The following is a 72089-nucleotide window of genomic DNA, read 5'->3' as shown; positions in this document are numbered from 1 at the left end:
ATTAGCCATAGCACAACTAAGAAAAGGGTGTTACTATTTTTAATCAACTTTATTCTGGTATAATTTGCTTGTGATAAGAAAAATTTTTGATAGATGCACTCATTTTAAGAGTACAGTTAGATAAGATTTGATATCTATATTCACTCATGCAACCACCACCCCAATCAAAATATAGAACATTTTCATCCTAGAATGTTTCCTTGAGTCTCTTTGTAAGGAATCCCTCTCAGCCTTGCTCAGGGGACCTATGGTCTTCTTTCTATAACTATACAATAGTCTTGCTTGGTCTAGAATTCTGTATAAATGGAATCATACAGTATAGACCCTTTTTGAATGGCTACTCATTATGTGGTTTTTGAGATTCATCCTATTGTAGCATGTATCCACAGTTTATTCCTTTTTGTTTCTGGGAATTATTTCATGGTATGAATATGTTAATATCTGCACATCCATTCATCTGTTTATGAACATTTGGGTTATTTCCAGTTTTTGACAATTATTAAGTCTTTCTGTGGCTATAGACTTCAATTTACTTGGGGACAATATCTACTGGTGGAAACTCTGAGTCATGTGGCAGGTGATTAACTATTTTTTCTAGCATTTTTACTTTTTCCCTTTATATTATTTTCATTCTCTTGGTTGTTTTCTTATTAAAATTTCAGTTGAGTCTATTTTCACCCTTCCCGAACTTTAACATGTATCCCCACCTCACACTATGGTGCTAGACTTGTATTCTCCCTTTATGTACTTTAGCTGTTGTTGTTAGTTGCCATGGATTTCATTCCAACTCATGGCGACATCATGTGCCTCAGAGTAGAACTGCTCCATAGGGTTTTCAAGGCTGTGACCTTTCAGAAGCAGATCACTAGGCTTGTCTTCCAAGACAGTTTGTTGTGGGTTCTGTTGTAGAGAACAACTTGGACGCTGTTTCAAGTTAAAACAGAGAGCTTTCTTAAGGATTTAAAACAATTGCAGTTCAGGAACCATGTACCCCATTATAAATGGAACCAGGTATGAATGGAACCAGTTGCGTTATACAAGTGTTCTTAGAGGGTGAAAAGAAGACTCAAGTCATAGCAAACGCAATTACGGGAACATCAATGGACATTGTAATTATCACACTCTGATTGGTTACTGATTATTAACGGTATAATTAGTGACTACAGATAGTTTCACAGGATGCCTACATGCAGTTTCTCTATCTTGCAAAAAGAAAAAATACCTTACTGGCAACAGCACTCAGAAGTCTTCTGGAATACAGGTATTTTGAGGGGTGCAAATGGTCACTTGGTTAAGACCCCCCAGGGCATATGGTTTCGCATTCTGGTTCTGACCACTGAGGAAAAACATATTTTTCTCAAAAAACATGTAGCTGTTAGTCTAAAATCCAGATTAAAGTCAGATAGCATGGTCAGCATCTTAGGCCTCTGTCCCACTGACTGCACTGGAAGTTGTCTTTTCCTGAGACTGTTCTAACTGCCATAACTTTTGGCTAGTAGTTGAGAACCTAACCAATTTTGCTACCCAAGTACTCCCCTTTATGCACTAAACAAAAACACCCATTGCTGTCAAGTTAATTCTGACTCATAGCAATCATCTAAGACAGTGTAGAACTGCCCCATAGGGTTTCCGAGAAGCAGCTGGATTCAAACTGCCAACCTTTTGGTTAACAGGCACAGCTCTTAACCACTGTGCCATCAGGGTTCTTATAAATGCTTCTAAGCAGAAGCCCAGGGTGATTGTAAGACTCACTACTTATTCTTCTTTCATGCACAGTCCTATGCTTTCTCTTTCACAGTGCTTGAAAAGAATTATTTCATATGTTTTGTCCAGTTTCTCCCTTGGTTTTTGATTGGAGTGCTAACTAATCAAGAGCTGCTCTAACAAGACTGGAAGTAGAAGTCAGTTAGGTTGTAGACTCTTATTTTTGATAAACCTTAAAACTTAGGTCATGTGGTAGCTGAAGCAAAGTTTCCAGGTGCTGTTTGAAATCTTTTATCAGGATTTGAGCCTGGTGAACACAACTCCACTTGTGGCCTAGAACAGCTCACATTTCCCTCCACAAAATATCCAGGCTTTTCTCTGACTCAGATTCCTATCAAATTGAGTGTTAGCCAAGACAGTAGGAAATATAAACATGCTCACCAGCCGTCACCACAGGTTGCCTCCATCTTGAATCTTTATGCTCTGACCTTAAGTTACGCTCTTGTCAAGAAGACTGCTTTTTTAAAGGAATACTCATCCCACAATTACAGTGGCTGTGGTCATCACAAGAAAATGCAAATAGACCTTTGTTGATATATTTCCCAAAGTGTGGCTTCTTAAATCTTCTCTAATATATCTTCCTGTGATATCAAGATCTTGATTGTGGTATCTTTGCTTCTTTATTAGTAATTGAGGACACATCCTCAATAAAGATATATTTATATGTTATAAATGTTATGTTCTCCTCATTGTCTGTCTGTCATACTGCAGTGGTTTGCATGTTGCTGTGATGCTGAGAGATATGTCATCAGTATTTTATTATACCAGCAGGGTCACTTTAAGGACTCAGGTGTACCTGATCCAAGTCATGGTGCTTTCAATTGCCTCATATGCATGTGAAAGCTGAACGATGAAAACAGAAGACTGAAGAATTGATGCCTTTGAATTATCATGTTGGTGAAGAATATCGAATATACTATGGACTGCCAGAAAAATGGACAAATCTGTCTTGGAAGACGTACAGCCAGAATTCTTCTTAGAAGCAAGGATGGTGAGACTTCATCTCACATTCTTTGGACATGTTATCAGTTGGGACCAGTCCCTGGAGAAGGACATCATGTTTGGTAAAGTAGACAGAGAAAAAGAGGAAGATCCTCAACGAGATGGATTGACATGGTGGCTGCAACAATGAGCTCAAGCACAACAGTGATTGGGAGGATGGTGCACAACCAGACAGCATTTCATTCCGTTGTACTTAGGGTTGCTATGAGTCAGAACCGACTTGACAGCACCAAACAACACAACAACAAAATGTTATATTCTAATGTACTCCATACATTGTGTAAAATACATTGCGTAGTGTACATTAAATTGGAAAAAAAAAAAAGATATAACAAAAATATACAGTTCTTCTGGTGTCAGGTTAAGGCATAGAAAGCTGGAAAGAGTGCTACTTCAATCCTTACAACAACAACAAAAAATTTAAGACAAAAAAAGTTAAGACAGTTTACCAAATAATAACTCTTCTTAAATGAATCAGAGTTAAGGTTCCAGGTCAATCAACTAGTTTACAGTCTAAGAAAACACACACTTCTCTAAGAAGAGATGGGATGTAAGCACTTGTTTACCTGAGGTGGACGCCAGCTATCATACAAGCTGGTTAGAAGAATTCAAAAAGCCCCATCTCTGAGAGCCAGTAATTCCAACTTTACGAATTATCGCTTCTGACTAAATGTGTCTGTCATATTTTAAGGATTCATTTATGTATAGTTTTTCATTTTCATAATGATGATAGCCTAAAGTATGTAAAAATATGATACAAAAGGGACAAAAAGCACTATTCCTGAGAAGTATATTTGGGGGACAAAAAGAAACTAGCAAATTCTGTGAACATGTCAGATTTGCAAGTTCTCTTTTTCCCCCTTCCCCTACTTGTCAGCAAGGAATCTGAAAAATGGCATAGAGTCCTACTGTGCCAATTTGATTGAAATCTCTTAGTCTATGAAGCTACCCCAGGTCCCAGCGCCAGGATCATTATACTGTTGGTAATAATTGACAATGTTCCACAGATGTTATTGCCCCATTATATCATTTTGGTTTAATTTATTCTTGCTCAATTGCACTGTTCTTTATGCTTCTATGATGCATATTATTTACAATACAAAATGGGGCTCTGTCATTTTGAATGTACCACTGGGGTCCAGCAAGAGTCTTCTACTCTTTCAGTTTGGAGATATTAAAAAAGAGCAAGTACTGTCCCTGATGCCTGACAATTTTAAAGAACCATTATGAGGGCTTTGGGGTGAATTATAATAATGAAAATATGTAAAATAGCTAAACTGTTAATCCCCACCAGAATCGTATTAGTTAAATGATGCTCTTCATTTCACAGATGAGCTTTCTAAATTATAGAAAGTTGAACGACTTGTTCACAATCACACAACAAATAAGATGTTCGAATCTAATCCAGACTAACTTACAAAGACCTGCATCTCGAGTTCTATTTTTTTTTTGCAAAGCGTGCTTGATGATGTGACTAATGGAGAATAATATAAATCATTTTGACTTGCTATCATATTTCAGAATTCCATGGAGTTTTTTATTAAAAAGTACAGATTCCTAGGTCTCATCTTCCTTCCTGTCGCCTACACCTGTTTTTGTTTTGTATTATCGCCAAGTCAATTCCGACACATAGCAACCCTATATGACACAGCAGAATGGGCCGCTGGGTTTCCTAAGCTGTAATCTCTATGGGAGCAGACTGCCAGGTCTTTTCTCCCACAGAGATGCTGGGTGGGCTCAAACTGCCAATCTTTCAGGTAGCAGCTAAGCTCCAGGGCTTCTTCACCTACACCTACTGAGCCAGAATTTCTCAGAGTATAACTGGCATATGCAGAGCCAAAATAACTCCTGTACACAAGCAGTAAATTCCATGGGGAGCTCCTACCATGACTGCCTCCAGTGGATGACAGTCTGTAGCATTTTATTAATGAATTTGTTGGACAGTAGATTTGGGGCAGCTTCTGAGTTGTTGTTCAGGTCCCTTGAGTATGGCAGGTGGTTTTAGAGAAGGATTTTACATTTTCCCTATGTCCATGCTCAAATCTATTAGCTATTACAGGGACCTTCCCCAGCTGATTCTGGCAAGCTCGGCCTTTCCCTATCAGTGGTGTTGGCATCCTTCACCCTTGTGTGGCCTTGAATCACCTCACCTACCAAGAAGGTTTTCTGCATTAGAGAGCATTTAAGCAAGTGTAAAACTAAAGCCTTGTTTACCCAAAGGCAAACCAGGTGGGATGTGGAAGAAGGAAGAACCGAGAGAAAAATGGAATTACTTCGGCTTTTTGGAGAAAATGTCCATAGTAAAAAAAAATGAAATGTTTTGCGTATATTTACTAATTGATAAAGGTCATGGTCAGTGTTTTCACTGAGCATCTGTTACATACATTACTCTCTGCTGGATGACGCAGGCATAAAAAATGCCAGATAAGAACCTGTACTAGTAATTTTAATAGTTTACACTTGAATAGCATTTTCTAGATTTACAAACACTTTGACTTAGGTTATTTCATCTGACCCTCAAAAAACCCTCTTCGTAGGTAGATTAGTAGTTTGTCTCTCCATTTTAGCACACAGTTGGTACTACTGATAAATTTTGAATGAATTCTGAAATGACATGATCAGGGACTAAAATTATTATCCATGGTCACGTGACTATTCAATTATACAAGGAAGTCTTGTACCCGTATCATCTCCTTCCGTTTATATATATGTATATATATACTCTTCAAATTCACCTACACATCTTCCAATTCTTCTATTATTTCATTAGACTCTTCTATGACAGTCCATTCATCTCTGTATTCTTTGCATCTAACTCAGTACCAATTAATCAAAGCTCAATCAATGGACTCAAATCATACCAACGATCACGAAGATGGCACAGGACTAGGAAACGTTTCATTCTGTTATGCATAAGGTCTCTATACGTCAGAGCTGACTCGATGAAAACTATCAACAACAACAACATACCATATTATTTTGCCATTAGAATCCTGCTCTCTTTAATTGCAAATTAGTCTTCATAAAAGAAATATATCAGAATACCAACCAATGTCTGTACAGACCATAGCAGTAAATGCATTAGTTATTTAATATATTAAAAATAATAAAACACTATTGAATAACTGTGATAGGCAGAATTTCTAAAATGGCCCCCCAAATATGTGCCATCAACCCTCAAAATCTGTGAATACGATGAAATATTACTTCCATGATTATGTTATATTACATAACCTTTGAACAGAGAGATTATCCAGGAAGGTCAGATCTAATCACATAAGGCCTTAAAAGCAAAGAATCACTTTGGCTAATAACAGAAGAGGAAGTCAGATTTGAAGCATGAAAAGGATTCAAGGTACGATTGCTGGCTTGAAGGGGGCCACATGAGAAAGAATGCAGGCAGCCTGTAAGACTTAAGAGAGGCCTCTAGCTGAGATCCAGCAAGGAAATAGGATCTGAACTCTGTCAACAACCTAAATGAGCCTGGACATGAATTATACACCAGACCCTCCAGAGAAGAGTCCAGGCTGGCCAACACCTGATTTCAGCCATGTGAGATTCTGAGCATGGAACCCAGTCAGGCCTGCCCATACTTCTGATCTATAGAACTGTGAGCTAATAAATTGGTAGTGTTTTAAGCTACTGTCTTAGTCATCCAATGCTGCCATAACAGAAATATCACAAGTGGATGGCTTTAACAAAGAGAAATTTATTTTCTCACAGTCTAGTTGGTTACAAGTCCAAATTCAGGGTGTTGGTTCCAGAGGAAAAACTTTCTCTGTCAGCTCTGGAGGAAGGTCCTTGTCCTCAATCTTCTCCTGGTTGAGGAGCTTCTGAGGCACAGGTACCCCGTGTCCAAAGGCCGTACTCTGCTCTTGGTGCTGCTTTCTTGGTGGTATGAGGTCCCCAACCCTCTGCTTGCTTCCCTTTATCTCTTGAGAGATAAAAGGTGGTGCAGGCCACACCCCAGGGAAACTCCCTTTACCTTGGTTCAGGGAGGTGACCTAAGTAAGAGTGGTGTTACAATTTCACCCAAATCCTCTTTAACGTAGCACTACAATCACAAAATAGAGGACAACCACAGAATACTGGGAATCATGGTCTAACCAAGTTAACACACACATTTTTTGGGGGACATAATTCAATCTATGACAGCTACTAACGTTTGTGACAAATTGTCATGCAGCATTAGAAAATGAACAGAAAAAATGGCAGCTGGAATTTTCAAAAAAAGACTTGTGAAACTGGTTTTTCTGAGCATGAAAAAGGTATTAATTGTATTAGTTTCCTTTTGTTGCTGTAACAAATTACCTCAAATTGAATGGCTTGAAGAAACATCAATTTATTATCTTAGCTACAGTTCTGGAGGACAGATGTCCAAAGTGGGTGTCACTGAGCTAAAATCAGACAGGGTTGCACTCCTTTCTGGAGGCTGAAGGGGAGAATCTGCTTCCTTGCTGTTTCCAGATTCTAGAGACTGGCTGTGTTCCTTGGCCTTTGGCCCCTTCCAACTTCAAAACCAGCAATGGCCATTATAGTCTTTCTCACATTGCACCACTCTGACACTGACACGTTTGTTTCTCCCTTCCCTTCCACATTTAAGAACTGTTGTGATTACACTGAGCCTACTCAGCTAATACACAGTATTCTTCCCATCGCAAGGTCAGCTGATTGGCAACCTTAAGTTCACACGTTACCTTAATTCTCTTTGCCATTCAACCTAATGCATCCACAGGTTCCAGGATTAAAACATGAGCATCTTTGGAAGGCCATTATTCTGTCTACCAAATAAAAAAACCAAAACCCATTGCCATTGAGTCCATTCCAACTCACAGCAACCATATAGGATAGAGTAGAACTACCCCATAGAGTTTCCAAGGAGTGCCTGGTGGATTCAAACTGCTGACCTTTTGGTTAGCAGCCATAGCCACTTAACCTCTATGCCACCATGGTTTCCATCTACTACATAACACACAGGGAAAAAATTAGATATTTTGATTAGGTGACAGATCATGCAGAAAATAGCCTTGGTAAAATACTAGACAGAGAAACAGGCAAATAAATAAACAGCTGCTGTCAAATCAACTCAGACTCATGGCAACTTAAGGTACAACAGAACAAAACGTTGCCTGGTGCTGTGTCATCCTCACACTTGCCAGCATGTTCCAGTCCATTGCTGTGGATGTTGAGCCAATCCATCTTGCTGAGGGTCTCTCTCACCTTTGTTGGACCTCTGTTTCACCAGCCATTATGGCCTCCTCCAGTTATTTATCCCTCCTGATGACTTGTCCAAAGCAAGCAAGTCAACAATATTCTGTCTGTTATGACCCATAAGGTTTTCACTACTTAATTTTCAGAAATAGATTGCGAGACCTTCCTTCCTAGTCTGTCTTACTCTGGAAGCTCCACTTAAACCTGTTCACAGTGGGTGACCCTGCTGGTATTTGAAACACCAGTGGCATAGCTTCCAGTATCCAGGCAACATGCAAGGCACCACAGTACGACAAACTGACAGGAGTAAACCAAAAAAACTAAACCCATTGTGGTTGAGTTGATCCTGACTCAGTGACCCTATAGGACAGAGTACAACTGCTTCATAGAGTTTCCAAGGAGTAGATTTGAACTGCTGACCTTTTGGTTAGCAATCGTAGCACTTAACCATTATGCCACCAGGGTTTCCGACAAAGGAGTGGTAGTGGAAAATATTAACCATACTTTATTTTCACTTATAGAAGAGATGTTTATTTATGAGTAATTTTTTTTTTTCTAGAAAAAGAAGAGAAATGTTTGAAAAGATGATGAGGCTTAGCAGTCCATGAATTCGAATGCTTACACTGCAAAGTTCTATCATGCTGTTAAATGTCCTATTTACTGAGAATTGAGATGGGGGAATTTATATTTAATTATATATTTTTTAATGGCATAAAGCTTTAGTCTTTGAAAAATAGTTTCTCAGACATTATCCGATTTATTTACAATGACATCTGTGAAGTTCTTGCTGATTCTCCTGGCATGCTTCTTTCCTTTCTGGTAAGCATTTTAAAGATAATTATCTTTTTATTAGATTTATTTATTAGAGCACAACTTGATCATTTATTTAATATTTGTCATTAATGAAGGGGCATCTCTAAATCATCAATGCTAGGGTAGTGTCTGGCACCTACTTATGCTAGTATATATTTACTGAGAATAAATGCACCTTGAGTAAATCATTCACAATAATTTATCGATAAAAGAAGGAATAAATAGACTTGTGATGGGATGTTTGAGGTCAGCATTACTGTGTTCCTCTGATTCTGATCTTCATATCTGAACTGAACATATTTAGTGATCAAGATTTAGCTAAAGTTTAAGAACAGAGCCCTGGTGGCGCAGTGGTTAAGAGCTTGCCTGCTAACCAAAAGGTCAGAAGTTCAAATTCACCAGCTGCTCCTTGGAACCCCATGGGGCAGTTTTACTCTGTCTTATAGGGTCGAAGAACAAACGTTATCAAATAATATGACCTTTTATGTGGTAATGTTTGTGTCAAAACCTAAACTTGTTCAGTCTAAAATAATGCTTAGCTAAATAATATGTATTGGTATATGTTATAGTTGAGTGTTTTATGTTAATTAATGTTATACATATACAAATATCTATGTATATACATGCATGAATGAATATATGTCAATATCTGTCTCGATAAATTTCATTTGTATGGGCAACATATAATTCATTTTAGCAAATCCTACCAACATTTTTGAAGTATAAAACCAAAAAACCAAACCTGTTGCCATCTAGTCGATTCCAACTCATAGCAACCCTATAAGACAGAGTAGAACTTGCCCATAGAGTTTCCAAGGAGAACCTGATGGATTTGAACTGCTGACCTTTTGGTTAGCAACTGCAGCTCTTAATCACTACGCCACCAGGGTAGACTTAATAAATTACCTAATTTCTTACAGCAGCACAAATGAATGCTTTCAACGAGACCTTCGTTATATGTTCTTTACGTATTTTGCTGAGACATCTTTATTATTACCCGTGTGTCCTGTATTCCCCCTTCCTGCTCCCACAGCTCCTGGCAGGTTAGGCTTCCATGAGGTTAGCCATTTCATTGTTCTTACAAAACCCAGGCACCAGAAAATGCTGATGTCTGCTCTTTTACCTCTTTCACACATTGTTTTATTTTCCAGAATTTTGCAAGACGAACGACCTCTTCATTGTAAATACCTTTTTTCAGCAACATAAACAATGACTGTACAAATAGCCCTTACCAGGTGGAAAACACAGGAATCAAGTCAACTACATTTGTGGAAAGAGATAATGGAAAAGTGCAATATCATCAGTCAGAACAAGGCTAGGGCCGACCACCAAACAGATCATCAATTGCTCATATGCAAGTCCACGTTGAAGATGAAGAAAATTAAAACAAGTCCATGAGAGCCAAAATACAACCTTGAGTTTATCCCTCCTGAATTTGGAGACCATCTCAAGAATAGATTTGATACTTTGAACACTAATGACTGAAGACCAGATGAATTGTAGGAAGATATCAAGGATATTATACATAAAGAAAGCAAGAGGTCATTAAAAAGACAGGAAAGAATGAAAAGACAAAAACGGATGTCAGAGGAAACTCTGAAACTTGCTCTTGAACATACAATATATATATATTATATATATATATATATACAGTAGCCAAAAAAAAAATGCTGACTTAAAAGAGCTGAACAGAAGATTTCAAAGAACAGCTTGAGAAGATAAAGTAAAAAATTATGATGAATTGTGCAAAGACCTGGAGTTAGAAAACCAAAAGGGAAGAACACGCTTGGCATTTCTCAAGCTGAAAGAACAGCAGAAAAATTCAAGCCTTGAGTTACAATCTCAAAGGATTCTATGGTTCATTGGTAGAATTCTCGCCTGCCACGCTGGGGGCCCGGGTTTGTTTCCCAGTCAATGCAACATTCCGTTGGAAACTCTAGTGGCGTAATGGTTAAGCGTTTGGCTGCTAACCAAAAGGTCAGCAGCTCAAATCCACCAGGTGCTCCTTGGAAACCCTATGGGGCAGTTCTACTCTGTCCTGTAGGGTTGCTGTGAGTCTGAATCTACTCCAGTGGCAACTGGTTTGTTTCAGTATGGGCAAAATATTGAAGGAAGCAGGAAGGATCAAAAGCAGATGGAAGGAGTACAAAGAGTCACTATACCAAAAAGAATTGGTCGGCTTCAACCATTTCAAGTAGTAGCATATGATCAAGAACCAATGGTATTGAAGGAAGAAGCCCAAGGGGCGCTGAAGACACTGGCAAAACTAAGGTTCCAGGAATTGATGGAACACCAATTGAGACATTTCACCAAATGGATGCAACACTGGTGGTGCTCCCTGGTCTATGCCAAGAAATTTGGAAGACAGCTGCCTTGCCAACCAATTGGAAGAGCTCTGTACTTATGCCCATTCCGAAGAAAGGTGAGCCAACATGATGCAGAAATTATCAAACAATATCATTAAAATCACATGCAAATAAAATTTTGCTGAAGATCATTCAAAAGAGGCTGCAGCAGTGCATCAGCAGGGAGCTGCCAGAAATTCAAGCTGGATTCAGAAGAGGATGTGGAATGAGGAATGTCATTGCTGATGTCAGGTGGATCTTGGCTGAAAGCAGAGAATATCAGAAAGATGTTTACCTGTGCTTTATTGACTATGCAGAGGCACTCGACTGTGTGGATTGTAACGAATTATGGATAACATCTCAAAGAATGTGAGTTCCAGAACACTTAATTGTGCTCATGCAAAATCTTTATGTAGACCAAGAGGCAGTTGTTAGAATAGAACAAGGGAATACTGTATGGTTTAAAATCAAGAAAGGTGTGCTTCAGGGTTGCATCCTTTCACCATACTTATTCGATCTGTATGACGAGCAAATAATCTGAGAAGCTGGACTATATGAAGAAGGATGTGGCAACAGGATTTGCGTACAGCTCATTAACAACCTGCATCATACGGATGACACAACCTTGCTGGCTGAAAGGGAAGGGGACTTAAAGTACTTATTGATGAAGATAAAGACCACAGCCTTCAGTATTGATTACATCTCAACATGAAGAAAACAAAAATCCTCACAACTGGACCAATATACAATGTCATGATAAATGGAGAAAAGATGGAAGTTGTTAGGAATTTCATTTTACTTGGATCCACGATCAGCGCCTGTGGAAGCAGCAGTTAAGCCCTGAACACTGAGACTCAGAGAGCTTCCTGGTTGGGGAGAACATTTGCTCTTGGGAGGGTAGCACATTTCTTGAGGCATGGAAGCTTCATGTTGGGAATCCTCTGAGACATTACCTTATGTGTCTCTTTATCTATATCTTTTTGGCTATAATAAATCTGTAGTCCTAAGTATGGTAGGTTCTCCATAAGTTCTGTGAGTTTTTCTAGAGAATTATTAAACCCAAAGGGCATAGGAGCCAGCAGGCCAGGAAGTAAGGGTGTTGTGGGTAGTCCCCAAACTTGCAGCTTGCATCTGCTTATTAGGCAGCCTGAAGGACAGTGTCCTTTTAACTTTTGAGCTCTGACCTAGCTCCAGGTGTAGGGTCAGAGGAAAAGAGAGCACCACAGGGGAGGCTGTTGACGAGATTGGAGAAGTGGATATGTGAGGACTGGATCAGTCTCCATATTTTGGTGATTGGATTTATGCTGATCATCACTGGGTAGGCATCTATTAAGCTTCTTCTTCTTCTCCCCACCACCCCCCTTTGGTTTGTTTGCTCTGGCCCTTAAGTTCTCCTTCTTTCCTCATTTTCCATTTTGATTTTTCTATTGGTGAGTTTTTTCTCCTATTGTTTTATAGATAAATATATGTTCTGAACGGCCAATATTTGATCAATAGTATGCAATATAAATATTTTCTTCCAGTGTGTGGTTTATTGTATTTCCATTTGTCTACAGAGAATTTTGATTCAGTAGAAAGATTTATTATTATTATAATCATATTTATCACTTTCTTTTCTGGATTTGTGTCTAAGAACTCTTGACTATCATAGAGATATTCTACTATATATTTCTCCTAAAATATTCAAAATTTTGTTTTTCACATTAAGTCCTTAATCATCTGAGATGGATTTCTGTGTGTGGTATAAAGCAGAGCTCCTCAGTATTTTTATATGAATAACAAACTGCACCTTTTATTAACTAATCCATCTTTTTCATATTGATTTATTAATCCCTGTAGCATTTCCTTTAGTGAAGTCTTTTGGTGATGAATTTCTGTTTGACTGAAAAAAAAAATCTCTTTAATATCACCTTCGTTTGTTTAAGGATATTTCTATCATGTAGAGAATTATAGTTTGACAGATATTTTATTTTTGCCATGAAAGATATCATTCCATTGTCTTCTGGTGTTCATTGTTTTTCTTTAGAAGTGATTTGTAAATTTCTATTGCTTTTTTGATGGTAGTTTTATTCTTCTCTCTGGTTGCCTTAAGATTTTCTTTTTATATTAGGTTTTCAGAAGTTTTACTGTAGTAAAATTAGATATGACTTTCCTAGTTTTTATCCTGCCTAAGGTCCACTTCTTACAGCTTTGCTTTGATGTATTTTTTGGCTGTTTTGAAAAATTCTTGGCTTTTGACTCATTCTCTCTCTCTCTAAAAACCCTGTTGCCATCGAGTTGATTCTGACTCATAGCAACCCTATAAGACAGGGTAGAATTGGCCCTTAGGGTTTCCACAGAGCTGCTGGTGGATTCGAACTCTTAACCATTGCAGTATCAGGGCTCCTCCCTCCCTAAATACATGAATATTAGATCTTCTCTCCATATCCCCTTTCTCTTTTGATCATTTCTGTGTTTTCCTTTTTTTTTTTTTTGGTCTCTTCATGCTTCAGTTGGGATATTTTCTACTGCTCTATCTTCTATTTCACAAATTATTTTTTCACCTGGGCTTAATAATATTAAATCCATGCATTGAGCTTTGTAATGGCAGTCATATTTTAAATAATGAATAATTTACAATTTCTGAAAATTTTTTTTATAGTTTCCATTTCTCTTACAGCATTAAACATTTTATCATTTAATTTACCAAACGTTAATCACATATCAACCATTTTAAAGTATAGTTTTGAAAAACAATATCTAGATTTCTTATGAATTTCTTTCCATCTTCTGTTTTTTTCTCTTGATTTCCAGTCAATTTTTGTCAGTGGAAGTCTATTTTTGATGGAATGACAGAAACTGTGAAAGAAAATTAAAGAGATATAATTTAATTTTCATTATGAAAGGCAGTTTAAGCCATTCATTAAATGAATGGATTTGTAGCTGGGTTTCAAATATAAGAATCTATTACACAAGGCAGAAGTTTATAGGTGCTCCTAAAAAGTCAGAGTTGAAAGGCAATAAGTATTCAAAGAAAAGATATTTTCATTTTTGGCAGAAGAATCAAGGATATTTTCATGAAAGAAATGGGACTTGAGCAAGATCTCCATAGTTAGGAGCTTGACATACATAGTGTTATGGATTGAATTGTGTTCTCTTAAAATTTGTGTTGTCTATCCTAACCTCTATGTCTGTGGTTATAACCCCATTTAGGAATGGGCTGTCTTTGTATTGTTAATGAGACAGGAACAGTGTAGCCTGTGTTTTGAAGAGATTAAACAAGCATGCAAGAAGCAGAGATGGGGGAAGTGAGATGCCAAGCCACATGAAGATCTCCAAGGAAACAGGAAACAGAACCTGAAGGAACAAGCACCTTCCCCCAGAGCTGACAGAGAGAGAAAGCTTTCCTCTAGACCTTGGACCCTGAATTTGGACTTTTAGCCTCCTAAACTATGAAAAATAAATTTGTTTGTTAAAGCCACCCACTTGTGGTATTTCTGTTATAGCAGTGCTAGATAACTAAGATAGAATTCGGTACCAGAAGAGTAGGGTGCTGCTCTAACGGATACTTAAATGTCGAAGCGGTTTTGGAATTGGTTAATGGATAGAGACTGGAAGAGTTTTAACGTGGCCTAATAGTAAAAGTCTAGATTGCCTTGAAAAGACTATTGGTAGAATTATGGATGTCAGCAGCACTTCTGGTAAGGGCTCAGAAGAAAGTGAGGAGAGCTGTAGAGAATGTCTCTATGGTCTTAGAGAAGACATATGGTGCTAGCTGCAGAACGTTGCTAGAAATGTGACGTTAAATATGCTTCTGATGAGGCTTCAAAAGAAAATGACGAACATGTGATTGGACAATGGAGGAAGGGTGATGCTTTTTATGCAGTGGCAAAAATCTGGTCTGAGTTATGTTCAAATGTTTGGTGGAAGGTAGAACTTGTAAGTTATGAACTTGAACTTGGATATCTGGCTGAGGAGATTTCTAAGCAAAATCTTAAAGGGGCCACGTGATTTTTTTCTTGCTGCTCATAGTAAAATGTGAAAGGAAAGAGATGGACTTAAAAATGAACTGTGCAAAATGAAAACAAAACTTAAAGATTTTGGAACATTCTGCTGTACAAACTAAGAAAACATGTCTTAGAATTTTCACCAAGGATGTGGCTACACAATCTTTTCTTAAAGATATCAAGCTTGTGACTGATGTGTGTTACTAACTACCACAGCAGAAAATCCATCAGCTTGGACAGAAGGGGACAGAGAAAGAACCAAAGGAAAGAACGCTATGTGCCTCTTGGAATCTACAGGCAGGAAACAGACCAAAGGAGCTACATCTGTTATCTTCTAAGAAAAAAAAAAAAAGGACTATCCCTGGAGCAGTGCAGAAATCAGCAGAACGGTTGGAAGGAGCACGGGAAGCAGGGCCTTCTTGGTTTCAACGGATGGGGCTATGGTCTTCCGGATCTCTAAGGGTGGGGCCACAGCCTCCAAGGTTTCAAAGAGCTGAATCTTCACCAACTCTGTTCTGGAGTGTGGGGCTGCCATTAAGATGTGTCATAGAGATGAGGCTACCACCCAAAGCTAAGGGGGGCAGGGCTACCATGCCCATAGTTCAGAAGGATGGGGCCTGCCAGAACTGAGGGGGTCACCATTCAGATGGACTAGGAGAATAGGGCCACCCAAAGCCAAGGTAGCAAGGTCACTGTCCCAGTGGACCTGGAAGGTGGAGTTGAAGCCCAGGGCAGAGGGATCTCCACCTAGAATCCAGAGAAGATGGCCAACATCTAGAGTTTGGAGTGTAGGGGTGTTGCCCAGATGGTCTCAGAGAACAGGGGGTTATTTTCAATCCTTGAGAGATAATGTAAATTGTTCTGCTGGATTTTGGACTTGCTTGGTGCCTATTATCCCTTCTTCTCTTCCAATTTCTCCCATTTGTAATGGAAATTTCTACCTTGTGTCTGTTCCACCATTGTATTTTGGAAACAGATAACTCGTCAAGATTTCCCAGGTTCACAGATGAAGAGGAATTTCGCCTCAGGATGGAATATGCCTAAAGTCTCACCTATATTTGATTTAGATAATTCAGAAGATGAAATTTCAGACTTGGAGTTGACTTAAGACTTTTGGGATGATGTGATGGGGTGAATGTGTTTTGCATATAGCAAGGACATGAATTTTGGGGGGCTGAAGGGTGGAATATTATGGATTGCAATGTGTCCCCCCAAAATATGTACTGTAAATCCTAACCTCTATGCAGTGGTTATAATCTCATTTGGGAATAGGTTGTCTTTGTTATGTTAATGAGAATTGATCAGTGTAGGGTATGTCTTCAGTCTGTATCTTTTGAGATTTAAGAGATTAAACAACCAAGCAAGAGGCAGAGACGTGGGATGTGAGATCCTAAGCCACATGGAGATCTTCAAGGAACCAGAAACAGAAGCTGAGGGAACAAGGACCTTTCCCCAGAGTTCAGAGAGAGAAAGACTTCCTTTAGAACCAGAGCCCTGAATTCAGGATTCTGGCCTCCTAAATTTGAGAAAACAAATTTCTGTTGGTTAAAGCCACCCACTTGTAGTATTTCTGTTACAGCAGCACTAGGTAACTAAGACACACAGCTTAGAGAAATAGACTGAGCAAAAGAAAGAGAGACAGTGTGTCAGAAAAATGACTTTTAAAAAAATCCATTGTTGAGGGTGAACTAATGTATTCAAACACATGCAGAAACATCAGCTTTTTATTGTCATTCTCCTTTTTCTGTAGATAAAATGAGATCCTTCTTGGAAGCAGGCTCATCTTCGCTTTAATCAAGTGAGAAATAAGAACTAGTGGTTCCCTGATTATTCTTTCTCTATGCAGAATATTTTCTGATGTTGCCGCTCTCAATTTGAAGCATATCGATACCATTTGCAAAATAATAACTCATAAAGTGAAAGGATATTTTCCTTTCAATAATGCACATGTGAATGTAAATATTAAATGTTTTAGTCATACCAAAGCTTCATCTCAGAATTGGATAATCGTTTTTGTTTTTTGTTTATTTTTCTGGAATCTAAATCATTAGATCATACTGAGTAAAATAACATTGGGTAACTTTCTCTTCACAGTTCAGAGTCTGATCTATAAAATTGAAATTTAGTGATTCATATATTTTTTCACTCTACTAATATTAACAGAGCACTTTTATGCATCATATAAAAATACTCTGCTATTAATATAATAATACTTTAATGGTAGGGTCAATGTGAGAAGTAAATAACTTACTTATAGCGCTTGCCTCAATAGCTGACATACAATAAAGGCTTATAAATATTTACAATTATTTTCATTATTACCTATTTTTATTTGTAGGTACTTATGGTTTTATTTGATCATCTACTTCCATGTTGATCTTCTTGAAGAATCTGGGGATATTTATGTAGGAAACCCTGTGAGTAGTGGTTTAGTGCTATGGCTGCTAACCAAAAGGTCAGCAGTTCAAATCCACCATGCATTCCTTGGAAGCCCCATGGAGCAGTTCTACTCTATCCTATAGGGTTGCTGTGAGTTAGAATCAACTCAACAGCAATGAGTTTGGTTTGGGTTTTTATGTAGCAAGCCACAGTACCTGTTTACCACATGCTTACGTGTAAACGCACAAACGTACTATTCTATCTGTCTGTCTTCCTCTCACTCACTCTTATCTGAATGCCCAGAATGGCTATTATGCCATGCATTGTACCATAATAAATGGTGCTTTGTAAGAACCATCTCATTTTCCAATTAAATATGAAAAAGTGTTTTATCAGAAGATTTAAAAAAGTGGAGATTTTATTATTTAGATATCTCATTCTTTAGATGATACCACTAATTTTAATTCCACATTACCCATATATTGTCTTCTTATCCCAGCCTATGCCCTGAGACATAAAGTTAATTACGTATCTGGATTCCTAATTAATATATTTTGTCTGCTTTATTCCCTGCTTTGTGTTTCTCATTCTTGTTTGCCCCAAAAGATTTCTTTCGTTTCATTTCAGATATTTTCCCATATTGAAGACAGCCGGTATTTTTTCAGAGTTTCAATGGATTTCAAGTTTACTAAGCACAAGAACTGATGAGATATTGAAATGCCCTTCTAACCTGTTTACCCTGGAGAACTAGGGTATACTTAACACTAGGAAAGGTATGTTGCACTTCTTTCTGGAATGATCTCCTGAAGATACTACAACGGAGAATACAGTAGCGTGTTTTATTTAAAATTCTGAATCCTTGGTGTAAGGACAATCTTAAATCATTCTACATTTTAGTCCTGTGTGGTGATGTAACTTCTATTTTATATTTGGGAAGTTGTTGGCTCAGAAGTAATCAAGAATTCATGTATAATTTGAATAAATGCATATTTACCAAATTCCTACTAGATGAAAAGTATTGTGATATGCTCTGTGGGAGATATAAGGACATGAAGACATGGTTCTGGCCCTCTGGGAACTTGGAGTCTTAAGAAAATATAATGGCTAATAATTACTTGTCTCTAAGTGACAATCCCGCCCTTATATGTTTGGCATCATGGTGCTGGCAATGGGACTCTGAAATCTACGTTCCTGTTTTACTTGTTGGCTCCCTGATTAAAAAAATAGGTTCTGCTAATAAGGAGTGCTAGAGAAAGACTGGAAGGTATGTTCTGTACTGCTTTCTGTTCCTGTCAACACCACCCCAGCAATACTTCTTCACCCTAGCTGTAACAGTTGATAACATTTCCAGTTTTCTCTCCTCATGCCCAGAACCCATGTCAGTGTGCTCCCTGAAAAATACCATCAATAAAAAAAAAAAAAAATTTTTTTTTTTTTTTAATATCACCTTTGTCAGGGGTCTGTGTCCCAGATTTATAGATTTCTCCTCTGATATGCTGAGGTACCAGCACCAGCCGGGCAGCATCCCTCTAAAACATCAACAAAATTGGCAAAACATTAGCAGGACTGATAAAGGAAAAAAAAAAAAAAAGACAGAGAGAGAGAAGAAGCCAATAACTAAAATCAGAAATAAAAGTGGGAATATTATTACTGAACTTAGTAGAAATAAAAAATCGACTTGATAGCACTGTTTTTTTTTTTATAGTACACTACCCAATTATGTAATCTAAATGAGATTGACAAAGCACTAGAAACACTAATTACCAAGTTTGGCTCAAAAAGGAGTAAGAAATATCACCAGTCCTTTGATCAATAAAGACACTGAATCACTAATCAAAATTTCCCAAGAAAGACAAGTCCAAGCCAGATGGCTTCATTGGGTAATTCTACCAAACATTTACAGAAGAATTAACACCAACTCTTCTCACTCAAACACTTCCAAAAAAAAAAAAAAAATAGAAGAGGAGGGAACGCTTCCTAACATATTCTATGAGCCTAGCATTACACTAATACCAGAGCCAGAAAAAGACAACACAAAAAAGGAAAACTATAGACCAGTATCCCTTGTAAACATAGATGCAAATACCCATTGCCTTCGAGTCAATTCCAACTCGTAGTGAACCTATAGGACAGACTAGTACTGCCCCACAGGGTTTCCAAGGAGCACCCGGTGGATTCGAACTGCCAACCTTTTGGTTAGCAGCCGAGCTCTTAACTGCTGCACCACCAGGACTCCTGGATACAAGTATACTCAATAAAATACTGGCAAACTGAATTCAACAACATATTTAAAAATTATACAGCAGGACCAAGGGGGATTTAACTCAAGAATCAAGTGTGATTGGACAAAAGAAAATTAATCAATGTAGTAAATCACATTCATAGAAAACAGGGGAAGAAAACATATGATCAACTCAACTGATGCAGAAAAAAAAACACATCTGACAAAAGTTGAACTTTTCATGATTAAAAAAATCCAAAAAACTAGGAATATAAGGGAAATTTCTCAACATGATAACGGATATTTTTACAAACCTACAGCTAACCTCATACTCAATGGTGAAAGACTGAAAGCCTTCCCTAACACCAGGAATAAGGCAAAAGATTCTCATATCCACCACAGCTATTCAATATATTACTGGAACATCTAGGCAGAGTAATTAGGCAAGAAAAAGAAATAAAAATGTAGCCAGGTTGGAAAATAAGTAAAACTATCTCTGTTCCCAGATGATTTGATCCTATATATCCCCAAATCCACAAAGTCCCAAAGAATCCACAAGAAAGTTATTAGTGCAAATACACAAATTCAGTACAAGGGATCAACACATAAAGAATCAGTTGTGTTTCTATACAACAGTCAGAAAAGGAAATTAAGAGAACAATTCCATTTAGAAGAGCATCCAAAAGAATTAAATACCTAGGGATAGATTTAACCAAGGATGTGAAGGAACTGTACACTGGATACTGTAAAACATTGCTGAAAAAAAAAAAAAAAACCGTTGCCACTGAGTCAATTCTGATTCATAGTGATCCTATAGAACAGGGTAAAACTGTCCTATAGGGTTTCCAAGGCTGTTTGCCACATCTTTCTCCTGTGGAGTGCCTGGTAGTTTCGAAACGCCAACCTTTTGATTAGCAGCCTGGCGCTTACCCATTGAGCCACCAGGGCACCTCTAAAATCAATGAAGACCTAAATAAATGAAAAGACATCCCTTTTTCAATAACTCAAAGACTTTAAAACTGTTAATATGGAAACCTTAATAATCTACAGATTCGATGCAATCCCTCCCCAAAACCCAATGATCTTTTTAGAAGAAGTGGAAAAACCGAAGCTCAAGTTCATATGGAGTTGCTAGGGACTGCAGATTCAGGGTCGCTACGAGTTGGAACAAGCTTGACAGCAATGGGCTTCGTTTTGGAAACTCTGGTGGTGTAGTGGTTAAGTGCTACAACTGCTAACCCAAAGGTTGGCCGTTTGAATCTACCAAGTGCTCCTTGGAAACTCTATGGAGCAGTTCTGCTCTGTCCTACAGGGTCGCTATGAGTCAGAATTGACTCAACAGAAACAGGTTTGATTCTTTTTTTTTTTTTTTTTTTGCAGGTAGTCGAAATGCTACTTCACACCCACTAGGATACCTATATCCAAAAAATGGAAAATGAAAAATATTGGCAAGGATGTGGAGAAATTAGGAATCTCACACATTGCTGGTGGGAACGTAAAATTTTGCAGCCACTGTGGAAAACAGTTTGGAAGCTTCTCAAAAAGTTAAACATAGAATGTAGCAAAACATGATGCAGCAAATCTATTCCTACCTGTATACTCAAGATAATTGAAAATAAATATTCAAACAAATTCTTGTAACACAAATGTTCATAGCAGCACTACTCACAAAAGCCAAAAGATAGAAGCAACCCAAATGTCAGTCAACAGATGAGTGGATAAACAAAACGTAGTACAGCCATACAATGGAATATTATTCAGTCATAAAAAGGAGTGAAGTGCTGTTATATGGTGCAACATGGATGAACCTCAAAAACATTATGTTAAGGGAAAGAAGCCAGACACAAAAGGCCTCGTATTAAATTATTCCATGAATATGAATTATCTAGTATAGGTAAATCCATAGAAATAGAAAGCAAATTGATGGTTGTCAGATACTAAGTGAAGGAGGAAAAGAAGACTGGCTGCTTAATGGGTAGGTTCCTTTTTAGTGTGATGAAAACTACATAGAGATGGTGGTTGCACAACAGTGTGAACGTACTCAACATCAATGAATAAACCAAACCCATTGCTGTCAAGTCCATTCTGACTCATAGTGACCCTATCGGGTTTCCAAGGCTGTAAATCTTTACTGAAGCAGATGGCCACATCTTTCTCCCAAGTGACTGGTGAGTTTGAGCCATCGGCCTTTTGGTTAGCAGCCAACAGCTTTAACCACTGTGCCACCAGTGTTAATTTTATGTTATGTGAAATATGTCTCAATAAGAAAATGAAATATTTGGTATAGTCTGTGTTTTCTTGACTGGCCTCTGGCCCACAGAGAGCCACAGACACTCATATAAATAATTCTCCTAATATAAAGTAACCAATAATCAAACCAGGTGCCATTGAGTCAATTGCTACTCAGGGCAACCCCATGTGTGTCAGAGCAGAATAGTGCTCAGTAGGGTTTTCAGTGGCTGACTTTTTTTTGAAGTAGATTGTCAGGCCCTTCTTCCAATGTACCTCCGGGTGACTGAAACAGCCAAGCTTTCTGTTAGCAGCTAAGCACATTAACCACTCATGGACTTCAATCAATAATAGGTATTATATAATATTGATTATAACATACAATAAATATATGAGAGGAAGATGACTTCATGGCTACTTAATAGTCCAGAGAAGACTTTAAATTTGAGTAGGGCTTGGTGAATAGATACGGAAATGCAGATATGAAGGATGTAGCACGGAGACAGAGTAGTTTTCAGAATCAAGAAAGCATAGGGCTCTTCGTTACTGTAAAGTGCGCCATTATGGCTAGACTATAAAGATATCCCTCGGTAGTACAAACAGTTATTGTGCTCAGCTTCTAAAGGAAAGTTTGAAGGTTCCAATCTACCCAGAGGCACCTCAGAAGAAAGGCCTTGAGATCTACTTGAGAAAAATCAACCATCGAAAACCCTATGGAGTACAGTTCTACTCTGACACACATGAGGTTGCCATGAGTTGAAATGTACTCAACAGCAACTGGTTTATGAAATTATAAGACAATGTGAGAAGTTATTGGATGACAAGATTTTTAAAAGTATTTTGCTATCAATTTGTAGATTGAATTTGTATTTATCTTGTATTCAATGGAAGACCACCCACGCTTCTTGGACAGTCACATATCCCCCTCTATATCTTAGAAGGTTTATCCAGGCAACATTCATGGATGGAACATTGAAGAGCTGGACTTTAGGAATCTCTTCAAGAGAGTGTTGCAATATTTCAGTGGATAGATGAGGATGTACACTAGAAAAGGAGAAGCAGAAATTGAAAACTTTGTATAAATACAGCTGGTAGCATAAAAATAACAATACTAAGTAAGCTCACTGAACTTTAGAAAAATATGAATAAAAACTTTTTGAAGAAGGCTTATAGTGCTCTAGAACAACAAGACCAAGGATGGTGTTATGAACTGAATTGTGTCCTCCCAAAATATGTGTCGAAATCCTAATGCCTATAATTATAAATATGACCCTCTTTGGAAATAAGGTTTTTCTTTTGATAGGAGGAAAGGGTATGTCCTATACCTAGTCACTTCTTGCATTATAAAAAGACCAGAATAGATACAAAGACATACATAGAGGAAGATGTCCTATAAAGACAGATACACGGGGTAGATTCATGTATAAACCAAGGGACTCATGGGGCTACTGACAAGAAAGGACCTCCCCTGAAGCCACGATCTGAATTCAGACTTCTAGCCTCCAGAATGATAATAAATTTCTGTTCTTTAAAGACACCACTTGTGGTATTTTTTGTTACAGCAGCACTAGGTAACTAAGACAGTGTCTTCAATCAATATGCTGTATAGTTCAACGGATATTTTTTTCTTTCTTTCTTTTTTGGGGGGTAAGTACCTATACCTGTTTATTTTCTTTAACTAATAATTTTCTTCCTCTGGACAGTGAAGTGAAAAGTGAGTTTATTTTCGTTTGTTTATTTTAAAGCTTGAAGGCAGTAACTTGGGACTCACAGTGGAATGTCTAAAATAGCACATAACAACTTAAAATTCACATTTGTCACAGGCAGCAGCCTTGAGGGCCCAGGATACAGCACTGGTGGTGGAAGGGGAGTCACTTTACTGCTTTCTCCACTGACTTGGTGTATTGCCCTAGGCAAATCATTTTGTGCCTTAGGTAGTCTGTCTGTAAAGTAGGTATATTAATAACTGTATCACTACTTCGATTGCTTGGGAGTTTTGAGAACTAAATAATGCCTGTAGGAATCTCTCTACTTTTTATAAGACATATATTTCCCTCCTAAAGAGGTAGGGAGTGAGTAATAAAGTTGAATAATCTGATATTATTAATATAGGCTGATTTATGTTGGACCACATTTATACAAACATCTAAAAAAAAAAGGGGGGGGGAGGGAAACACAATGCTGCCATACAACGACAACATATAACCCAGTACCTTGGCATTATTTTTAAGTTCTAGATGAATTTTGGCTTCGTTGTATTCCTGTCATGAAGCGACAATCTTGAGATTGAAGGAACATAAAAGCCATATAGCACTATGACCTCCATCCACCTCCCTTCCTGCCAGTGTTCCTTCCAACTGGTGAACTAGACTCAGTTTGCCATCTTCTAATTAAGAGAAGATCAAGTTTTCTCCTGAGGCTTCTCATTCTATATTGAAGTACCAACAGGAAGTTATTTGTAAAACAATGTGCTTGAGTCCCCAAAGTTTCCATTTCTCCTTGGTGACTCTATCCTTTGCAGACAAGAAAATAAATTTAACTCCTCTCCTATATGGGAGCTTTCAAGTCTTTAAAAACACAATTTACATGTTCTCCTCCATTTCACTTACCAAGAATCCATTATAAGTCCAGTATTGTTTCTTAACTCTTTGATAACTATGTCTTTCACCAAAAGCCAGGTGATTATTTCCATGAGTTTCTTACTGTTTGGTATGAGATACATGTGGCCTACAGCTGGATTGTGTCCTTTATTCTGCCTGCATCATGTCTTGAAAGCAGTCTTGGTCCAGAGTTACAGTCGCACTTTGATTGCATAGTAAAGAATACATTAGAAAGTAAGTCACTTGCTATATATGACTCTAATAAGACTCTTTGCTCTTTGAGATCAAAACCCAGTCCTTCACCTCGTTCATAATGTTGAAAATTTGACAGATGTCCCTTTTTGGGCCTTAATGCCTTTGCAGTTTGTCTACACTGCAGACCTCACATACCAGTGCTCTCTCCAATCCCACAGAGTCTCATGTAGGGGCATTGATGCCTGTTCTTTTGGGGTCTGTACTCACCTGTGGTCCTGGAGGTTATTCAGTGGTATGCTTGTGTATTGCTCTATTATTGTGAAATACCACAGACTCTGATCAGAAGCACAATGCATGTAGGTGTCATAAAATATGAGAGAAACATTATAGTGCCTTTCTTACTATCCTTTCTCTTCCATTGTACCAGCGTTGCAACCTCTCTCCTCCCACCACCTGTATACATTCTCTCCCCAGTATCCCAGGAATTTTAGCTAAAAACAATAGCAACAATAACAACAAAACTTCTTGCCTATCTTGGAGGCTTTTATTTGCCCCCCACCCTGAGGCAGAGACAGTTAGCTCTCCATTAAAATCTGTCACAACCGCCTCCACAGCGTCCAGGCATTTGGATACTGGATATACTCCATCTTCCAGTCTTCAGTGTAATTAGGTTATGCTCCTGTGACTAACTGTTCTCCAATGAAAAGTGAGTGGACATTGTATGTGACTCTGCCTGGCCTGGACCACAAAACCTCCCACAAGCACTTCTCCATGCTCTTTCCCCCTCCTGTTGCCTGGCATGGCAGTTATAATGACCTCAGAGGACTAGGAAGCCACATATTGAAGACAGGAAAACCTCAGTGCGTCTGGGTCCTAATGACTTCATAGAGCAGAGTTTCCTCTTCTCTCTGACCTTGAACAACAACTTTGAGCTATTACAGAAGAGGGAGAGCATTCTATCGTGCTTGAAAGCATTATACCTCTGCTAGAGCATGGTTACCTCTAGCAACAAAGCCAACCCTGAACGGTAGTCCTGGGTCATGCTTATTTCCACGCACATCATCGTTTCCATCGTAGGAAAACTGCCAATAATGTGAAAATATAAATTTTCGCAATTATCTGATTTAACCTTCATATGCTTGAGAAACAATATAGATTGAGAGAAACAATATAGGTTGTTGGTCTGTTTAGTTCTTTCTTAATGTTTTAAGCAGAATTCTTTCTTCAAATGAGGATATGTTGAGTCTTGTATAGGAAATAAACCCATTGCTGTTGAGTTGATTCCGACTCACAGCAACCCTATAGGGCAGAGTAGCACTGCCTCCTAAGATTTCTAAAGAGCAGTTGACGGATTTGAATTGCCAGCCTTTTGGTTAGCAGATAAGCTTTTTACCACTGCATCACCAGAGCTCCTCTTCAGGAAACGGAAAAAGGTAAAGCAAGCACTTCTGTTTGAAGCAGTGGAGGGCTGAGGATGTTGAGTGGGAATAGTGCAGAGTTGAGCCAACAGGTTCTCTCCTTATATACCTCTCACAACCTCCTCTTCCCCTCAGTTTCCATGGACCCTCTAAGCCTCCGAGGACTACTATTTACAACACACAGATGAGCTCACTGAAGCTGTGACACTCAGTTTTATGAGGCAAACCGAACCATTTCACATCACACTTGAATTACTCTGCCTTTTTTTTTTTTTTTGGTATTATTGCTTACACTTTACCCCTTGCCTGGGATGCCCTTCTCTTAGTCTTCTCCTTTGGACTCTGATACATTTCAAAGTCCATATCCTTGGATCTTGTATCAGCCTTCCCCACTGCCATAACAAGTCACCACATACTTAACCATAAAAAATAAACTGTTGCCATCGAGAAGATTCTGACTCATAGCGACCCTACAGGACAGAGTAGAACTTCCCCATACGGTTTCCAAGGTGTGGTTGGTGGATTCAAACTGCCAACCTTTTGGTTAGCAGCCCAGCTCTTAACCACTGTGTCACCAGGGCTCTACCACATATTTAAAATAACCCAAATTTATTATCCATAGTTCCGTAGGTCAGAAATCCAAGTGAGCTTGACTGGGTCCTCTGTTCTAGGTTTTACAAGGTCAAAAATCAGGGTATCAGCAGGAGACCCTGCTGGAGTCTCCACTGGAGACCCTGGGTATGAATCCATTTCCAAGTTTATCCCAGCTGTTGGCAGAATTCATCTCCTTGTGGTTGGAGGACAGAAGCCTACATCTCCTTGCTACCTGTCAGCCTGTTGTTGATCTTTGCTCCTAGACCTCACCTGCCTTCCTTCTCATATTTTCCATGTGGCTCCCACTAACAAGGTTGAGTGAAGTCCTTCTCATGATTTGAATCTCTCTGGCTTCCTCTTCTGCCCTCAGTTGGGAGAAAACTCTGCATTTAAGAGCTCAAGTGATTACATTGGGTCAATTTGAATAATTCAGGATAACCTCCCTAATTTAAAGTCAATTGATCAGCAACTTCAAAGTTCCTTTTGTTCAAGAAATGTGACATATCCACAAGCGTGACATGTAGTGAAGGTCATGGGGGCCAAAATTTTGCGCACCACAAAGCCTTTACTGAAAACCACCTAAAGTGAACTTGCCTGCATTAGAAATCACATATCTCTCTGTTAGTACCCCTTGTAGTGCACTTAACATTATTCCACCATATGCTAAAGTTATTTACATAATTGCCTTAACTTTTTAATTTGATTGTAAGATTCTTCTGATGCCATTTACTCATACAGTTTACCTCTTCAGTGTCCAACTCTAAGGAATTGTCATAAATTGAATTGAATAACCCGAGGTCACATGGTAAGTAAAGGGAGAGACAGGCCTAGACCCAGGGCTATAACAAGACCCTCAGCCTACTGTTTTTTGTTCAATAGTTCTCTCTCTCAAACTTGGGTGTGCCTTGCTCCTTTATTTTAAGGTTAAGAGAGAGACTGTCTGCATAAACAAATGCTGAGCCCAGGGGCTGGGAGTTTCCTTCCATAGATAAGGAGAGACATAATATAATAGGAAACACCGGTAGACTGCACTTTTGCTTTTCCAAAACTCCCACCCCTCACCCTCTATCCAAGAACCAGGCATCATTTATAGAAATAGGTGTTGTTTACTGCATTTTAAGGAAATATCCTTTTTTTTTTTTTCTACATAAAGAAAAAGATACAGGCATATGGGATGCCCTTTTAAAATATCAATTTATCAGTAATCTGAGTTGAACAACCTGGTACTCTCTTCTATTAAATGGTTCAGTGAGCAGCGACACTCACTTTCCAATGAACTTTAATGTGTTTCCTAGATATCATCCTAATTTTCCAACCTGCCTTTAGCCTAAAGGTATCTTTTCTTTTGCTTTCCAGTCACTGTCCTGCTGAGAGCCTATTTGTACACATTAGGGGAGAATTTCTCATTTTGGTGGAGTGATTCTGCTTGCAGGTGTGGCTGATGCTATAAACCTTTCAAAATGTACGAAGCTGGCCTTCTGGAACTGCACAAAAGGAGGGGGCATAGGCGTGAACACCATGGCTTTGCTTAGGCTTTTCCAAGTCTTTTCTTAGGAGAGAGCCGTGTTGCACTATGCCAACCTTGAACTTAGAGTTAGAGGATGTGAATTCAAGCCTCGGCTCTGCAACCCCCAGCTCTGTTGACCTTTGAAAAATTAAATAATCTTTTGGCCTCAGTTACCTTAGTCACAGGGGGGAAAAATATACACCTTACTTAGTTTCAGTATTATTTTGAAAGTAAAATGAATGGACCTAGTGAGTAATAAAGAATAATACAACTTAATAGGAACAGTTCGTAACCCATTTTAAGTGTACATGAATACATAAGCATCATCATTCTTTTTCCTAAGAAAACTGAAGAACGAAAGACCAGACTTGCTGGCCTGCAGAGACTGGAGAAACCGTGAGTGTGTGGCTCCCAGACACGCTGTCAGCTCAGTATTGAGGTCACTCCTGAGGTTCACTCTTCAGCCAAAGATTGGACAGGCCCATCAAACAAAATGAGACTAAAGGGGCATACCAGCCCAGGGGCAGGGACTAGGAGGCAGGAGGGAAGAGGAAAGTATTGAAGACATTTCAAATGCAAAGACAGTGTTTAAAAACCAGGCTAAAGGGGCACACCAGCCCAGGGACAAGGACTAGAAGGCAGGAGGGAACAGGAAAGCTGGTAATAGGGAACCCAAGGTTCAGAAGGGAGAGTATCGACATGTTGTAGGGTTGTTAACCAGTGTCATAGAACGATGTGTGTACTGACTGTTTAATGAGAAACTTGTTCTGTAAACCTTCATCTAAAGTACAATAAAAAAAATTTAAAAAGAAGAAAACTGTGGTCAAACAGCAAGGTTAGAATTCCACAGGCCATGATTCCCATTAGATTCCTAACTTCCTGCTGAGGTCAGAGCCAGAATATTTCTCTATAAAATTACTGTGCATGTTAATTGTAATTTCCCCCTTTTAGAAACTTTTACTCACTTTTTCCATAATACCTAACCTTTTGAGGCACACCCATTTTCATCACATCTTTATATTTTAACACTTACCTTGCACAGCATTCAAGTCTCCTGATGAATCTCTTAGAGCAAGTTCACCTGTCTTTGCTCTAGGGCTGATGTCAAGCATTTGTATTTACTCACCCCCTGGTGGGAAGCAAGAGGCAATTTTGATGGCTGTCGTCTTCATCCAGGCTACGTGTGGTATTGAAGCAGGACAACTGTAAGGCTAGTCTTCATTTCCTATGTAAAGAACACAGATTTAAAAAAATCTGTAACGATCAGACTCATTTATATGACAGCCCTTGTTAAAGGATAACAACATATTCTTTACCAATAAAAAAATAAGCTACGTGCAAAGATTTGCTTCACAATAACCTAGTTGGCAGAGAAGCCTTTAAGAGTGGTGCAAATGGCAAGGTGGGCTAGAGGTGACACAAGATTATCTGGGAGTTAAAAATTGACAAAGCTGGGTTTTGAATATACAGATTTCTCAAAGAATTCCATGTACTTTTTTATGCCTTTGGGATTTTTCATAATAAATGATAAATAAATCTATATTATAATAAAAGTTAAACAACAATAACAAAAAAAGTCAATTTCTACCTGTAGTGACACCTTGTGTTGCAGAGTTGAACTGCCCTCAATAGGGCTTTCGTGGCTGTGACCTTTTATAAACAGATAGCCAGGTCTTTCTTCCCAGGTACCTCTGAGAGGGTTTGAACAGCCAAGCTTTGGTTAGTAGCCATGCACTTAACTGTTTGCACCACCCAGCGGCATACCCAAGTACCCCCAGAAAGTACACTGCTATTATTACACAGTATAAGTACTTGATCTTAAGAATGCCTGTGTCTGTTTATCAACACGAAAATGCTTTTAGCAGTTTTAAATAGCATCCAGTGAGACAGCCACTTAATTTCTGATAGATTTGAAAAATGATAAAGAAAATTGCTCATGAAGAGGAAGTTCAAGTTTGGGAGATCTAACATCTAGTCCTATATCCAGTTCTTTCAGCTCAGTAATCCTCCTGATCTATTACCTATCTTTGTCCTGGTATCTGTAAGGTGGAAAAAAATATACTTTTCTACTTTAAGGCCCATGTGCATAAGGGTCATTACATTACGGACTATTTGGAGGCTTAGAAAAAAAAAATAAGCTACTAATGGCTCAAGATGCTTTGGTACTGGATTCTGTTTTTTTTTTACCTTTAATAAAATCTATTTTGTGTTTTATGACTATATTTCTTTTTGCAAGGATGATCAAGAGAGTCCTAAAAGCATATATTTAACTGTCTGCAGTTTCTTTAATAAAGACGACTTTGGATGTTTTGACAGGTGTTATTTCCTAGTCTCCGTCTCGTAGTCACATTGACCCAGGCTTGTCTGGGTCCTTCCCTCTAACTTTCACGTCCATTCTTTTGCCAGATGTTCGATCACAATCAACTGCTCCTTGTGTGCTGTCATAAATTCTCAAATCAAAGAATAAGCAGAATTGGAAGTATCACTCCTCAGGATAAATATGAAATGTCAGCACTTAACAATCTTGACAGGATATATAAAATGTCTTGGGTTAAGGGTGACCCCAGAAGGAAGGCTAAAATTTGATTATCACGTAATGTACTATACAAGGTTACAGCCAGATAATTTATATAAATACATCAGTGAAATGCTGCTGGTCACACAAAGACACAGATTAAAAATTATCAAATTGGCATGAATAGCAACATTTTTTGCCTGAAGTTTTCTTCAGAGGGAAAATATTAAAAAAAAAAAAAAGTCAAAAAGTTTATAATTAAGACATTTTATTTTATGTGAGAAATTTCCCCATAAAATCTGCCTCATCCCTTTCATACAAAAAGCTGTGATAATAAAAAATTATGCTACATAGATTATTATCCATTTTGTTTATTTTTTGAAATTTCATAAGGAAAAAAACCATCAGAATACTCGAAACTAATTGACTCACCACATAATTGAAATGGCTTTTTATACTATAAACACATCATTTTTTATCAAGAAGATCAAATGCAGTATTTAAAACTTCAAAAACTCTGTACCTACTTGAGGCATACAGCAAGCAGTGACCCAACCCAGCTATGGAAACTAATTCTGGAATTGAAGACAGGACTTGCGAAACGTCCAAGGAATATGTCTTTGTCTAAATTCTGAAAATGTTCAGCTCTGCAGTCTTCCCAAAGAACGGCTTTTCGTGAAGGGGAGAATTTGAATTTAATGGGGATTCAGAGTAGATTGCTTCTCTTCAAACAGAGATTCATATAGCCCTCCCTGGCAATGAGCTCACCATCGATCGAACAAGGTAATTCCAGGTTTCTGTTGTACCAGCAACAAACTAGAAACAAATGTTACTGTTCTCAGCAAGAAGAGATCATCAACTCATGCCTCAAATGATTTCTATAATTTTTCATGTGGAATTTCTGTCACATATCTAATAACTAAAAAATAAACAAAAAAAAGGCAATACAAGTAACAAGATACCATGAGAAAAAACAACAAAACAAAAAACACAGGGAAAAAATAGAAATAGATGCACAGAGACTCCAGGGACACACAGATTTTAAGATAATTATGCTTAATATATTCAAGGAGATCAGAGGCAAGATTGAGACATTTGGCAGAAAATTTAAGATTATTTTAAGAGAATAGAAAAATCCAGATGTGAAAACAAATAATCAGAAGACATAATAGAAACACCAAAATGTATTAGATACAGCTAGATAACCCATGCTTTAAAGAAGAGATCGCAACGGACATTTTGTAATACTTTAAACAGAAACAATAATACAAACATTCTATACCAAAATGTATGGGATGCAGCTGAGAAGGATCTTTCAAAGTCTCAAACATGCATATTAAAAAAAGAAAGGCTGAAAACCATTAAACCGAACAATGATTTCAGGAGCTAGAAAAAGAACATACATACAAAAGAAAGGAGGAGGAAGGAAAAATAAATATAAGAGCAGAAATACAAATAAACAAGCAAATACATAGCTTTTAAAATAGTAAATATTTAAAGTAGTAAAGAAAATATACTAAAAAAAACAAAAAACAAACAAACAAAAAACCACCTTGCCTTGGATAGGCAGCCCTACCCAAATTTTGCCAATTAATCCTCAGCAGAAATATAGTAGAGTCATATCGTACATGTATTTAATTTATGAACTGCCTTTAGAGTTTACAGAAGATGCTACCCCACTATGTGGCTATGAAGATGTTTTCAAGTTTTTTTTCTGCCCAGTTTTTTAACTTTCTAATAGAGAATCTATAATTCATAACTAGTAACTATTTTAAATAAGTTGCACTAATCTACATTGATTACAGTCTTCCAGATTCTGAAAATCTATTAGCTGAATACAAAATTATAAATTGGCTTGTGTATCCCTAAGGGACAGAACTAGCTACAAGTAGAATTTGGTTTAATATGAGGAATAGCCTTCTAAACCAGTTGTTGTCTGGCACAATAATGAACTACCTTGGGAGCTGTGAGACTGCTGTCATTAGAGTCATTTTATAGTCTGAAAATTACTTCCAAGAGTGTCTTGCAGGTGGACTTTCTATAACAGGTACAATAAGTAACTTCCCTCCAAGATGTCTTCAAATCAATAATTTCATGGTTGTACAAAATTCAGAAGAACATAATAACTAAACATCTATTTCAATTTAAAATTTACTACTTTCTCTCTGGTGCTGTACCATCTTATGATATAGCATCCTGCTTGTCAATGAACAAAGAAACACTAACCAAAACCAAACCAAATCCATTCCGTTGAGTTGATTCCGACTCATAGCGACCCTATAGGACAGAATATAACTGCCCATAGTTTCCAAGGAGCACCTGGTGGATTTGAACCACCAACCTTTTGGTTAGCAGCCATAGCACTTAACCACTACACCATTGGGGTTTCCAAAGCAGCACTAAGGCCCTTTAATTTTAACCTACCACCATGACAGCTCAATTTCTTCAGATTTTGAGGACTTGAGGTCCTCAGAGATGATTAGAGAGGTTTGATAATAACTTAAAGGCTATTTTTTTTTTATTAGTCTAAGAATTTCTAACGCCTGAGTAAAAGTTAAAAAGTCCAACTCTTTCTAATTTGTCTTCTAAGAAGCTATGTGATCCACAGTAGTTTTTGCTTGTAAATTGTCATACCAGAGTCCAAGGTCACCAAAAAAGGCACAAACCACAGACTCTGCTTTTGCATAGGAAATGGCTTTACTCACAAGACAAGATACAAAGTGTGACCAGCTTCCATTGTGTGCACTGGTCTCCCATGGCCAGCAAGTCCCCCTTATAGAGGGTGCAGGGCAGATGTCCCACGCATGCCCCTCTCATGCCCTGGTCAAAGGAGAAATCCCATTCCCTCCCTGCAGTGAACAGATACAGAAGTGAGGATGGCCAGGTGCCATATGGTGCCAGCATATAAGTAAGAGACAGAAAAAGTTACTATGAATCTAGGGAAATTGGAAGTTTTCAAAAATGAAACCAATGCTTGAAGATACAAATTTTAGGCATTAGTGAACTGAAATGGACTGGTATTGTCCATTTTGAATCAGACAGTCATATGGTCTACTCTGCTGGAATGACAAATTGATGAAGAATAGTGCCACACTCATTTTCAAAAAGAACATTTCGAGAACTATCCAGAAGTACAATGCTGTGAGTGATAGGATTATATCTATACATCTATAAGGAAGACCAGTTCACACAGCTATTATTCAAATTTATGCACCAACCACTAATGCCAAATATGAAGAAACTGGGGATTTTTACCAACATCTGCTACCTGAAATTGATCATATGTGAATTCAAGATGCACTGGTGATTGGAATGTAAAAGTTGCAAACAGAGAAGGATCGGTAGCTGGAAAATATGGCCTTGGTGATAGATCAACTCCAGAGATTGCATGATCCAATATTGCAAAACCAAGAACTTGTTCATTCCAAATAACGTGTTTCAACAATATATATGGCAACTATACATGTGGGCCTCACCAGATAGAATACACAAGAAACAAATTGACTACCTCTGTGGAAAGAAATGCTGGAGAAACTCAGTATCAACAGTAAGAACAAGGCCAGGGCCAACTGCAGAATAGGTAATCAATTGCTTACATGCAAATTCAAACTGAAACTGAAGATAATTAAAACAAGTCCATGAGAGCCAAAATATGACCTTGAGTACATCCCACCTGAATTTAGAGACCATCTCAAGAGCAGAATTGACGCATTGAACACTAATGGCCAAAGACCAGAGGAGTTGTGGGATGATATCAACGACATCACAAGTGAGGAAAGCAACAGGCCATTAAAAAGACAAGAAAGAAAGAAAAGACCAAAATGGATGTCAGAAGAGATTCTGAAACTTGCTTTTGAACTTCGAGTAGCTGAAGCAAACAGAAGAGTTAATGAAGTAAAAGAGCTGAACGAAAACTTTCAAAAGGTGGCTCAAGAAGACAAAGTATTACAATGAAATGTGCAAGGAGTTAGAAAAACCAAAAGGGAAGAACATGCTTAGCATTTCTCCAGCTGAAAGAAATGAAGAAAAAATTCAAGACTTGAGTTGGAATATTGAAGGATTCTCTGGGAAAAATATTGAAAGACACAGGAAGCATCAAAAGAAGATGGAAAGAATATACACAGTCACTGTACCAAAAAGAATTGGTCGACGTTCAACCATTTCAGGAAGTAGCACATGATCAAGAACAGATGGCACTGAAGGAAAAAATCCAGCCTGCACTGAAGGCTGTAGCTAAAAACAAAGCTCTGGGAATTGACGGAGTACCAACTGAGATGCTTCAACAAACAGATGCAGCTCTGGAGGTGCACAGTGGATTTTGTCAAGAAATTTGGAAGACAGCTTCCTGGCCAATGGACTGGAAGAGATCCATATTTGTGGCCAGTCCAAAGAAAGGTGATCCAATAGGATATGGAGATTATCGAACAATATCATTAATATCCCACACAAGTAAAATTTTGCTGAAGGTCAATCAAAGCAGCTGCAGCAGTACGTTAACAAGGACCTGCCAGAAATTCAAGCTGGATTCAGAAAAGGACGTGTAACAAAGGATATCATTGCTGATGTCAAATGGATCTTGGCTGAAAGCAGAGAATACCAGAAAGGTGTTTACCTGTGTTTTACTGACTATGCAAATGCCTTTGCTTGTGTGGATCCTAACAAATTATGGATAACATGGCGAAGAATGGGAATTCGAGAACACTTAATTGTGCTCATGAGGAACCTGTATGTAGACCAAGAGGCAGAAGCTGGAAGAGAACAAGAGGATAGACACTTTGTGGTTTAAAGTCAAGAAAGTTGTGCGTCAGCATTGTATCCTTTCACCATACTTATTCAATCCATATGCTGTGCTAATAATCTGAGAAGCTGGACTATATGAAGAAGAGTTTGGCATCAGGATTGGTGGAAAACTTATTAACAACCTGCAATATGCAGATGATACAATTTTGCTTGCTGAAAAGGAAGAGGGCTTGAAGCACTTGCCAATGATCGAAGACCACAGCCTTCAGTATGGATTACATCTCAACATAAAGAAAACAAAAATTGTCACAACTCGACCAATAATTATCATCATGATTAATGGAGAAAATATTGAAATTGTCAAGGATTTCATTTTACTTGCATCCGCAATCAATGTCCATGGAAGCAGCAGTCAAGAAATCAAATGATATATTGCACTGGGCAAATCTGCTGCAAAAGATCTCTTTAAAGTGTTAAAAAGCGAGATGCCACTTTGAGGGCTAAGGTGTGCCTGACCCAAGCCATAGTATTTTCAATCATCTCAGATTATATGAAAACTGGACAGTAAATAAAGAAGACCAAAGAAGAATTGATGCTTTTGAGTTACGGTAAAAAATAATTGCCATCGAGTCAATTCTGACTCATAGAGACCATAGTACAGAGTAGAACTGCCCCATAGGGTTTCCAAGGAGTGCCTGGTGGATTCAAACTGCCAACCTTTTGGTTAGCAGCTGAACCCTTAACCACTACATCACCAGGGTTTCCTTGAATTATGATGCTGGTGAGGAATATTGAATATACCATGAACTGCCAGAAGAACAAACAAATCTATCTTGGAAGGAGTACCAAGAGAATGTACCTTAGAAGAGAGGACGGCCAGACGTCATCTCAAGTATTTTGGACATGTTATCAGGAGTGACCAATTCCTGGAGAAGGACAGCATGCTTGGTAAAGTATAGGGTCATCAAAAAAGAGGAAGACCCTCAATGAGATGGATTGACACAGAGGCTGCAACTGTGGGCTCCAACACAGCAATGATTTGTGAAGATGGTACAGGATCAGGCAGGGTCCTGTTCTGTTGCACATCGGGTTGCTATGAATTGGAACCCACTTGGTGGCACCTAACTGCAACAACAATGACTACCAAGCTCTATATTTTATTCCAAAAGATTACATTAATTATGAAAACTAAATCCACTGGAGTCCTTGAAGAAAATATATAGAATCTTATATTGTGCCCTTAAACAAGGTTACAAGGCTTAAAATAGTCAGTGACTACAAAATGGACTGAGTGAAAGCGATCAATATTCAATTTCACAAAGATAATGCAATACCTTGGAAGACAAAAAAAAAAAAAAAAATCATGTTTATCAGAAACTTTCCAGAGTATACGATTTTAGGAGATGGAATCAAACCTTGAAAAATAAAACAGTTAGAAAGATTTTTGGAGGTAGTTGTTGGATGAAACACAACTTCACTGAAAGAACTGATCAACTCAATGCTGCCAGGTCATTCTGAGTTCTGCACCCTCTCCCATAATACTGGAGGCACTAAGTATCCAGCTGAAGAATACTGACAGCCAGCCCACAAATAAATTTCCGATTGAAATGAAACACAGGGCCATCCTATATTATAGGAATATTTTCTGTGATTCCAAATTTAATACTAAAGACAAATGTTTGGCTTATATTTTAAAGTAACTTTAAAACATCTTAAATAAAATTGGACATCTTTATGGTAATATTCTGCTATGTAACAGATGGGGTCACTATGAGTTGGAATCAACTCTAACAGCAATGATTTTTTCTTTTTTTTAAATGTTCATGTGAAGTAAATGGTATAAGGTAGGGTATGATGCATGTTAAACTTTTCAGATATGAGGAGATTGGAAGAAGTGTGCAGAAAGCTTCTTTGGTCAAGGTCCACAATGAAGAACCATACTTTAAAATTAGCCCCAGCATCTAGATATTCAATCTTAAAAGAGACTTTAGTGATTGGCTGGTCCAATTTTCCATTGAGTGCCTAACCTCTCATAGAACCCTGATAAACTAATGACAAATTTCAACCTGCAGTGACGTACAGCACTATACATCCCAAAGCAGCAGTTTGACCTTTATGAATCTTTGATTTTAATGCAACTTTAACAAAATCCATCTTTCTGTAACTCTTATCCATTATTTATAATTTTAGAATTAAAAGCCTCCTGCATTAAATCCAATACCTCTTCCACATGTTGACTTCTCCAATCTTCTTTTCTCACTGCTATGAATCTTTAATCTCCTCAACTTTTCATCATGTATGTTGTATTTTGTATGCCTGTCATCATCCTGGTAAATTTTCTCAGGACCCTTTTTGGGCTGTCAGCATCCCCCTTAAGGAAGGCTAGTCATAACTTTTGACAACTCTCTGACCATAACAAAAATTCATTGCTGTTGAGTCCATTCTGACTCATAGTGACCCTATAGAACACAGTAGAGCTCCCCTACAGAGTTTCCAGGGAGCATCTGGTGAATTCAAATTGCCAATCTTTACATTAGCAGCCAAGCGCTTAACCAGTATGCCACCAGGGCTAACTCCCCGACCAGTACACAGTAAATTATGCCTCACTCCCAGTGTTCTAGATCTCAGAGTTCTATTAAAGTGGCAACATCCCATTTGAGACAGAGACAATACAAAGGATTCACCATGTCCTATTACCTTTTTCTCCCTGGCATATAGCTAGGCTACATTCTTCAGACTCCTCAGCAGTCAGGGCACCATGTGACTGAGTTCTTGCCAATGCAATATATGTGGAAGTCATATACCCACTTCCAGGTCTGGCCCCAAACTATTAAATTCATTAAATTCTCTGTGCACTGTCCTCCTGGTCCTTTCTCTCTGGCTTAATGGGAAGCCAGTGAAACTTCTAAAGGCCCAATAGGATGGCCAAGATATTAAATGGGGTTAACCTAAATCCTTGAATAAAGTAACGGAGAAGAGATTTCCCACCTAGTCACCTACCAACACCTTGTTAAAGAAGGAATGCATCTGTATTGTGTTAAGCCACTGAGAGTTTGAATACGTTTGTGAAATTTGAACTCAGCCTTGCTCCAGAGCCTACACCTTAATACACACAATAGGATAATTATAAAAAAATAAAATTTTCTGCAGATTCGATTCTGAGTCATCGTGACCCAATGTGTGCAGAGTAGGACTGCTCCACAGCGTTTTCAAGGCTATGACCTTCCAGAAGCAGGTTTTCAGGCTTTTCTTCCAGGCAGCTCTGGGTGGATTTGAATCACTAACCTTCTGATGAGTAGTCAAGTGGTTAACTATTTACATCACCCAGGGACTTGGAAACAATTATGACTGACAAGTCTTTTTGTCTTCACCTCTAATGGTTGAATATCTCAAGAGACAAGGGTAAATTATGATTTAGTTTTCAATGTTACCACTATTTTGTGCATCATGACACACTTTCTAATACTAGAATTTGGGGCAGCACATACTTGAAGGCATTGAAAGACCCAAGTCATCACAAAACAAGTCACTATAACAAAACAACAATGTGTGTCAGAGTCTACAAAAGCTGTTCCCATCCCCACACACTTTCCTTAGCTGACCTTCAATACTGTGTCACCATTTGAATGAAACTTATTACTCTCAAGCTCTCCTTTTTACCTACATGTGAAAATTTTTCACATGTTCCAGTAAAGGGCTCTTTAGTACTGGCTTCGCCTATGTTGTATTTCTACACATTATGTGACATAGCCTGCTGAGACTGATGTTCAGTACTGCCACTTATAAGTTGCAAAAAAAAAAAAAAAGAACGAATTTTACTCATTCATCTAAATTTTGCAGAACACTTGACAAGGGTTTGCAGTACAGTAGCACGCCACAACAAATCCGCTGAGAACTAACTGAACTGGTGGGTATCTTTTTCTGTATAATTTTTGCTAATAAGGAGAATAAAACCAGATTTACATTTTCTACCTCTTCATCATCTAAGTCATTTTTCCACTACTAGTTTTGTAGGAATATGAAGCCTGTCTAAATGCAATCAGTATGATCAATTTCAGCAACTGCATATATGTAAGTTTTTATGTATATGTATATGTATGAATGTATACACACCTGTTGTTCAAAGGAGACAAGTAGGATGGCTAGGACATTGAAATTACCTTGTATCACATTTTTTCCAGCTTACTTCTATGTCACATGGATACATTCATGGTCTGCCACACCTTCTCTGAACAACTGAAGAGTTAATTTCAGCCAGCAACCAAGCTTAGCCAGATGCTGTGTCTCATCCACTCCATTCGTAATCTCTCACATGATACCAGCCATTTCAAGAATCCTTCCAACTGTTCACATCCTGGAGAGGTGTCTGACCTATTCAGGCAGTAGTCTGACTTTGATTGATACTAAAATGAAGGTCCTCTAAGATCTCAAATATTATATCACACTACACTTAACTATATTTCATCACCTATCTCATTACTCCACTTAAATAGCCATGCCCAAACCACATCATACCACTCACTCTTCTTTCATTTCACCTCCATGCCTTGGCATCTGCTTATCTCTGCTTAGAATGCCCTTTTCCACTCTGCTTTATAAAACCCCCTTTATTTTTCAGTGCCAGAGCCCAAGTAACCCATGGGCTTCTTTGTGCTTACTCACTAATCTGTAGAACACAATCTCATGTGGGTTTCAACACATCTTTGATGTGGGGAAAAATATCCCTGTCAGGGATTATGAATTTGAAAAGAGGCTTTGATTCTGTAGGAAGGTGCTATGGGATTGGGAGAGACACAGATGCCGGTCATACCTAGAAGCAGAATCTTTGATATGGTGAAAAAATGTGAAATTGTTCACTACAGATGATCTAGTTAGCAAGGTAAGCACAGTGCTTACCTTGCCTAATAAATAATTTGCCCCTGTCAGCACCAGTGCTTCTTCTTTTGTGAATTCTTCTCTCTTCCCCACTTAGAAATAATCCTCACATTGTTCGCACCCCCCTATCTGTTCGTAAGAGCCCTGGTGGTGCAGTGCTTAAGAGCTTGGTTGCTAACCAAGAGGTCAGCAATTCTAATCCACCAGCTGCTCCTTGGAAACTGTAGGGGGGCAGTTCTACTCTGTCCTATTTATTGGGTTGCAATGAGTTGGAATCAACTCGATGCCAATGTATTTTTATTCCATTGTAGGAGTCCTGGCAGTGCAGCAGTTAAGAACTATGGCTGCTAACCTAAAGACTGGCAGTTCAGCTCCACCAGCCACTCCTTGGAAACCCTACGGGACAGTTCCACTGTGTCCTGTAGGGTAGCTGTTAGTCAGAATCAACTCGATGGCAACAGTTTTGGGTATTTTTTGGTATTCCTTTGTAAAGCTCCTATCACAGAACTTTTTGTAGTTTTTCATGAGCAAGGTTATCATTTTTTAAAATTGTACCTTGAAGGCTTACAGAGCAAACTTCTCATGAAACAATTAATACACATATCGTTTTGTGACATTGGTTTCCAAACCCATGACATGTCAGCAGTTTCCCCTTCTTGACCTTGGGTTCCCCATTACCAGCCTTCCTGACCCCTCCAGCCTTCTCGTCCTTGCCCCTGGGCTGCTGTGCTCATTTAGTCCCGTTTTGTTTTATGGGCCTGTCTAATCTTTGAGTGAAGGGTGAACCTCAGGAGTGACTTCATTACTGAGCTATAAGGGTGTCCAGGGGCCAGACTCTCGGGGATTTTCCAGTCTCTGTTGGACTAGTAGGTATGGTTTGTGTGTGTGTGTGTGTGAGTTTGAATTTTGTTCTACATTTTTCTCCATCTGTGTCCAGGACTCTCTATTGTGATCCCTGTCAGAGCAATCGGTGGTGGTAACAAGTCACCATCTAGTTGTGCTGGACTTAGTCTGTTGAAGGCTGCAGTACTTGTGGTCCATTAGTCCTCTGGACTAACCATTCCCTTGTGTCTTTGACTTTCTTCTTTCTCCCTTGCTCCAGGCAGGGTGAGACCATTAGAGCATCTTAGATGGTCACTCACAACAAGTTTATCATTCTTACTGGATCATAACCTTCTCAGAAGCAAGAATCATATTTCATTCATCTTTATATGGCCCCCCAAAAAGTACATAAATGTGTCCAATGTATTTGTAATGAATGTAGGGACCTGCATGCAGGGTTGTTAATACGTCAGAACAGATATTTGGAGGTATCTCCAAATTATATCTTAGAATTATTTTAAAATTTTACGGAGGAGAAAAAAAAAGTCTAAATTGATTTGTAGATTGATTTAGATGAGTTAGAAGGACTGAAAAGAAAAATAAGTCTATACTTTTCATGGCAAACTACTTCATTTAAAAAAAGTAGAGATAAAAGTGTTCGTGTTAGCAGTCATTAAGATCTCAATCTAGAATTCCAAAATTTCCAGGAAAATGTTTAAACTGAGATAGAAACTAAAATAAATAAATCCCTTATTTAGCTTTTCATTAAGGAAAGCTTTCACTGTAACAGCCAATTCTAAGGCAAACATTTAAGACCCAAACTATGTGGTAATACGCCTTCACATTTTTCTCATCCCGTGCATTGTTACAAATTTTGTGTAAACATATTTAAGGAGAGCTCAGCTATTACAATAAGAGGCTAGCATGATCAAAATAGCTGTATTTGCATAAAACTTTGTCATATACCAGAATCGTCAATAGATAATATTGAGAATCTAGTTTGAGACAAGATAATTGAATGTCAAATAAATGACAGATTTATAACAGACGTCTTCTATTTAAAAGTGCTTTTCAAGCTGCAAATGACAGCTTCTATAGCAAATTGCATTCAGGCATCATTTAAAGTTTTTGCTCTAAAGGAAGTAACAAAGTGTATGAAGTGTGAAAATGACCTCTATAAGCCTGAGAATGAAGAAAAATAGTAATAAAATGTTATTATTAAAAACTAAAATTCAAGTATACCATTTATACTTTAGATTGCATGCCTGTTTGTGAGTCTATGTGCATGTGTTTCTCTATTAAGCAGAATAGTTTATATACAGAAACTCAGGATGATACATACTTCATTAGGGAAACAGTCACTCTGTTTCAAAACGAATTAAATATGAGAAACCATTGCACTATCAGGACTCCTTAGACATTATTATAAAGCACTAAAATCTTATCCATATGGTGTTTTCCATCATGAATTTTATCTATGTTGATATATACATGGATCCCTAGTGGCACAGTGGTTAAGTGCACGCCTGCTAAGCCAAAGGTCAGCTCTTTGAACCCAGCAGAACCCACCAGCCACTCCCAGGAGAAAAATTTAACAGTCTGCTTCTATAAAGATTTACAGACTTAGAAACCCTAAAGGTAAGTTTTTACTTTGTCCTATAGAGTAGCTATGAGTTGGAATCCACTCAACAGCAGTGGGTTTGGTTTGACTTGGTAGATATGTATATGCATTTATAAACCCATTGCTGTAGAGTGGATTTCAACTCATAGAGACCCTATAGGACAGAGTAGAACCACCCCACAGGGTTCCCAAGGAGCAGCTGGTGGATTCAAACTGTCGACCTTTTATTTAGCAGGTGAGCTCTTAAGCTCTTAACCACTGCACCACCATAAATATCTGTGTATGTATTATGTATCTACCTAAATTAGTGACTATCTACTTAATACGACAGTTCTGTAGTTTTAAAGGATGAGCATAAAATATAATGAAAGTTTAAAACAACTTCTCGTTCAACCTTCAAGTATAGCACATATGAATAGTTTTTTTTTTTTTTTTTTTTTTTTTGTGGTTGCTAAATTCTTATATTTCCTTTGCAGAGTTAAGACATTTACTCACATGGGTATCTACTTGAGTAAAATAACCCAAATGGGAGAACTACAGGATCAGAACACTGAAGTGAAAGGGTAATTTTTCAATATCCCTACCAATTAAAGAGAAATACGATATTGCTTCTGTGAGAACATCTGATCTACCATATGACAAGCTGTATTGCAAAATTAGGTTTAGGAGCACACTGAGATGAAATATCCATAAATCATGTATTCCTTCATCTTAACCAAGGGAAAATTTCCCATATACACATTCATTTTAGATATATAGTTTTCTGCTTTAGTTGACATGTTACCTATATTTATTTTTCCCTTACTGTCATGGATTGAATTATCCCCCCAAAATATGTGTCAATTTGGTTAGCCCATGATTCCCAGTACTGTGTGGTTGCCCTCCATTTTGTGATGGTAATATTATGTTAAAGAGAATTATGGTGGGATTATAATGCCCTTACTAAGGTCACATCCTTGAGCCAATGTAAAGGGAGATTCCCTGGAGTGTGACCTGCACCACCTTTTATCTTACAAGAGATAAAAGGAAAGGGAAGCAAGCAGAGAGTTGAGGACTTCATGCCACCATGAAGGCAGTGCCGGGAGCAGAGCATGTCCTTTGGACCTGGGGTTCCTGCGTGGAAAAGCTCTTAGTCCAGGAGAATATTGATGACAAGGACCTTCCTCCAGAGCCGATACAGAGAGAAAGACTTCCCTTGGAGTTGATGCCCCGAATTTGGACTTCTAGCCTACTATACTGTGAGAAAATAAATTTCTCTTTGTTAAAACTATCCACTTGTGATATTTCTTTTATAGCACCAAGACACTTACCATCCTTTATTTCAAGAGCATATAATATTTTTGTACACAAATTATTGGAAGTATATTTTATTTATCTAATTCTACAATTATTTATCAGGATTTTCCACATGTCAGGTAATACTTTGTAGGTGCTAGGGATACAAGATAAATACAATCATCATACCTTGTCTTAAGGAATTCACAATTTGTGGGACAGATTGACGTGTAGCAACATTGTAAAATAAAGAAGAACGTGTCATTAGACAAGTGCAGGCAATGTGTCATAGGAACACAGAAGAGGTCTATGTCATCCTGACTGAAGATTAACCAAAAGTACACAAAGGAGGTAGTATTTAATCCGGACCTTGAAGAATAAGTAAAACTTCAATACACAGAGATGAGGTAGAGGGTACATCAAGGAGATGAAATGGCATAATCAAAGGTATGGAGGTGGAACAGTGCAGAGACTTTTTAAGAAAATGGAAAGTCTTACAAATGGTTGGCGTACAGGGGTCTTAGGATGGGGAGATGCTACACCAGAAAGATAGTTTGGGTTTAGAAGGTTGAGAACCTTCCATGGACTTGCAAGAGAGTTGGACTTCATTCTATCAGCTGTTGAGAAAGAAAACGTTTTCAGTAAATAAACCACAGGAACAAAACGATGTTTTATGAAGAGAGGCAGCTGTGTAACTGTTCCCCAGATTCAGCATCATCTTACATATGATGATGTTAAGCAAAATGGATGGGTGATTAGAGAGAAAAAATTGGAAATGTGTAGATTTATCTCCAAAAATTGTATGAGGCTGTAATCGTCCACGTTAGAGGCAAAAGGATCCTGAAGTACAAAAGTGGCCTTGGGAATAAAAAAGCAAAGACATTTCAGAGGTACTGTCGGCATCTTATGACCAGTCAGATTTTGGAGCAGTGAGATTAAGGACAGCCAATGATAGATCTGTGGTTTAGCACACACTGTTGATGCTCTTCCCAGGTTCCCTCAGGCCCCTTTGCCCAGTATTCATGTGCCTTTGCCCTCTTTTCCCTCTTTGCTGGACTTTCCTCCCTTGGTCTAATAGAACTGCTCTGCCTCAATACAGCAAAGAGCCCCAAATGCCTGGAAACATATATCCTTTATATCTTTTAGGAAATAACTGTCTAATTTGAAAGTAGAAAAGCCCAGCTTTCTTCTCTCAAATTGGGACAAATACCAATGAATAATTTACAACAGTCCAGAGCTCCTGCATGGAATCCAGCAGAGGCAGGTACATTACCTACAATTTCATCCTTGCTTGATCCTTCCCTTTCCCTGTATTGTTTTGCCACTCCTTCACTCACTTTTTCCCTGGGGCTAGTTCCGTAAGAAATAACTTGCACATGGAATTCTCATCACATTGGCTGCTTCTAGGATACTCAGCTTAAGATAGGTTTTGAACTAGAAAGTTTTGATGAGATTCACTAAAATAGGAGACAAGGGTTCCAAGTCTTTGGTTTGCTTTATATTGAACTCCAAAGAATATCATTCATTGATCTATTTTACCTTACCCTTAAAAAAAAAAAAAAAAAAAAAGTTGCCATTGAGTCAATTCTGACTCATAGAGGCCCTATAGGACAGAGCAGAATTGCCCCCATAGGGTTTCCAAGGAGGGGCTGGTGGATTCAAACTGCCGACCTTTTGGTTAGCAGCCATAGCTCACCATGACTCTTAACCACTGTGCCACCAGGGCTCCAAATTGGTTCCAGTCCTTATAAACAACCCATTGCCATCAAGTCGATTCCTACTTATAGAGATCCTAAAGGACAGACTAGAACTGTCACTTAGGGATTGCAAAGAATGCCTGGTGGATTTGAACTGCCGACCTTTTTGGTTAGCAGCCGTAGCTCTCAACCACTGTGCCACCAGGGCTCCACCAGTACTTACACTATCACTAAATTTTCTGAGAATCTCACACCTTCCTCCTCTGTGAAATAAGACCATTGTGCATCCCTCTACTGCTTATATGTAGATTCCCAGGGCTTCCCTGAGGAGACTGATTCTGTAGACCTAGGCTGAAATATAAGCACCTGCACTCTGAAGAAGTGCTTATTCATCATTGAGATACTGAAGGGAATAATAATAGGCCAGTGGTTCTCATAGTGTGGTTCCCAGACCAGCAGCACCTGGGAATCTGCTAGAAATTTAAATTTTCAGCTCCACCACATAGCTAGTGAGTCAAAAACTTGTGGGGATAGTGTTGTTGTTGTTAGGTGCCATCGAATTTGTGCCAACTTGTAACAACCCTATGTACAACAGAACAAAACACTGCCCGGTCCTGCACCACCCCCACAATCCTTGTTATGCTTAAGCCCACTGCTGCAGCCACTGTGTCAATCCATCTCATTGAGGGCCTTCCTCTTTGTCGATCACCCTCTACTTTACCAAGCATGATGTCCTTCTCTAGGGATTGATCTCTCCTGAAACATGTCGAAAGTATGTGAGATGTAGTCTTGCCATTCTTGCTTCAAAGGCGCATCCTGGTTGTACTTCTTCCAAGGCAGATTTGTTCATTCTTTTGGCAGTCCACGGTATATTCAATATTCTTTGCCAACACTGCAATTCAAAGGCGTCAGTTTTTCTTCGGCCTTCCTCAGTCATTGTCCAGATTTCACATGCATCGGAGGCAACTGAAAACACCATGGCTTGGGTCAGGGGGACCTTAGTACTCAAGGTGACATCTTTGCTTTTCAACACTTTAAAGAGGTCTTTTGCAGCAGATTTACCAATGGGATTTCTATCAGGATTGCACTGTATCTGTAAATCACTTTAGGTAGAATTAACATTTGCAGTACAGGTAATTCCTGACTTACAACATATTTGAGTTATGACAAACCACTCAATCACACTTTTTTTTTTATGCCTTATCATTAGCAACACGTTACAGTGCATAATTTGCTGATATTATCATTCTCAGATGTCTACTCACAGATGTTCAGTTTTTTGATTTACTGTTCGAAACACTGCTGGATTTATAAAGATACTGATAATAAAAGGCAATAATAAAAACTAAAAAAAAAAAAAAAGTGAGGTATTCGACTTATATCAGAACCAGCTTATGATGGAGTCATTAGAATGGAATCCTGTCATAAGTCATGGACTACCTGTATATTATTAAGTCTTCTAGTCCATGAGCACAGAATGTTCTACCATTTACGTTTGTCTGTTTTAGTCTCTTGTAGTAGTGTGGAGAATTTTTTGACAGAACTGAAAGATATTCTTTCAGAGAAGAATCATAATTCTTCAGATATCCAGGACAGTTGGAAAATGAGTTTGACATGATTTTACAGACAGCTCAAGTTTTCTAAGTGACATTACAAAGAAATAAAGGAAAAAGGAAGAAAAAAAAAAAAAAAGAAGAAGAAGAAGAAATTGTAGCCAACAGAAAATTATCTAACATGGATTATTCTATTTTAGATATCTTTGACTCCTTGAAATGATGACTTAGAAACTGGTGAATTTCGGTGGTATTAATCTCATGGCTTTTTAGGGCCTTCCAAGAAATATAGATTAGTTTTTCCCACCTCAAAATGATCCCAATTATTGCAATCTTTGATTTCTTATATCTACCATTTAATTTTTTTTTTTAATTTCTTATCACCTTTGCAATAAAGCTGTCACATTTTATTCATTCTACTATTAGCAATTCCAGTCCAACATTCTGTTTCTAGTTCTTTATGAACTAGGAAACCAAATGACCAAGACTTTTAGCATTGCACACAAAGTAAAAGTGAAATATTTCTAAGCAAGAGTCTAGGAGCTGTCTCTCATGAGTAAAATTTGGCTCCAGTGCATGGACTTTATGAAAACATTTTCAGTTGGATCTAATTAATTTTTAAATATATATTTTTCTAAGTTGTTAATTCTTCTTAATTTATATCTATTAAGTCCAGAACCTAGCATAATGACTTGCATGTAATAGGCAACCTGTAAATATGAGTTGAATGATTAAATTCCATATGGTCAATCTGGAAACTGAGTGCAAAGATGACTAATCGCTAGCCATATAAATGGTAGCTTTTTAGGTAGGAACTGAGACATAAAGTCTACAGTATAAAAAAAAAAAAATGATATCTCCATCCAATGACCTTGCAGTATAGTGTGGAGATGGAGGCATGACATTAACTTAAACCAGTCTAGAAGAATAGCACAGTACAGGGTATTGGTTTTGGAATCAAAAGGTGTTGCTTTGAATCCCAGCTTCTATATTTACTTGGTGGTTCCTTCTGTGCAATGTTTTTACTTCTCTGAATTTATGTTATTGACTGGAAAATTTAACTGTTAATAATAATGTAACTGTCAGAGTTGGGAATATTAAATGAAGATGAGTTGTTGGAAGGTTTTTGGTAAACTGCAAAAGTCCCTATAGTTATTGATTACATTTACAAGAAATGTTGAGTGTGTTTTTTATTGTACTCCCATTCCATCTCCTGTGCCGCACTTTAGTGCTCAGCTCATATGATCACAATATTGGTCTAAGTCCCATCAGTACGGAGAGAGTTCCTTGAGGGAAGAAGTTTTATTAATTTTAGATTTATGGTACCTATTTAATAAATACTGAGGGAAAAGAGAAAGAAGGGAGGGAGAGAGGGAAGGGAAAGGAAAGAGGGAGAGAGAGAGAGAAAAAGAGAAGGAAAATGAATAAATGGTTGTAATAGAGATATAAGCATAACGGAGGGAATAATAAATGTCAGCTTCCAGCTTCCATAGACGGATGGAATAAAGAAGATTTCTCAGGGGTGGCATATTTGACTTAAGTCTTGAAGTTGAATTGGAGTTTGACAGGCAAAGGATAAAAGAAGGTTCTGAGTACAGTAAAGGTGCTTCAGCTGAGCTCAAAAGATAGGATTCTAGGGACTCATAAATTGATTTTATAGTTTGGTGTGTTTATGGATTTGCTCCCAAGGCAAGAGACCATAGTTTTTATCATATTCTCAAAGTTGTCTGTGTCACAATACAAAGTTAACAACCACTGAGTTTGAGAGAAGATGAGCAAAAAGAAAAAGTGAGACAGCCAGAGTGTAATTGGGGTGTAAAAAATTATTTGCTCTAACTGTATGGTGCTCATTCTACAGATTAAAATCTGAAAAAAATCAGGAATTCAATTTTTCTTCTGCAAAATAAGTAATAGAATTTTCTTACCCTTCTGAATCCAGTACTGACTAGCTTTTATAAATTTGTCTAAAGTGTTATTAAATACGGTTTAAGTATATTCCTGAGAAGAGGATCAAAACACAGCTATTCATTCCAAACTGTCCAATTTATTGATTCACAGCAACTCTTTTAAGCCTTCTTGCTTCTCTGATTCTCACTTATTCTTAAAAGGCAGGATTTTACTCTTTGATTGTTTCCAACTGAGTCCTGGCCTCCTTCCCTACAGTAGAGAACAGCTGGTTGCCTACGGTAACCCCAGCAGTAAATGCCAAGCTAAAGATTAAAAAAAAAAAAAAATTTTTTTTTTTTTTTTTTAAAGATGGTCTATAGAACACAGTGTTTGGAGAACAAGTTAGATTCTCATTTTAACAGAGTCAAAATTGTTCCCAGAGTTGAAAGCTGCAATGATTACTATGCTGACTGCGATTCAACACGGCTTTGCTTTTTGTTTGTTTTGTTTTGTTATCCTTACAGTCAAATACCACTCAGAATTCTCTGTTGTGTGATTGATTCATTAACTTGCTCAGAAATGATGTAATCTATCACAATTTTTACAAAGAGGGGCATGTTGTCTAGGGGAAACAGCCTGTTTCATATATGGGTCTCTCCAGGGAGCCGTTTGCCGAGTCATCAGCTGGACCTAGTAGATTCTTTATATAAACCTGAGGCAGGCAACAGTGATCCCAGGGCTTGCTATTTCAGTAATGGGTTCATCAACTGGAAAGTCTACTTCACTTGATGAGTGAAGCTTTGCTTTCAGCCTCATACAGGCGCCACTCATATGAACATGTCTCAGCTAACTCCTGTCTGCTGGGTGAAGATACATTTTTGTATAGAGGTTGACAAAGGGCCGGAAATATTGCACATAGTACCGTTATTCATTGTGGAAAAAGAATAGAATTTGGATTCAGAGAATACTATATCTTAATAGTGCATCCAGTGTTTGCTAGTAAAGTAGTATAATCACCTAAAGTCTTAGTTTCATTGACTCTAAAAAAAAAAAAAAGAAAAGAGATCACATACCTGACTAGCCTACCTCTTAGCATTGTTGGTGGTATTAATCAAAATTAAATGAGACAGAGAAAATGAAAGACACTTGGTAAACTGGTAAACTGTTAATACTGTACTGAGATTAGTCATTAGTATCATCAACATTTCTTTAAAAATGCGTAAAGGAGTACAATTTCTCACTTAATAAAGACGAAAGTCAAAAAGCATTGCAACTGCCCTCTACCCTGACAAGAAAATATTAAATACGTAACTAATTTTTCATGCATTTTGTCCTAAAGACGCATTATAAGGGGGAAATCAGAGAAAAAGATGCATGGTTTTCAGTAAAATAGTGTCTTGGGAAGAAAAACAAACTCAATACCAGAAAAAAAGGAGAATTTACCCTCAATGCGCTAAAATTATACAGGCGTCAAGGCCCAGAGTTACAGAAAGAGTAAGAGAGAACAAGGGGGAGAAAGGAGTAAATAATTTGTAATCCGCAAATATTTCCTGACAACCTCAAGAAATAGGGATTGGAAGAGGCTTCTTTCTAGCTGTTAAGATTTGTGAGAGATCAAACTAGTAGCCTTATTTACCATCCAGGTTTCATCTTCTAATCTCGAATGAAATACTTAAAAATGAGATGTCAAGGATTTGGAAAGAATGAAGAGAAGTAGAATATGGATGATATTTAAGACTATAAACATTTTTACTGAGAAAAATCATTTAAAATTTGGAAACAAGTTCAGGGATGAATGCATGTCTTTCGTTGGAATAGTGAAGCATTGTCTAACTGGCCCACCCAGGGATTATATAATTATCTAGGGGCCTATCCCTTTGATGAGGGTTCAGATTTTGAGAAGTGGGCTACTAGTCTGTAGCTTTTCTAAAGTCAAATAGATATGCAAATAATTTCTATCCAGTCTTTTTTAAGAAAGATAACTCCAAAAGACATGGTTTTACTGTCCTTCAGGGCCCTACCACCACAATTATTTCAGCACATCTTCCCTGACTGACTAAATAAAATCTCTGATCCTCCAGGTGCTTTGAACCATCCTGTGGATTCTTCTATTCATGAATTAAACAATCTGTAACGTGTGGTATTCCATATTTACGTGAGCGTCATCTTTAAACTTTTAAAAAATTATACTTAGACATTTTATTTCAATTTTACATTTGATGTTCTCTGTCTTCCCTCACCAAAAAAAAAAAAAAAAAATCCCACAAATTTGGCAGGTCTGTTTGATGTTAATAGGATTTGATCTGTATTTTGCATTTACATAACACGGCTTTACCATTTTTTTGATCTGAATGTCAATAAGCATTAACATAATTCACATATCTAAATGGGTGAAGTGCTGTAGAAAATGGTTTTAAAATTTTAGTGGTACTAAATTTTAAACATTACAAAGGTATCTGCACTAGAAAAGAAAGCAGTAGGTTTTTGACATGATGGTGAACTAGTAAAAGCTGCAGGCTCCCTTCTCAGATCTCAACCAACTAAGGAAAAATAAATACAATATTTGTTCTTTATCACAATTATAAGAAAGTAAAAATAGAGTTTGTTTCAAACCAATAGAATAATATACAATCTATGCAATAGAAAACAAGAAAAAACGAATAAAAGAAATATAATAATAAAATATAAAGATGGCAGAAATGTGCTTTAATTAAATGTAAATTACTTAAACTACCAATAAAGTATGATTCTCAGATGGATACAGCTATCAAAATCCATTAATATGTGGGTCATAAGAGATAAATTTAAAACAAGTAGCTACAAGGAGTTGAAAAAATGGATAGAAAAATTATACTGTAATTATGATTATGATATATATTGGTTATCACACAAAGTCTCTTTATCCATCTTTGGGTTATGTTCATTTTTCTAGTTGAGTCATATTCCATCATTGAAATTCTATAATTTATATGCTGAGATATAAAGATAACTACCATTAACAAATTTTATGCTAAATGCTGGAGCAGTGGGAGAGGGGAAGATGCAAAAATGTTTATAGTAAGAGAGACGTTCTTACATACTACAGTCCTTGTTCCTACAACCTGTCACATGATAATAGATGGCATTTATAACTACCTCTTCCACTATTTATGCTATATTTCATTTGCCTTTGACAAGAACCTCAGGTAGTCTTTTTCCTTGCCTGATGGAGTGACCAAAACTTTGACTCTTGAGGATCTGGACAATTAACATTTCTTTCTATATTGGGTTGTTGCAGTTTTCCATTGACAGGTCATAGGAGTAATAAGCAGCACCCCAGGGGATCCCCTGCATTCCAGACATACTCCACCTTACGCTCATTGTATAGTAGCAACCCAAGCTGACCTTGGTAATCCAAAAAACCCATTGCTGTTGAGTCGATTCCACCTCATTGCAACCCTATAGGACAGAATAGAGCTGCCCCATAGGGTTACCAAGGAGTGATTGGTGAATTAAACTGCCAACCTTTTGGTTAGCAGCCATAGCTCTTAACCACTATGCCATAAGGGTTTCTGGCTCATCTTGCTAGTCAGCATCAACTACCTCAGTAGGTAGAGGAACTCCATTATTTCCTCTAGATTCCTTAGAATGAAGAGCATTAACTAGCCAGGTAGAAGACTCAATTCCAACTTTGGAATCCACTGCCATGTGTCCTGGTAGAAGGCTTCTTTCTTTGAAAAATTAGACTTCTGGCCATTATAGCCCAAAGTTGCAGTGACAGGAAACCCAGATTTTGCTATTGGGTCACAAGGGTATTAGTGAACGCAGCCTCTCCCATTTCTACTTCTTGATTCCCAGACTCACGAATCGTGGCTATGGAAGAAATGGCACATATATTCATTTCTGATTTAAGTCATATACTACATCTTAGAGAATATTATCCCACCCCACAAGTTAATGTCACCTGGCTGACAATGTAACTATGTCTTCAAAAGGTCATTCAAATACTGTTTCAGGCCAGCTGCTTTCAGAGTGGTGGAAATGTTGTCAAACCAGTAAATTCCATGAACATGAGCTCATCGTCTCACTTAATTTGCTTGCAGATGGGCTTTTTAGTTAGAATCTATGCTGTGTGGAAAAACACGAGAGTGAATAAGATATTCCATATGTTCACAGATAATAGTTTTGGCAGAAGTTTGTGGACAGAAAAGGCAAAAACCATATCCAGACTGTCTATCTTTTTTAGGACCACTGGGATATATGGTTGCCTACCAATATTTTTTGCCTCTCAGGTTCAATGAGAAGTTTCTTTCCCATCGACAGTGCATGCTGTCACAAGGCATGGGCCTTCATGCCTGTTCAAAATGGAAAAAATGGGTAGCTGTCACAAATTACCATTTCTACAGGGTGTTATATGAGGTGTGTGCATTTTTGGTAGGAAAAATAGGAATTTTGAAAAAACTTTTGGGACACATGTGTTCCACTGGACTTGGAGGGGATTCTTGTGGTAGAATTAGTGGGAAAAGGTTTGTCCCTCTGTACTCTAAGAGTAGGCTTCTTGGAAAGGGCAAGAAAAAAAAAATCTATACTACCTACCAAAAATTCAACAACACTCAATGATTCAGTATGCTACCATTAATGAAAACACATGGTATTGACAAAAAATTCAAATTCAGGGCTATTCCTGTAAGAACCAAGACTTCATGTTTCTTGAGGAAAGTGGTCCAATGAAATCAATCTGACACAGGTGGCTGGCTGATCCCCTGGGGAATGGTGCCATATCAGGAGGCTCAGATTAGGTTTCTGTTGTTGACATATGGGGCACACAGTAGTGGCTGAAACCTTGGTGATTGGAATTGTATGTTGTTCAGTCTATGCCTAAACTCCATCTTTTTGTACATGACCACTATATCATGAACCCATTGTGAAGAACAGATTAGATGGGAAAAGAAGTCGACAGATTTCTACAGAATAGGTTGCCCTATCCATCTTATTATCTTCTCCTAAAGTTGCCCTTTGATCAGAATTCACATAGGGCACAAATACCTTCAAACTCTGTGCTAATTTTTTTCACGTTTTAAGTTATTTTTATTAAAATAACAGTAAAATAAAAAAGAACAGTGACCCTTTTAATCAACTTTTTGCTTTAGAAATATAAAAATATAACCAAATATTCAAACAATTTTCTAAAAGCTTAATACCAGAAAAGATCTTGAAGCCACACTATAAACGATGCTCATACATTATGATGTGAACACAGTACCAAAAGTCAGATTTTAAATGCACAATCTTTCCCTCAACAGAACATAGTCAATACCTTTTCCCAACTTATCTCTACTTTTATGAAATAATCCATCACTAAAACACAAAATACATCCAAACTGCCTTAATCTAGACTTATTTAAGTTTTAGTTTTTCACAAAAACAAACTTGAAAATATAATACAAGCACATATTAAAATGTGTTTTATGGCTCAAGTCAAATTACAGTATTATGGTTCTCATATTTTAAACAACAAAGGCAAAATGCGTGAAATGAGTCCAGTTTACCCAAATAATAAGCGATACAAAAAAAGTGGAATAATTATGGGAAAATCAAATCTTATGCTATAAAAGCCAATTTGTATTATAGTAAAAAACCAATACATCTTTCTTTGGCAATGTAACAAATAAAACTGCAAGCTCTCTGAAGCAGTCCCAGTGATCACCACATATTGTTCCAAATGCTCTGAACTAGTAAAAACATTAAGCTTGAGAAACTCAAAAATGTAAAAGCTACTCCAAGAACTTCATCTTGAGTGACTTTGCTGTACTTAAAAAAACAAAATCATTAAAGAGCTGTCTTAGTTATCCAGTGCTGCTATAACAGAAATACCACAAATGGATGGATTTAACAAAAAGAAACTTATCTCTCACAGCCTAGGAGGCGAGATGTTCGAATTCAGGGTGCCAGCTCCAGGGGAAGGCTTTTTCTCTCTGTTGGCTCTAGAGGAACGTCCCTGTCATCAATCTTCCCCGGTTGAGGGGATTTTCAGCACAGGGGCCCTGGGTCAAAGGACAAGCTATTCTCCTGGCTCCTGTTTCTTGGTGGTATGACGTTCCCATGTCTCTCTGCTAGCCTCTCTTTTATATCTCAAAAGAGATTTGCTTAAAATACAACCTAATCTTGTAGATTGAGTCCTGCTTCACTAATATAACCACCTCTAACCCTGCCTCATTAACATCATAGAGGTAGAATTTACAACACATAGGAAAATCTCATCAGACGACAAAATGGTGGACAATCATATGATACCGGGAGTCATGGACCAGCCAAGGTGACACACATTTTTTTGGGGGACATAATTCAATCCATAACAAGACCTGAGAGCATAAGTCACATCACATAAGAAAGGGAATTTTAGATCGCTTACAGGCCTCCTAAATTTGGAGGATCTCTACCTCTTATTTCTGATTAAAAATGGAAGAAAATAGACTGGCTAATTTGGTTACATTTTGTCCAAATACAAAGCCAACTTAATGAACCCTTAAGTAACCAAAATCATAACTGAATTGTATAATATTAGTTACAAGGGAGGACAAAACAGTACAAATTCACAAAGAGAATTATCACAATGCCATTTTAAGTATGAACGTGCTTTTTTAAAAAATCAGTGGTCTTCACCACTTACAAAAATAAACTTCATTTTTCTTCAAAGAAATAAGTCAAGTCTACGTATGATATACAACAATTGAGTACAAATTTTAGTTTTTTCCTCAATCTACTGGACATTTTACAGTGCCATTTAGTAGTTATATAAAGAATATGCACTACTTGGACCACTCAAGGAAAATAACATGGCATGCGTTGTAGTTACATAATGCGAAGGAAGGCAGACATCATCTGTAGACAGCTTTGAACATAGTGGGCACTCAAATATAAGCCTGTTAATCAACAGCTCATCTTGAAACTATTCAGTACTTAGTATGCTGATAATTAGAATGCACAATTTAAGCCCATTAGTTCTTGAAGAAGTGTGGTAAGAACTTACACATCAAAGTTACATCACCAAAAGAGCTTGGTGTTAAACAGTGCCCTTGTATCTTCTAGTGCTGAAGGAACAGAATTGAATTCCCCTAATTCTACCATTTCCATCAGGAAACCCAAAACAAGAAAGTATTAGGTTCCAAGTATACCTGAGGAGTACAAAAACAGTTTTAAAAATGTGTGTGCAGTGTGTGTGTCTTCATTCCAGAAGAGGAAGAGATTATTAATTCAGCTAAAGTGAATGAATTTTTCAGTCAAGACTAGATCTCTTACATCTCAAGTTTGGTCACCTAGCCATGTGGAATCAAAGTTTTTCTCACCTAGGAACTAATATAGGGATGACTGACTCAAGCCCTAATACTGGGAAGAAGTAACAAAGAAAGAACTTCCAGGTGGAAGGTTAAGTTACAAAGGGCATGACTGGCCTCAAATCAGATGACTCTTCAGCACAAACACTCCTTACTGACAGCACTTCATAAATCACCACAAGAAAAGCCCACCTTTTTCTACTCTCCCGCAAATTTCAAGAACTAACACATCTGAAATGTGGTCAGGTAGCTTTTCACTTGGATGCTAGAATCAATGGTAGAAGATACTTCCTCATCCTTCCCTTCCCCAATCTTGCAGGGCTCAGTTAATCAGTGAGCTTGCCAGCAGAATTATACTAAATTGGAAATATGCTAATGTAAACCAGAGGCAGGGCTTTTAACCCTTGAGGGAAGGACTACTCACAGAACCAGTGACTTTTTCAAAGGAAATTACGGGCCATTTTGGGTCATGGAGACTGGTGCTCCCTCCTGCTAAGCACAGGCACAGTTATAGTCACTGTGTGATATACAAGCATGTGAAGGTTTGACATGGCCTCAACTAGATGAACAGGAATGCTTACAAATAGAATTGCTGATTTTCTCAAGTCCAAATAAGGAAGAACATATATCTCTCATACCACCCAATATTCAGGAGATCAGTACTGTCAGCAGTCTCATAAAGGTGTAAGAACTAATCAAAAGTCATTTCTGGCTATTGAAAACTTAACTATACCAATCTTTGTTTTTAAAAGTAGCCACGTCGTACAAAATTGTTTAATATTAAGCCTACAGTCAACAAGTCTGTAATAAGGTATACACAATATACTTTGACCACTAAGCAATGACACAACTAGCAAACACCTTTGCTCTAAAAGTCTTTTTTATTCCCCAAACAAATTTAATCCGAAATTGGCAGTATTTTAAGGTTTTTGAACTTCATTATTTTTCTCTTAGGCTGATAAAAATCTATTCCCTATTCTCTTAGATTTCAGTTGATTTAGACTATTTGAAAATAATTTGAAACATTTTTGTGTCATACGCTAAAACTAAATTTTCATCTCCATGGAGATGAGATAACTAACTTGCAAAGCCTACTAAATATCTAAGTTTAAAACCTGACTGATCTACTTTTAGAAACTTCCTTTATAGATCACTATTTTTACCATGGCCCTAAGAATAACTAAGACAAACAATTTTACAAGAGTATGCTTTACTAATACTTCTGTTATGTGAAGAAGAAAAAAAAGAGTTCTAGAGTAGCCTCCTTTTCCATCAATTCCCATAACTTTCCCAACCTAGACAATTTTAATAGTTTCCCATATGCTTAAGGCCTGTTGCTCGTGAACCAAGCCCTGGACATTTATAAATTGTAGCATTCAGTAATGTATGGGAATTCTGCTGTAATGGAACTCACAGGGTGTAAAATTTGGCACAGAAGTTGCACTTTGAACTCAATCAAGCAAAGTAGGTCCTAAAATAATGTTAAGAGCCTCATCACGAAAATCTCTAACACTGTTTTTGAGTATGACCCCATGAGAGGAAGGGTCCAGTAAACTTGACTGAACCAAATATGTTATTGTTCCTTAACATTCATCAGCCTGGAGGAAAAAATAACAATCCTCACCTGTAAGAATTTTAAAAGTTTAATGTGAAACAAAAAAATAGAAGTCCACTTGTTTAATGTTGCATAAAAAAGTATAAGTAGGACCAAAAGCGAATCAAACATTATCACATTCATTTACATCACTTATCTAGTTATTCATATTAACTTTACTATTCAAACAATAGGAAGTAGGGAGCAATTTAAGGATTGGGAAAGAGATAAAAACAAAAAAACTTGTTTACCAAGTTTATTATTCTACACTGTGGATAGCTATGCTCACAGAGACGGCTTCTTTTACTTTTCCACTGCAGGAATTCAGTTGTATATAAAATTGAACCTTCTCAAGAGCTGAGGGAGACTAGAAATGACGACTACATATCCTGGTGCACTCAAACAATGGTGCAATTCAAACAATGGTGCAGCTACCAGCTTGTAATTTTTGGGGACTGCAAATAAGGTTTTCTCTTGAAGCAGAACCAGAAACAACTTCTTATGTTTCTTAATCCATTGCCATCGAGTCAATTCTGACTCACAGCAACCCTGTAAGACACAGTAGACTGCCCCATAGGGTTTCCAAGGAGCGCCTGGTGGATTTAAACTGCCAACCTTTACTTTAGCAGCCTTAGCCCTTCACCACTATACCACCAGTGTTTCCTTTACATTCCTTAGGCTTTGAGGTAAGTGCAGGAACATGTGGATACAGAGGTGGTTCAAAATTTGGTCTCCACCAGTTAGCAATCCAGTCATCAATGACCCAATCTTGCAGGACTCCATCTTAACAAACTAGTACCTCTGTCATTAAGCATTTTATTCCTTCAACTTCATCTTCTCCTGGATTAAGTTCACCTCCAGGTAATCTGAAGAAACTTGCTCCCAGCTGTAGCAGTAATACATGGGGTAACCAGTGGTCATGTACAATCAGAACTCCTTCTCCAGTTTTCCGTATTACAATTCTATCAAATTCCTCCCTCATGTGTTGAAACCTGGCTGCAACAGAGCTGTCTTCATAAACCCGTTGCCATTGAGTTGATTCCAACACATAGTGACAGTATAGAGCAGAGTGAAATTGCCCCATAGAGTTTCCAAGGAGCAACTGATGGATTTGAAATGCTCACCTTTTGGTTAGCAACCTGAGCTCTCAACCACTGCGCCACCAGGGCCCTATCCTTCTCATAGAGGGGCTCTTTTGTACCTAAAGTATAATTAGTAAGAATGTACAGGCTGATGGTGTGCTCCACGGTGAGTGGCTTGGTCTGCTAGATGTACTTGTTGCCAAGCTGGTTGAGGCCCTGGGCCAGCTGGCCTGTGAGCAATTGGGTGGCACTACGGGCATGCTAGCAAGCTCATACATGTGGTGAGTGGAAAGCAGGATGCAGGGAAGACTTTCCCCACAGGAGCAGCGGTTATCTGCGTCCAGATCAGCAGCCGCTGCCTGCCATTAACAGGAGACTGGCTGCTCATTTAAAAGGTCCATTTATATTCTTCTTTCCCAAATATTTTCACTAATTTTGCCTTCCATCACATTTCTTCCAAGTCCTTGACCCTAGCCAAATCACTAGACACTGCCTACAATTCACAGTGTAAATCCATGTCTCTACCTTTCTTTCCAGGCAAAATGCAAAATCATATGCTGTGCGTAATACTACACGTACTATTCCCAACCTAATTTATGGATTCGAAACCATCCCAATCAAATCCCAAAAGTTATTTGTGGATATTGATGAGCTGGTACTAAAATTTCTTTGGATTAGCAAAAACCATACAGAAGTAGGAGAAAAAAGTCAGAAAACTGACACTACCCAACTTCAACACTTACAATATTTTTACGCAAATAATGCATGCCACCTATGTTTGTTTGCCAACCACATCCTTCCCCTTCAAGGTATTCTCATAAGCACACTGCTGATTTTTTTACAGCAACATACAAAAAAATTGGCATAATGGTGCTTAAGAAAATACCTCGTGGGGGAAGAATGCAGTTAGCAAACATACAAGGCACACGTTATGTGTGTAAAAATATACTACAAAGCTATCGAAATCAATACAGTGTGGTATTAGTGAAAAAATAAACAAATAGGTCACTGGAATAGGATAGAGATCCCAGAAATAGACTACACAAATATAATCAAGTGATCTTGACAAAGGAGCAAAGGCAATGCAATGGAGAAAGGTATCGCCTTTTCAACAAATGGTGCTAGAATAACACTAGCAATGTGGATGGACCTCCACATGCAAAAAGAAAAAGAAAAAAGAATCTAGACACTGACCTCAAACCTTCATAAAAATTAACTCAAAATGAATCATGGACCAAAGTGTAAAATACAAAATTATAAAACCTTTAGATGATAACACAGAGAAAATCTAGGTGATCTTGAGTTTGGTGATGTGTTTTTAGATACAATACCAAAACCACCCTCATGAAAGAACAAAATGATAAGTGGAACTTCACTGAAATTAAAAACTTTGCTGCTTATAGCCTTCACACTAACAGAAATATGCACACCCATGTTCATTGCAGCTCTGTTTACAATAGCAAAAAGCTCGAAGCAACCAAGGTGTCCATCAATGGATGAACGGTTAAATAAATTGTGGTATAGTCACACAATGGAATGCTACGTGTCGATAAAGGACAGTGATGAATCTGTGAAACATTTCATAACATGGAGGAACCTGGAAGGCATTATGCTGAGTAAAATTAGTCAGAGGCAAAAGGACAATATTGTATAAGACCACGATTATAAGATCTTGAGAAATAGTATAAACTGAGAAGAACACATACTTTTGTGGTTACGGGGGGGGAGGAAGGGAGGGTGGGAGAGGATTATTTACTGATTAGTTAGTAGATAAGAACTACTTTAGGCGAAGGGAAGGACAATACTCAATACACGGAAGGTCAGCTCACCTGGACTGGACCAAAAGCAAAGAAGTTTCCGGGATAAACTGAATGCTTCAAAGGTCAGCGGAGCAAGGGCGGGGGTTTGGGGACTATGGCTTAAGCGGACTTCTAAGTCATTTGGCAAAATAATTCTATTATGAAAACACTCTGCATCCCACTTTGAAATGTGGCATCTGGGGTCTTAAATGCGAACAAGCAGCCATCTAAGATGCATCAGTTGGTCTCAACCCACTTGGATCAAAGGAGAATGAAGAACACCAAGGTCACACGAAAACTATGAGCCCAAGAGACAGAAAAGGCCACATGAACCAGAGACTTACATCATCCTGAGACCAGAAGAACTAGTTGGTGCCCGGCCACAATCGATGACTGCCCTGACAGGGAGCACAACAGAGAACCCCTGAGGGAGCAGGAGAGCAGTGAGATGCAGACCCCAAATTCTCATAAAAAGACCAGACTTAATGGTCTGACGGAGACTGGAAGAATCCTGGCGCTCATGGTCCCCAAACCTTCTGTTGGCCCAGGACGGGAACCATCCCCGAAGACAACTCATCAGACATGGAAGGGACTGGACAATGGGTTGGAGAGAGATGCTGATGAAGAGTGGGTTACTTGTATCAAGTGGACACTTGAGACTGTGTTGGCATCTCCTGTCTGGAGGGGAGATAGGAGGGTAGAGAGGGTTAGAAACTGGCAAAATTGTCACGAAAGGAGAGACTGAAAGGGCTGACTCATTAGGGGGAGAGTAAGTGGGAGTATGGAGTAAGGCGTATATAAGCCTATATGTGACAGACTGACTTGATTTGTAAACGTTCACTTAAAGCTCAATAAAAATTATTAAAAACAAAACAAAACAAACTTTTGCTGCTTAAAAGGCACTATTAAAAAAGAAGTCATAGACCGGGGGAAAATATTTGCAAAACACATATCTGATAAAGGACTTGTATCCAAAATATACAGAGAACTCTTAAACTCAACAATAAGAACGCAAACGCCTAATTAAAAAATAGGCAAGATGTAGGAAAGGACACCTCACCAAAGGAGATATACAGAGGGCAAACAAGCATATAAAAAAAAAGCTTAACATAATATGTCATTAACAAATTAAAACAATAATGAAGTATCACTAAGTATTTACAAGATTGGCTAATATCTAAAACACTGACAAAACCAGTGCTGGTGAGGATGTGGAGCGACAAGATCTGTCATTTACTGCTGTGGGAATACTAAATGGCATAGTCACTTAATGGGGCCCTGGTGGTGCAGTGGTTAAGAGCTCAGGCTGCTAACCAAAAGGTCGGCAGTTCAAATCTACCAGCTTTAGAAGCTCTATGGGGCAGTTCTACTCTGTCCTACAGGGTCTCTATGAGTCAGAACTGACTTGACAGCAATGGGTTTGGTTTTGGTTATAGTCACTTTGGATGATAGTTTGGCAGTTTCTTACAAGCTAAACATAGTCTTACCATATGATCCGGCAATCGTATTCCATTTATCCAAGTGAGTTGAAAATTTATGTCCACAAAAAGACCTGCACATGAATATTTATTGCATTTTATTCATATTTACCAAAAACCAGAAGCAACCAAGGTGAGTGGATAAACAAACAGCAGTAATCCAGCAATAAAAAGAAATGAGCTATCAAGCCACAAAAAGACATGGAGGAACCTTAAATACATATAGAGGAGTCCAGGTCCAATCAAAATCCTACGTGTGATCTTTCAGGTCCAGCCACCAGCAATTAGGCTTTTCCTGGCAGATTTCACGAGGGAAAGCTGTCCCTCTCATACCAGACTTGTTGCACAACCACTGCATTCCAGTTTTTGCAGGGAGTTGCAGTCAAGGACTCAGTCCTTTCCACATAGCCATGCCCTTATGTGTAGCTGCATTCCTAGCTAAATGTCCCCATTTGGCTTCCTTATCAGCAGGCCCTTGGCTGAAGTCTTTCTCAGGCAGCTCTGCCAAGACCAACTTATCAGAGGGCCTTGAAGATACTTTTCTCCACTCTGACTCTACTTAGTACTTTTTCCTGCCTAGCCCTTCTCCTTCTACCTCTCCCTGGCTCCTGGATCCATAAAAAAAAGCAGAAGCTATATGTCTCAGTTTTCCTCAGCAATGAGTCAATTCCATAGCCTGCACTGATGGATCCCCACCTGGTGCCGTTTCATGAGGGAAAATGGAACATTAGGGGAACTAACACATTTTTTTCTTTTTGAGTTCTCGCTATATCATCCAGCAAGTGATTAAAGGCTTGACTTTTACTTTAATTTTGGCTTGTTGTCTTAATTGAGGACCTCAACACCTGGCTATTCACCTTTCTCCAGCTCAGCTCTTGATACATATGGATTAGTAAAAGAAGTCTGACTGGAAAGGTTCCCTACACACTGTGCAATTCCAAATATGGGACATTCTGGTAAGACTATAAACCAAACCAAAACCGAACTCGTTGCAGTCGAGTTAAATCCAACTCATGGTGACCCAGTTAAAAAAAAACAATTGCCAGGATTTCAGGAAGGAAGGAAGAGGGATGAATAGGTGGAGCAAAGAGTATGCTTAGGGCAGCAAAACTATTCTACTTGATACTGTAATGGTAGATACATGACATTATGCATTTATCAAAATCCATTGGATGGTACAACACAAAGAGTGAACCTGTTGTAAACTACTGAGTTTTGATAAAAGTAATGCATCGACATTGGTTCATCAGTTGTAACAAATGTACCACACTAATGCAAAAAAAGATGTCAATAATAGGAGAGACTGTGAACAGGGAGAAGGAGGGCATATGGAAACTTTCTATTCTACCTCCTCAATTTTCTATAAACCTAAAATTTCGCTACAAAATATCCTATTAATTAAAAAAAATGTCTATTGGGAAAATTTTCGATTACCACTGTCCTTCAGGGAAACTCTAGTGGGACTATAGAGATGGACATGCTGCCAGGCCCATATTTCTTCTTTCTCAGTCATTGGTCACAGGAATTCCCTTGAGACCATAGATGCAGAGTGAGGGGGAGGAGAAATGTGGCATGAATATGGGCCATGGGCATCTCTGCCATTTACTCATGCAACTTATTTATAACTTCAGGACCTGCACAAACTCTGTCTCATATATACTTGCATTTGATGAATACTGTGCACACTCAAGTTTATGACTAGGTCGGCCAGAAAAAACACAGTTCATAACGGGCAACCCAGGTCACATTGTAACATGATTGTCCATGGTAAAGCGTTCTGTCTTTAGTAGGCCCAGCAGTAAGCCAAAACTTATTTCACAAAAGTAGAAGCATTACCTGCAAAGAGCAGTCTAGCTTTTCTCCAGAATCATAAGAGTATTTCACCTATAAAGGCTTAAGTTCAAGCACAGTTGAAGCACCATCAGATCTGCTGGGTTATATGGCCCAAGTGACAAAGCAACTTGCATGGCAGCCTTGGCATATTGTAGATCTTTCTCTTGTTCCCATCCCTACTCAAAAGTAGCAGCTTTTCAGATTGCATTTATTTGCCAGCCGTGCCTTTCCCCTCAAGATATTTTTGTAAGCTCACCATACTAATATTTTTTTACAGCAACATGTGGAAAAGGATTGGCATGGTGGGGGCTTGTGAGGGTGCCTTGCAGGGGGAGGGTTTGGCCAGCAAACACAGAAGGTGCCCGGTATTTGCATAAAAATATGGCAGTCATTTTATCAGAGTGAAAGAAGCATGCCTTAACGAGATATATTTTGACTCCAAAATCCAATCACAGTCACTAGGTGTTCTTCTTTCTTCTGTTTTAGTGGCCAGATGCAGCAATTTGTCCTTCATTTTGAAGAGATCTCTTCACATGCTCAGATCACTGGGTCCTTACCAGTTTCACCAGTGTGGAAGACTCCTCAGTTTTTGGGGAATTTATTTCAAAGCGGTCAGCTAGTCTCCTGAAGGAATTGTGTCATATCAGGGGCTCAGTGTTGGTCTCTGTTGTTGAAAAGTTGGAAAATCACAGGCCGAAGTACTAGATCTGCCTTGTAAGTGGTGATCTATGCTGTTGGACCCATGTGTAGCATCTGTCTCTGCTAACATGGCCACTCCATCCATGTGACCATATCATGCAAGTTCTAAAATGACCAATGACAAAGGTTGGAAAACATCAATAGACCAAGTATTTTGTCTACTAGATTGTCCAGTGCCTCTTTTTATGGTGAGTATTAACATGTTGTCTGAAAATTTTACTCTTTTTGCCCACTTGCCTAAGTCCATCCACATGGCTTTAACCTAGACTTCCTTACCTGTTATCTTCCAACCTTCTTCCTCCCAGGGCCCTGACCAGATGATTGTATCATTGGCCAGCACCCAGAAACTTAGCATATTATCGCTCCACACTAAAATTCTACTTTTCCTTCTACACAAAGTAATGACCTTGTCAACTGCTTGGAACTGCCCTTTGGAAGCCACCATCTATTTTTGCCTTGCACCCATGTGGAACCAAGTTGGAGTGTTTTCCTCCTTTTTCAGCTGCTCTTATCATGCAGCTACCGATTTTCTGCAAGTCCTGCTGCTATTTCTGGTTTTGCCATACTTATTCTCATTCTGGAGCCCTGGTGGACAAGTGGTTAAGAATTCAGGCTGCTAACCAAAAGGTCAGCAGTTCAAATCTACCAACCACTCCTTGGAAATACTATGGGGCAGTTCTACTCTGTCCTATAGGGTCACTATTAGTCAGAATTGACTCAACAGCAATGGGTTTTTTTGTTTTTGTTTTTTGGTGTTTACTCTCATTCTTGGTTTGGGGGGGATTTTTTTGACTTGTAGACTGTTAAAGACGGTGTCCATAGGATTTTTTTTTTACTATACTATGGACTTCTTGGTTTTCAGGAGGAGTTTAGCTGATGTGAATACTGCAATTATAGCATAATCACATTGCTTTATAGTTTTAGGAGCTTATTTTCTAGAATCCATAAAAAAAGGATGAAGTGGAGACAATGGTTGCTTAATTGGTTTATAGTGTGTATGGAAAGTAATTGTAGTATAAGCAATGACTGTATAAGTCTAGAATTATTGTCGTCATATTTATAACTGCTGTGAGTTATTATGAAGTGTTAGTGTCTCTACTTTTCTATTGAAAATGTTTATCATGTAGACATCATCTAGTGTTTCTTTGTGACCACCCCACCCCCACATAAGTGATCAAATATAAATGACTACTGATATAAAATTATCCATTTAGCACTCTAGGTGGGAGGGCAATTTATTACTGAATTTTTCATTTTACCAGTTTTATAGTATAGGCTCTTTGAGAAAGTTTACATGATTTCTAATATCATTTTACAAAGCAATTATGTGTTGAATGAGATCCAGAAAGCAAACAGAAGTAATGCTTTCCAAATGTCAATATCTCACTTTACTCCGCCACTGACTGATTTTAAATCAGAAAAGATATGCAGTTTCATTTGAAATTTTATAGGAAATCTCTATTATGTTATTTTAAGATGAATGTTACAGGTATTTTACTAGGAGTCATTTGTTTTTGAATCACATCACTTAGAGCAAGTTGCACGGAAAGCCATCTACTCATTCACAGATTCATTCATGCATTAATTCCATAAAACTTGTACAAGTAAAAAAAAAAAAACTGGGGATGCAGAGGCAAGGAAATCATAATTTCAGCTCTCAAGAAATTCAGTCTAGAAGTGAAGTCATGTAAGCAAGTAAACCATTGAAAACAACATGTTAACCACCCTGCTGCGAGTACTCTATTGGTAAGACCTATACTGCCTAACCCTCATAATTTATTTTCTACCCCACTTTACTTATTCATTTGTTCTGACATACTAGCCTCCAATACTGGTCCTTGAACAAACCCAGTACACTTTCATTTCAAGGACTTTGCACTAGCATTTAGACATGACTTTCTGGAATTTAGGAAAGAAAAACAGGGATGGTGCTAGAGATTTGGGAGTAGGGAAAGATGTTTGAATGAAAAAAGGATATACATACTATACAAGATTAAATAGGGTTATAGAAAGACCCCTCTGGTAAAATCGCATGTAAAGATCCCAGGGTCAAATATAGAACCCAAGAAAGAGATATCTAAGTGGCTGAAGGCTAACTAGAGGATAGCATTGGTGTGGAAGCAAAGTGAAAAGAACTGTGGTCACACACAATTATAAATGTTAAACAACTAATACTGAGAAGTATCAACTTGATTTGACAATTAAGAAATGGCAAATGACTTTCAGGAACAGGTGCAATGGAGCCGCAGAGGTGGAATCCATTTTATAGTAGTTGAAGAATGAATAGGATGCAAGGAGTTGGAAAGTTCCTTTTAGAAGCTTGGCTCTGAGCAGAGAGACAAAAGCAAGACAGTAGCAAATGCTAACTTTCCATGATGGTAATAAGCTTAAGCTTCAAGGATGCTGATTTTCATGGCTCCTATGAGTATACCTATTATGAGTATACAGAAAACCCTGGTGGTGTAGTGGTTAAGAGCTATGGCTGCCAACAAAAAGGTCAGCAGTTTAAATCCACCAGGTGCTCCTTGGAAACCCTGTGGGGCAGTTCTTCTCTGTCCTGTAGTGTTGCTGTAAGTCGAAATTAACTCAATGGCAACAAGTTTTTTTTGGTTATGCGTATACAGAGTTACCGGGAGGTGTGGAATGTTTTAAGTGGGGGCAGGAAGCCTGGTTGCAACGGACGCATTTCCATGTAAGCATCTCTGTTAAATTCCCAAAGATATCGCAGAAGAAAGGGGCTTCAATCTTCTAGGCTTTGCTAATTTGGGCAATTTCTGTTCCCCACAGTAAATAATACTAAATATTTCATACTAAAGCATCACAACAATTATTTACTATGAAATATATTTGTAATTTTCTAGTTTTTCCTTAATGAGGTCCTACAAATCTTGAGCCATCCTTGGGATGTAGATAAAAGAAAAGAGTCTCCCTGGAGGAATTTTTTTTTTTTTTTTAGAATAATAGAAATGTGATTATTTTATAAGCTGAATAAGCACAAGTATGAGAGTTGCTGATGATGCATAAAAAAGAAAGTGGTGGGTCTTGGACACTGAAGATGTAGGAGAGAATAAAACATGGAATAAAAATAAGGATTAGTGTTTAACAAGAGCAAAGATACGATTTCCTCTAAATCCTACTAGGAGTTAAGGACTAAGGCAAAGGGTAGGTTGTTAATGGGGAGGGTAGATAGGGAAGAGGGGGTTAGAAAATAACATAAGTTGAGGGATTTAGAGGTAAAATGTGTCTGAAAGATCTTTCAATCTACTTTTCATATTTTTTGAAGATAAGACTGAGGAGTGTTAGCTTGCCTACTCCTAGCCAGCCTCAAAGTCGTAACTAAGAAGGAGCCTTTTACTTTAGAGTGTTTGTTTTTTTTTTTCCTTTTAGCTGTAGATGTTGTTGATAGCAGAGATTTTAGTTCTATTTTTTGGCTATGATTACAGAATACGAAAGAATAATTTGGGGCCAGACTTAACTATGAATGTGGAGAATGAGAGAATGAGTTCTCATTCATTTGAACCAAGGCTGTGTTAAAGGTTGGGAACAAAATAACAACAGCCCCTTTCACTACTAAAAAAACTCAAGAGTTAAGCCACTGACTGGGCAATCAATCAGTTCAAAACGTATTAGCTGAGCTCGAAATGGACAAGTGTGTAGTTTTGCAGAAGCTTACTCTTTATTACCGTAAACCTGTTGCCGTTGAGTTGATTCCAATTCATAGTGACCCTATAGAACACAGAAGAACTACCCACCCCACAGAGTTTCCAAGGAGTGGCTGGTGGATTCCAACTGCTGACCTTTTAGGTTAGCAGCTTGAGCTCTTAACTACTATGCCACCATAGATCAGGTAAAACCAAAACAAAACAAAACAAAAAACCCATTGCCTCGGAGCCAAATTATTGACTGAGGATTTGGGTTAGAGGGAAATAGGGAAGGAACTCTGAATAAAGAAAAAATAAACGTTAGTGTAGAGGGTAATAAGAAGTCAGTCTAAAAATTGGAAGCTGTATAGGTGTGTCTGCTAGAATTAAGGAGAAGGATTAAGCTGAGTTAGACCAGTCACTGAAATCAAGCTAGAAGTTTGCATAATACAGTCCTTAAAAAGAGAGCATGTAGTCAGATTCTCAAACCCAAAAATTGTGTCCCCAGATTTTATATATATTTTTTCTTATACACCATATTATTTTATAGACATACAAAGCAATATATAAATCTATATATTTTAATTTTGGAAAGAATTATAGATTATATATCCAAAGCTCTATCCAAATTTAATTTTCAAACTTGTTTAAATTTGTATTCTATGATTTTAAGCTTGCTTAATTTTTTTTTCTTTAATTTCCTCAGGTAATATTGTAGCACATCAACAAAGCCAGGCATTGTGTTTGGAACTGTTTAAATATATGGATCATGGACCTTATACACAAAATTAAAACTACCACAAGATAAGGCACCATAGGGCTTGAGGATTTTTGAGAAAATAAAGGTGCCCTAGAGAGATGGCTGAAAGGATAGTGAGGTCAAAGTTTAAAAAGCTGAGCTATGTAGTTTAAAGAGCTTGGGATTTAGATTCTGAAAACCTGGATTTTAGTTTTGGACAAGTCAATTCTTCAACATTAGTTTTCTAGACTAGACTTTCTTTCTCCAACTGTAAATTTGGAGTTGGGTATACTAAATAATTCCTAAAACCTCTTCTGACTCATAGTGACCCTACTATTTACAATACATAGGCTAATCACATCAGATGGCAAAATGGTGGACAATCACACAATACTGGGAATCAAAAGATTGTTGACACATATTTTGAGGGGACACAATTCAATCCATGACAATATCTATTTGTGAAAATTATTTAATGTCTGGATTGTAAGTGGTCGTGTTTCAGGTCCAAAACTACATGATTCTCAGGTAGTTGATAACTATATGAAAAACAATATGGGTAGATTAGTAGAAAAGAACATTTAGAGACGAAATATATGGATGAATCTCTCACAACAGGCTCAAAACATGAGTAGAGCTGCCCCACAGGGTTTCCTAGGCTGTAAACTTTATGGGAGAAGACTGTCAGCTCTTTTCTCTCACAGAGCTGGTGATGGGCTTGAACCACTGACCTTTTGATTAGCAGCTGAGTGTCTAAGCATTGCACCACCAGGGCTCTTCCAGGGCTGCTAGACCACCACAAATACTGAGTGTACCTGGGCGGTGCAAATGGTTTAAGTGATGGGTTGCTAACTGAAGGGTTGGGGTTCGAGCCCGCCCATAGATGTCTCTTAAGAAAGGCCTTCTGATTTACTTCCAAAAAATCAGCCATTGAAAATTCTATGGAACACAGTTCTACTCCGACACACATGGGCTTGCCATGAGTCAGAATCAACTGTGTGGTAACTAGTATTATGACAATACGGTATCGATATGAAAGAGAAAATGCTGAAGAACCTAGAAACGTCCATAAAGCAAGACTTTATGGAGAAGAAATGGTATTTAGAAAGGTGAAGCATATAATGTAGCTGTTATTAGTTTTTGTTGTCTAACAAAACAACCTCATTATCTCAGTGCCTAAGGCATCAAATATTTTCTTTTTTTCTTTTTCTTACTCATGGGTCTGTGGGGCTGCTCACATTTGCCTAATCACGGCTGGGTTTTATGCATATGTGGTTCCCTTCTGCTCTATGTGTTTCCTAAAACATGCTCTTTTCTAGGTAGATCACAAGCACCAAGGACAAACCAAATCACACAATAGCATTTCAAGACTGACTGTATCACATCTACTTCTATTCCACTGGGCAAAGGAAGTCAATGGCCAGGCTTACAAAGTCAGTAGGCCTGGGAAGAATATTTCCAGGAGGAAGGTGTAAAGGAACGAGTCTAGGCTGAAAAATAATCCAATCTATGACACAGCTGTAGGAACTTACTGCCTGTTTGCCACCAAGAGCTCTTCGATTATAGTTCAGCTCTTAATATTTCTTAGCAGCTCTCTCTGATTCTGTCCCTGTCTCTCTATAGTGTCTCTCTTGTAGCTTCTCCTCCTGGGTCCCAATGACTTGTTCACTTGCATTTCTAAGTTCATGTTTCCCCTAATAGAGACTTTAAAAAGAGATCACATGTCATCATACTTAGCCTTTCTTTAGCTTTTTTTCAGCAGGATACCTCACAACCCATAGACCAGATTATAGATTGGTGATCACTGAATTAAGTGCAAGAACATTTTGATATCACAAGAGGGAAATCCTGGGTTAAATGATGTTTTACTACAGCTAAAATTAATACCTTCTGAATAAAAAAAAAAAACATAAAACAAGCAAAGTGAAAATTTTTTCTGGTACTTGAAAAAATACATTCACATTACATATAACTGACCAGTTAAGGATATATATACTTTATGCACTGAACTCTTGTAAGCGCATAAGGAAATGACAATGCCCTAGATAAATAAGCAAATGATAAATACAGAATTAAAATCTTGCACGAGCAGGCCTCACATATAAAAATAGTTCTCCTCATTGTTAACCAAGAACTTACACATTAAAACCACAAAATGGTTCCACTTATAGCCATCAGATTGACAAGAAAGAAAATGTCTGACCTGCTCAATCACTGGCAAGGGGCCGAAGAATGGCGAACTTTGATATACTACTGGTGGAGCTATAAAGCAGCCCACAGAGATTTGGAGAGCAGTGTGGCAACGTCTTATTAAGCTGAAGATAGGCATGCCCTAAGATATAGCAATTCTCAAATTTAGCAATTTCTCTAACAAAATGTCCAAGAGTATGTGTACAAAAACGGTTCCTAAAATACAGTTTTAAAAAGAAAATAAAAAAGGATACTACATATATGCCCACCAAAAAATGGTCATTTGTGTTACATTCATTGTTGTTGTTGTTGCTGTTAGGTGCCAGCTGAGTTGGTTCTGACTCAGAGCTACCCTATGTACAACAGAATGAAATACTGCTGGGTCCTGCGCCATCCTCATAATCATTGTTATGCTTGAGCCCATTGTTGCAGCCACTGCGTCAATCCATCTCATTGAGGGTCTTCCTCTTTT

General features: G+C 38.1%; 1 pseudogene; it reads right to left on the bottom strand.

Annotated features, from left to right (window-relative positions):
- Positions 1-58411: 58411 nt before the first annotated feature.
- LOC100659542 (cleavage and polyadenylation specificity factor subunit 5-like) lies at positions 58412-60561 on the bottom strand (annotated as a pseudogene).
- Between the last annotated feature and the right edge of the window lie 11528 nt (positions 60562-72089).

Source organism: Loxodonta africana, chromosome 1 (genome assembly GCF_030014295.1).
Source record: "Loxodonta africana isolate mLoxAfr1 chromosome 1, mLoxAfr1.hap2, whole genome shotgun sequence".
NCBI lineage: Eukaryota > Metazoa > Chordata > Mammalia > Proboscidea > Elephantidae > Loxodonta > Loxodonta africana.
This window is presented reverse-complemented; position numbering and strand designations above follow the sequence as displayed.